General features: G+C 52.6%; 1 protein-coding gene across 1 annotated transcript; it reads left to right on the plus strand.

Moving 5' to 3' along the window:
• Nucleotides 1–4,857: 4,857 nt before the first annotated feature.
• On the plus strand, nucleotides 4,858–51,475 carry dazap2 (DAZ associated protein 2). Its single transcript, XM_041180545.1, has 4 exons — nucleotides 4,858–5,006; nucleotides 31,850–31,974; nucleotides 44,770–45,000; nucleotides 51,167–51,475. The coding sequence occupies exons 1-4, from the start codon at nucleotides 4,994–4,996 to the stop codon at nucleotides 51,293–51,295; spliced, it is 498 nt and encodes a 165-aa protein (XP_041036479.1). The 5' UTR covers nucleotides 4,858–4,993; the 3' UTR covers nucleotides 51,296–51,475.
• The last annotated feature ends 20,614 nt before the right edge of the window (nucleotides 51,476–72,089 follow it).

Below are 72,089 nucleotides of genomic sequence, written 5' to 3' on the forward strand. Positions count from 1 at the left end.
TAGTGGTGTTCCCATGCATCTGCTGCCATTGTCCTCTGTGCAGAGGTCGTGGGTTTGGAAGGTGCTGCCTGAGGAGCCTTGGTGAGTTGCTGCAGTGTATCTTGTAGATGGTACATACTGCTGCCATTGTGTGTCGGTGGTGGAGGGAGTGAATGTTTGCGGAAGGGGTGCCAATCAAGTGGGTTGCTTTGCCCTGGATGGTGTCAAGCTTCTTGAGCGCTGTTGGAGCTACACTCATCCAGGCAAGTGGGGAGTATTGCATCACACTCCTGACTTGTGCCTTGTAGATGGTGGACAGGCTTTGATGAGTCAGGAATTGAGTTATTTGCGGAAGAATTCTCAGCCTCTGACCTGCTGTTCTAACCACAGTATTTATATGGCTGACCAGAAACTGAACTGGACCAATGGTAACCCCCAGGATGTTGATAGTGAGGTATTCAGCAATGCCAATGCCATTGAATGTCAAGGGGCGATGTTTGGATTCTCTCTTGTTGGAGATGGTCATAGCCTGACACTTGTGTGGCACAAATGTTACTTGCCAGTTATCAGCCCAAGTCTAAATGTTGTCCAGGTCTTGCTGTATATGGGCACAGACTGCTTCAGTATCTGTATATTATGTATAATGAAATTGGAAATGCATTTATCAAGATGGGGTTTATAATTTTGCACACAGGGAAAATCTTCACTGCCAGTTTGTATTTGATGGCTGTTTGAGGCAAAGCACATGATATCAGAAACCGGCTGTATGGGGTAATCAGGAGTAGACCTTTCTCTTTACGATTATTCCACAAGCCAAAAATATCCATTCTTGATTATGTTTTAGGTACTCGAGAGAATGGACCTGTTTTGTTTTAACAATAATATTGCGTACAGAAATAGACATCTGCTGAAATGCTCAGAGGCAGAGCTACACATCAATCCTATGCTTCTCTAGAAGCACCACAATCGTTTGATGAAATTTGAGGTCAAAAATGAAAACCAACATAATTGTTACAACATTTTTCTGCCAAATTGTTGTTAAATATTCTTCTGCCTCCAGTACTTTTGATTTTCAGAGGCAGAAATTTGGGTGGGGTGGTGGATGCAGCATCAATTCAAACATAAAAGTGATCTGAGACAGGAGCTTGTGCCCTTTTTCTTTGAAGAAAGTCGATGAAGGTAAGTGGACATCAATGTGACTGAAGGCATGGTACAGTTAGCTGACAAGAAATGCAAACCTTTCAGTGTCAAAAAATGACCTTATCTATTAGAATTGGCACTCTTGGAGTTAAATTACACATAATTTTAACAGTAAGTATCCTTCATTTCTACCTAGAATGTAGATTTTGCATGCAGTTGATGTGTTTCCATCTACAATTGCAGTTACTTGTACACAATGTGCTTGTGCTCATGCTACTTGATTTTTTAAAATTTTGTTTTAAAGTTGGAACAAAGAAAATTGCATTTGTTTCGACCCATGTTTGAATTTCATGAAAAAACTGAGTATGAGAGAAGCTACAACCATAACTTAGATGAACCATAACTTACTCTAATTATATAAACATCCAATTTGTGATTTGGAATTATGAGGAAACGTTACCAAGATTTTTATTTCCTGTTCACTGCTTATTAGCTTACATGTTTAACTCATTTATGCAGCTCACTACTTCTTCACCAGGTAGCATCCTCGATTATTCAAGAGTTGCAAACCATAGCTTATGCTATGATTTTACTGCAGGGCAGGACGAGGAGGCAGGTCCCAAGCCTACCTCAGCTGGAACAGAGATTGTTGTTAATATTATTCTGAACCACGTGCTAGCTGCCTAACCAAATGAACTAACAGGCCCCATGTGCAGCTCACAAATTTATTAAATAGGGTCCAGGTTGACGGCGCTATCAAGCGGCACTCATACAGCAATAACCTGCTCACTTATACTCAGTTTGGGTTCCGCCAGGGCCGCTCAGCTCCTGACCTCATTACAGCCTTGGTTCAAACATGGACAAAAGAGCTGAACTCCAGAGGTGAGGTGAGAGTGACTGCCCTTGACATCAAGGCCGCATTTGACTGAATGTGGCATGAGGGAGCCCCAGCAAAACTGGAGTCAATGGGAATCAGGGGAAAACTCTTGGCTGGTTGGAGCCATACCTAGCACAAAGGAAGATGGTTGTGGTTGTTGGGGATCAATCATCTCAGTTCCAGGACATCACTGCAGGAGTTCCTCAGGGTAGTGTCCTCGGCCCAACCATCTTCAGCTGCTTCATCATTGACCTTCCTTCCATCATAAGGTCAGAAGTGGGGATGTTCGCTGATGATTACACAAAGTTCAGCACCATCCTCAACTCCTCAGATACTGAAGCAGTCCATGTCCAAATGCAGCAAGACCTGGACAATATCCAGGCTTAGGCTGACAAGTGGCAAGTAACATTCACACCACACAAGTGCCAGGCAATGACCATCTCCAACAAGAGAGAATCTAACCATCTACCCTTGATGTTCAACGGCATTACCATCACTGAATCCCCCACTATCAACATCCTGGGGGTTTCCATTGACCAGGAACTGAACTGGATGAGCCACATAAGTACTGTGACTACGAGAGCAGGTCAGAGGCTGGGAATCGTGCGACAAGTAACTCACCTCCTGACTCCCCAGAGCCTGCCCACCATCTACAAGGCACAAGTCAGGAGTGTGATGGAATACTCTCCACTTGCCTGGATGAGTGCAGCTCCCTCAACACTCAAGAAGCTTGATGCCATTGTGATGGAATCTGTGCTTTTTAAGTTTGCATTTTTTGAGGCAGACCTTAACTAAAACTGAAACTGAAAAGGGAAACGGAGAAAGGAAACTGATCCTCCCAGTTTCTAAGAAAAACTGGAACTGTGATTGAAAACCAAAATTTCCAGGCAGAATGAAGTTGGCTGAGGCTAATAAAGGGATGCAGAGCCATCCAAGCTCAGGAGGAGCAGTTGATGAGTCCAATGATGCAGTACAGGCAAGCTGAAGAAGACAGAGGCCAGATACAGTTGCTGCAGCTGTTTCTGTTACTTGAAGATAACATTGGTGAAACAATGACATTCAGAATTCCCTAAGCAGAGTTGAGGAAGTTCTGCAGACATGTGCCGTTTTTGTTGAAGACTGTGCCCGTGGAACTCAGATTGGCTGTGTGCTGCTGTCAGCCGAGGTTCAGGCTTGGACCTTGGAAAAGAGGAACTGAAATTCTTTGTAAGGAAGACAGAGTTTTGGAGGACTTTGAGTTTGATAACCTATATACTATGTGGACTCCTGAGCCAATTTGTAAGATCTGTCTTTGTTGTATCTGTGTAATTTTATAGTTTATAATCAACCACAATTTGCCTGTTAATTCATGTTTAACTTATGGTGATTCTGGATTTAGAGTATGGGTATCTTGATGTCTGGGCAGCCCAGGGTCCCCATAAATTTTGGCCAGGCTTGTGCCCTGAAGAATACACTCCAGTTTCACTACCTAGCATTAACTCAACAGAGGAGACATCAGTTATGAGTGATAAGCCCAACTTGATTGGCATAGCGACCGCTGGGGGCTGTCTCCAAGGGTAGGAGGGGCCATCACATCCCACTGGTCAGCCACCGCCCACCTCTATTTGAGCAACCCTCAACTAGTAAGGTGCTGACCTGCCACAGTCCATCTGCTTTAATGGGTGCTTGGAGTCTCTGCTCAATAAGTGGATCTAATCCATCGCACCAGGCAAACAAATAAAAAGGAAGCAGGTGCCAACTCTTCAACTTGCAAGCTAGAATGGCAGGACCATATGTACAGGATTGACAGATGATTTGCAGCTGGTCAATAACTCCCTCAAGACAGCTGTGATCGACATGGAACTTGATAGTCTGAACATTGACATAGCTTCCCTACAAGAGGCAAGGCTCACCGAGAGTGGAACACTGATTGAAAACATTACACATTCATCGAGCAGGGGAAGAGTTCAGAGCAAACACATGAGCAGGGTGTAGACGTCTCTGCAAGGAACTCGCTGCTCTGTGACAGAATCCCCGCAAATAGTTCTGTAATGGAACTGTCATTGAAGCCAATCCACTCTCATCAGAGGTCCAGGCCAGAAGACTGAATGAACTAAGAGCTGCTCGAAGTAAAGTCCAATGGACTGCTAGGTGCTGCACAACTGGTTACAACATTGCCAGAATATTCAGATATCTTCCATCGCAGGGAATGCTTGAGGCATGTATGATGGGATCAAAAAAGGAAAAGAAAGTGGCTCTGTTGAAAACAAAGGCAGGGGAGGTCATCACTGACTGCAATAATAGTTCGAAAGATGGGTGGAACACTAATATGAATTGTACTCCAAGGGGAACAGGAATACAAAGGAAGGTCTAGGCCGCAGAGATGGCCTGTCTGTCATGATGCTCAATACAGAACCCACAGCGGAGGAGCTTAGCAAAGCTATTGATTCACTTTCCCCTGGCAAAGATATGACCTTCTGATTCAAAAGCAGGGCTGTTGCCAACTGAGTGGCTATTAGACTGCGATGGACATTACCCTCTCCTGATAGCTTCGCCTATGCTTTCTCACAGGAGACTCGTGATCAGAAACACACACCTTGTCTGATCTCGCCTCTCTCTCATTGTGGTTGCTGTTGAACTGTGTTTGATGTTCAGCAGTTTATGAAGCTGAATGTGTACATTCAGCAGCATTTCTATTGGATTGCTCTGAGAAATTTGCAAAGTTATTTTATCCTGTCCAGGTAATGATAGTTCTGCATACAAAGAGACCATGAGGCCCAATTTGGAAACTTTCTGCCTGTCTAAATCCAATGAGTCATCAAAAGAATATTTTCATAATGGCCGTGTAAAATTGAATGATTTGACAAAATCGTTTCCCCTTTAAGAGTCTGGTTTCGTTTCTTTGAATGATAAGTTGGACGCAGTAACGTAATCCTAACCAGGAAGTAAGTGCGAAGCAGGGAGTGAGATAAGGTAGTATCTGAGGAACCGACAGCTCAGCCTGTATTCAGCAGCACCATGAGTAAGAAAGGTAAGACCGGGTTCAGCGCCAGGAAGAGAGAGCTGATGCTGGTTTGAAGCTTGCGGTAGCCGCATTTTCAGCGACCCTACGCAGCCCGTCTGACTGCGAGTGTTTGACTGGTGGTTCGCAGGGGCAAAGGGTGGTGAGCCAAGCCGGCCAATCCAGCTGGAACATCGGCTAGGTTTCAAAATAGACTTTCCATTTTTCAATGGCGGAGCAGACTCGATGGGCCGAATGGCCTACGTCTGCTCCTACGTCTTATGGAATTGAAGCAATAGGCCGACCCCGATTTTCACAAACACTGCAAGCTGATTGAGTTTATTTTTGAGACTGGTAGCTATTCTGACAGGTTTTCACCCGTTAGAGGGAAATTCTAGTGTTCTCCACTCCCCCTCCTTCCGGTTATAGAGGCGTTCTCCACTATCTCACCCTGTTGCCAAAAACAAGTTACTTTGCCACAGGGAAGGTCATCACGGCCAATTCTGATGACAGAAGGGGGTCACTGGATAAACGATCACAAATGCCTTTTGTTGCTCTGAAACCAGTGCAGCTTTAAACAAACAATGAACCACGCCTGCTCTCAGCCGTAGCAACGCAAATACTCGCTGGGGTTGGCCCAGTCTTATAAAAAAGGCTTAGTAATATATCAAAGTGACCTTTTATTCCATTAAAGGCGCTTTGATAAATATAAGTCATTGACTAATTATTGCAAATTTGATAAAATGTCAGATTGACGAGCTGGATTGTGCTCAAGATTTTGCTGAGAGCATCCTACCGGATATATACTGCCTGACAGTCAGAATGTCCTCTCTCAACACTTAAACTGATTTAAAAAGAGTTAGTTAATCTCAGAAATCATTTGTGGTCTATAATGTTGGGAGGTTTCACCATGGTGCATGTAGTTAATCTGTGTCCCTTGTGGATAACCAGCTCAGTCTGCTGCTGGTGTTTTTTTAAAAAAATCATTATTGCCTAAATGGAAAGAACTTGCATTTATATAGTGCTTTTCACATCCTTTGGTATGACCTAAAGTGGTTTACCACCAATGGAGTACTTTTTGAAGTATAGTATCTGTTGTAATGTAGGAGCATAAGGAGTGTTAGTGTGATATGTTAGTCACTTAATTCTGTAAATAGAGCTTTGTGTATTGTTATATCAAGCGTTTAGCTCAGAAGTTAATTTGAGAGTTTTTATGAGTGGTGATGTTGAATTGGAGAACACTTTTTGGATAACTTCCCTGACGTCATTTCACAGTGCATATGCTGTTAGTATTTTGGCACCACAATGCTGCTGTGCTAGATCAGATTTATATTCTGCCTTCCTTAACCAGTTGTTTTATTTTCAGGATTATTAAATCTTTGAATTTGGGCATCAATGGCATTTATTCCCCACTTATAACTGCTTTTTAGAAAGCAGTGGGGCCTTTAAACCACTGGCAGAGTCCATGTGAAGGAGTTGCTCCGATCATCCTGTTAGGGAGTTCTAGGCATTTTGCCCAGTAAGGGCCAATATATGTCCAAGTAAGGATGGTGTCTGACTTGACCTTGGAGTTTCCCATGCAGCCCAGACTTCCAAGTATTGCTGAAGAAATCTTGTTGAGCCTCTTGAGTGCACCCTATAGATAGCACACGATATAACCATGGTAACTGGACTGCTTTGTCCTGGATGGTGTCGAGCTTCTTGAATGTTGTTGGAGCTGCACTCATCCAGGCAAGTGGAGATTATTTCATTGCACTCCTGACTTGTGCCTTGTAGCTGGAAGTCAGGAAGTGAGTTACTGTCTGCAGGATTCTCAGCCTCTGACCTGCTCTTGTAGCCACAGTATTTATACGGCTAGTCCAGTTCAGTTTCTGGTCAATGGAAACTCCCAGGATGTTGATAGTGGGGGAATCAGTGATGGTAATGCCATTGAACATCAAGGGGCGATGGTTGGATTCTCTCTTGTTGGAGATGGTCATTGCCTGGCACTTGTGTAGGACGAATGTTACTTGCCAGTTGTCAGCCCAAGTCTGGATATTGTCCAGGTCTTGCTGCATTTGGACATGGACTGCTTCAGTATCTGAGCAGTTACGAATGGTGCTGAACATTGTGCAATCATCAGCGAGCATCCCCACTTCTGACCTTATGAGGGAAGTTCATTGATAAAGCAGCTGAAGATGGTTGGGCCTAGGACACTACCCTGAAGTCCATCCTTATACCTTGTAAATGGCCTTGGGAGTCAAGAGGTGACTTACCCACAGCAAAATTCCCAGCCTCTGATCTTGTAGCCACAGCATTTTTATGGCTGGTCCGGTTAAATTGCTGGTCAATGGTACCCCCCCAGGATGTTGACAGTGAGGTGACTGGGCGATGGTAATGCCTTTGAATGCCAAGGGGATATGGTTAGATTCTCTTACTGGAGATTAAAAAAAATATATTATTCTTTCAAGGGATTATGGATGCTGCTGGCAAGATGGGCATTTATTGCCCATCCCTAATTGCCCTTGAGAACTGAGTGGCTTGCTCGGCCATTTCAGAGGACAGTTAAAAGTCAACCATATTACTGTGGGTCTGGAATCATATGTAGGCCAGACCAGCTAAGGGCGGCAGATTTCCTTCCCTAAAGGACATAAGTGAGCCAGATGGATTTTTACAACAATCGATGATAGTTTCATGGGCACTATTACTGAGACTAGCTTTCAGTTCCAGATTTTATTCATTGAATTTAAATTCCACCAGCTGCCGTGCTGGAATTTAAACGCGTGTCCCCAGTGCACTAGTCTGGGCCTCTGGGTTACTAGCCCAGTTAGATTACCGCTATGCCACCATCTTCTACAGAGAGAGACCATTGCCTGACACTTTTGTGGCACAAACGTTACTTGCCACCTAGCCCAAGCCTGAATGTTCAAGTCCTGTTGCATGTGACATGAATTATTTCATTCGCCTGAATTTCCCGGTCAGTGACGAAATGACAGAGATTGCCAGTGACCTCGAAAGCTGCCCACAGAGATCTAGGCAGCCTCTATGCCATAGATTTCACCTTTCCCTGATGACAGTTTAGATCTGGTGCCAAGTCCGTGGGATTTCTTGGCTTCAAATGACAGTTATGTCATGACAGTTAAACAGGGTAAGGAACCAATCACATTGAAGTATTCTCATAGACAGCAAACAAGGAAGTAAAAACCACTGAATCTCATCGCTATTAATGTAATTAATTCCTGCTGATAGCAACTTCTGGATTTCTATGTTTAACTGTGTAGCATGGACTCCAGAGGTTTGTGTCAGTTTTAGAGGAGTAATGACGATAAACCTGACAGTTTCACCCTTTATTACTACCACAAAATCTGGGCCATTTTTATCTGAGGAATTGTAAATGAAGTATATCCCTCTGTAATCATCAAACAGGGAAAGTTATTGATGAAGCAGTTGAAAATAGTTGGGCCTAGAGAGAACCAGAGTTCACATTTTGAGTCCATATGACGGGTATGAAGAAGGGTCATACCGATTTAAAACATTAACTCTCTTTCTCTCTTCACGGATGCTGCCAGACCTGCTGAGCTTTTCCAGCATTTTCTGTTTTTGTTTCAGATCTCCAGCACCCGCAATGTTTTGCTTTTATCTTAACTGGTGAATAAGTGCTGCTTGAAAGTACTCTTTCCATGACTTTGCTGATTATTGGGAGTGGGCTGATAGCGTTCTAATTAACCAGGTTGGATTTGTTTTCCTTTTTGTGAACAGGATGTACGGTATCTGGGCAATTTTCCACACTGCATTCAACAGTTAGCTGATTGTTAAATATCTTGGCTATTCGGATTCAAACCTACTTTGGTGCTGATTCACTGCATAATGCGTTGGCACCTGTGATTCTTCAGCCGCTGAGTGCCTAATCTTGACTATGCCATCCTGATGATTAGACGTAAGTTGTTTCCCAACAGTGAAAGAAGCCACCATACCCCTCGATAACAATACCTCGCTGCAGTCAAATTCGCAGAAATTTGGAACAAGTCAAACTTGAGGGACTCGGTGTGTCTTATGGATTTAGAGAAGTGAGGACTTTTAGCAGTGCTGAGCTCCTAGAAATAATGAGCTGGAGTAGGAGATGATGTTGCTTGATTTAAACACGGAGAGCACAGAAGGGAAGAGGCAAACGTTAGAGTTTTTTTTTGGAGTTTTAGAAGAACAGAAATGTAGGAACAGTGGCTATGCTAGTATGGGCATAGTACAGGCTAAGAGAGACATGAGAGTTTGGATACTAAATTTCACCATTCTGATGGTGAGATTTTTCTGCATTCGATAAGCAAGAGGCTAGAAGAGCCTGTGGAAATATGGCGGCAGCATTTAGGTCTTGATCAGCCTTAGGCTTAAGAGATGTTGAGGAGAGAAGGAATTTGTGGCACAAAAGAGAGCTGGATCTTTTTGAAGGAGATTTTAGTAATGAAGGAAATGTGGGTGCATTGGACTTGCAACCTGTCTTTTAGACTTGTGACCTGGGATTCAATCCAAACCAGATGGAAACTTTCCTCTCTGCACAGGCTGTGAGACCAGGGCTGTATGGTCTCAACACAGTTGCTTGTGTCTTTTTACAGCTTAAAACTCCCAGAGTGGCCATAAGTTAATTCTAAAATCTACCAATCTCACTCCAGTTGTAGGGTTGACTGCTGTGAGAAACAGAAATGTCACACTAGTAGCAGGAAGTGTTATTTTAATGCTTGGGGTGATTTTCATTGTGTGCTAAATGGTAAACTGGATCTTTAGTAAATGGGAAACAAAAACAGAATTACCTGGAAAAACTCAGCAGGTCTGGCAGCATCGGCGGAGAAGAAAAGAGTTGACGTTTCGAGTCCTCATGACCCTTCGACAGAATGGGATTGGTTTTGTTGCTCACAAAAGATCTTCCTTCCCCACCCCCCACCTCCCACAACCCTCCAATCGGACTGTTGGGGCATGTTGGAGGGAGCTTCACTCTGCTCTTTGCTTTACACTATGCCATATCTGGAAATACTGCATACTAGCTCAAAATGATATATTATCCATTTTGTTGTTCTGCACCAAACAGTGAGTAGACAGACTCCATCCAGTGGCTATAGCTTGTAGTTTCACTTCCTGGTGTTGTGACCTCACTGAATAGCATTTGCAGGATATCAGGAAATCCGGATAAGGGATGAGGGCAATAGAAGAGGATAATTGCAGTGTTAAAAAGTGTCGACAAGAGAAATAGTTTTATATAAGAAGCCATGGAAAAGCAATAAATTTGAAGAAAAATAATCATTCTCTGCCATCAAAATAGATTGAATAAAATAGAATCTGGCTGTCCTAGTTTAAAATCTGTGGACTGTTCTCCTCCTGCGAGTCTCTGGCACTGTAGCAGGGTGATTTCTGAAGACAGAGCACTTTCTCTTGTTCAAACTATAAAAGGGCAATCAATTTCACTAGAAAAAATGATATAAAGAAACTTTAACTCTAGTCAGCGTGCTTATGAACATAAGTACGAACATACAAATGAGGAGCAGGAGTAGGCCATTCAGCCCCTCGAGCCTGCTCCCCCATTCAATAAGATCATGGCTGATCTGATTGTAACCTCAGCCCCACATTCCTGCCTACCCCTGATAACCTTTCACCTCCTTGTGAATCAAGAACCTATCTAGCTCTGCCTTAAAAATATTCAAACTCTGCTTCCATCGCCTTTTGAGAAAGAGACTTCCAAAGACTCACCGCCCTCAGATAACATTTCTCCTCATCTTGGTCTTAAATGAGTGACCCTTTATTTTTAAACAGTGACCCTCCTCATTCTAGATTCTCCCACAAGGGGAAACATCATCTCCACATCCACTCTGTAAAGACCCCTCAGTATCTTATATGTTTCAATCAAGTCACCCCTTAATTTTCTAAACTCCAGTGGATACAAGACTAGCCTGTCCAACCTTTCCTTAAAAGACAACCCACCCATTCCTGTTGGGTGCTCGGGGGATGGGAGAGGAGTTGGGTGCTCGGGGGTGGGGCAGGAGGAGACGGGTGCTCGGGGGTTGAGGAGGGGGAGTTGGGTGCTCGAAGGTTGACAGGGTCGGGTGGATGGGGGGGAGGGGCCGGGTGGACAGGGGGAGGAGTTGACTCAGGGAGGAGTTGGGTGGACGGGGGGGGTAGTCAAGTCAGGGGTGAGCTGTCGGGTGGACGGGGGGGGAAGTCGGGGGGAGGAGTCGGGTGGACGGTGGGGGGTGTCGAGTCAGGGTGAGCTGTCGGGTGGACGGGGGGGGAGTCGAGTCAGGGTGAGCTGTCAGGTGGACGGGGGGGAGTCGGGTGGACGGGGAGGGAGTCGAGTCAGGGTGAGCTGTCGGGTGGACGGGGAGGGAGTCGAGTCAGGGTGAGCATCGGGTGGACGGGGGGGAGTCGGGGGGAGGAGTCGGGTGGATGCGGGGGGGAGTCGAGTCAGGGTGAGCTGTCGGGTGGACTGGGGGGAGTCGGGGGAGGTGTCGGGTGGATGAGGGGGGAGTCGGGGGAGGTGTCGGGTGGATGAGGGGGGAGTCGGGGGAGGTGTCAGGTGGATGAGGGGGGAGTCGGGGGAGGTGTCGAAGGGGAGGTGTCGGGTGGATGGTGGGGAGTCGGGGGAGGTGTCTGGTGGGGTGGGGGACGTCAGGGTGAGCTGTCGGGTGGATGGGGGGGCAGTCGGGGGAGGTGTCGGGTGGATGAGGGGGGAGTCGGGGGAGGTGTCGGGTGGATGAGGGGGGAGTCAGGGTGAGCTGTCGGGTGGATGGGGGGGCAGTCGGGGGAGGTGTCGGGTGGATGAGGGGGGAGTCGGGGGAGGTGTTGGGTGGATGAGGGGGGAGTCAGGGTGAGCTGTCGGGTGGATGGGGGGGCAGTCGGGTGAGGTGTCGGGTGGATGGGGGGGCAGTCGGGGGAGGTGTCGGGTAGATGAGGGGGGAGTCGGGGGAGGTGTCGGGTGGATGAGGGGGGAGTCGGGGTAGGTGTCGGGTGGATGGGGGGGCAGTCGGGGGAGGTGTCGGGTGGATGAGGGGGGAGTCGGGGGAGGTGTCGGGTGGATGAGGGGGGAGTCGGGGTAGGTGTCGGGTGGATGAAGAGGGAGTCGGGGGAGGTGTCGGGTGGATGGGGGGGCAGTCGGGGTAGGTGTCGGGTGGATGGGGGGGCAGTCGGGGGAGGTGTCGGGTGGATGAGGGGGGAGTCGGGGGAGGTGTCGGGTGGATGAGGGGGCAGTCGGGGTAGGTGTCGGGTGGATGAAGGGGGAGTCGGGGGAGGTGTCGGGTGGATGAGGGGGGAGTTGGGGGAGGTGACGAAGGGGAGGTGTCGGGTGGATGGTGGGGAGTTGGGGGAGGTGTCTGGTGGATGAGGGGGGAGTCGGGGGAGGTGTCGGGTGGATGAGGGGGGAGTCGGGGGAGGTGTCGGGTGGATGAGGGGGGAGTCGGGGGAGGTGTCGGGTGGATGAGGGGGGAGTCGGGGGAGGTGTCGGGTGGATGAGGGGGGAGTCGGGGGAGGTGTCGGGTGGATGAGGGGGGAGTCGGGGGAGGTGTCGGGTGGATGAGGGGGGAGTCGGGGGAGGTGTCGGGTGGATGAGGGGGGAGTCGGGGGAGGTGTCGGGTGGATGAGGGGGGAGTCGGGGGAGGTGTCGGGTGGATGGGGGGGAGTCGGGGGAGGTGTCGGGTGGATGAGGGGGGAGTCGGGGGAGGTGTCGGGTGGATGAGGGGGGAGTCGGGGGAGGTGTCGGGTGGATGAGGGGGGAGTCGGGGGAGGTGTCGGGTGGATGAGGGGGGAGTCGGGGGAGGTGTCGGGTGGATGAGGGGGGAGTCGGGGGAGGTGTCGGGTGGATGAGGGGGGAGTCGGGGGAGGTGTCGGGTGGATGGGGGGGAGTCGGGGGAGGTGTCGGGTGGATGAGGGGGGAGTCGGGGGAGGTGTCGGGTGGATGAGGGGGGAGTCGGGGGAGGTGTCGGGTGGATGAGGGGGGAGTCGGGGGAGGTGTCGGGTGGATGAGGGGGGAGTCGGGGGAGGTGTCGGGTGGATGAGGGGGGAGTTGGGGGAGGTGTCGAAGGGGAGGTGTCGGGTGGATGGGGGGGCAGTCGGGGGAGGTGTCGGGTGGATGAGGGGGGAGTCGGGGGAGGTGTCGGGTGGATGAGGGGTGAGTCGGGGGAGGTGTCGGGTGGATGAGGGGGGAGTCGGGGGAGGTGTCGGGTGGACGGGGGAGGAGACGAGTCAGGGTGAGCTGTCGGGTGGATGGGGGAGGAGACGAGTCAGGGTGAGCTGTCGGGTGGACGGGGAGGAGTCGAGTCAGGGTGAGCTGTCGGGTGGACGGGGAGGGAGTCGTGTCAGGGTGAGCTGTCGGGTGGACGGGGGAGGAGTCGAGTCAGGGTGAGCTGTCGGGTGGACGGGGGAGGAGTCGAGTCAGGGTGAGCTGTCGGGTGGACGGGGGGGAGTCGAGTCAGGGTGAGCTGTCGGGTGGACGGGGAGGGAGTCCTGTCAGGGTGAGCTGTCGGGTGGACGGTGAGGGAGTCGAGTCAGGATGAGCTGTCGGGTGGACGGGGGGGGGAGTCGAGTCAGGGTGAGCTGTCGGGTGGACGGGGAGGGAGTCGTGTCAGGGTGAGCTGTCGGGTGGACGGTGAGGGAGTCGAGGCAGGATGAGCTGTCGGGTGTACGGGGGGGAGTCGGGGGAGGTGTCGGGTGGACGGGGGGTGAGTCGGGGGAAGGTGTCGGGTGGATGAGGGGGGAGTCAGGGGAGGTGTCGGGTGGATGAGGGGGGAGTCGGGGGAGGTGTCGAAGGGGAGGTGTCGGGTGGATGGTGAGGAGTCGGGGGAGGTGTCTGGTGGGGGGGGGGGGAGTCAGGGTGAGCTGTCGGGTGGACTGGGGGGGGAGTCGGGTGGACGGGGGGGAGTCGGGCGAAGGTGTCGGGTGGACGGGGGGTGAGGCGGGGGAGGTGTCGGGTGGACGGGGGGTGAGGCGGGGGAGGTGTCGGGTGGACGGGGTTGGAGTCGGGGGAGGTGTCGGGTGGATGGGGAGTGAGTCGGAGGAAGGTGTCGGGTGGACGGGGTTGGAGTCGGGCGAAGGTGTCGGGTGGATGGGGAGTGAGTCAGGGGAAGGTGTCGGATGGATGGGGGGGAGTCGGGGGAAGGTGTCGGGTGGACGGGGTTGGAGTCGGGCGAAGGTGTCGGGTGGATGGGGAGTGAGTCAGGGGGAGGTGTCGGGTGGACGGGGGGGAGTCAGGGGAAGGTGTTGGGTGGATGGGGGGTGAGTCGGGGGAAGGTGTCGGGTGGATGGGGAGTGAGTCAGGGGAAGGTGTCGGGTGGACGGGGGGTGAGTCGGGGGAGGTGTCGGGTGGACGGGGTTGGAGTCGGGGGAAGGTGTCGGGTGGATGGGGAGTGAGTCAGGGGAAGGTGTCGGGTGGACGGGGTGTGAGTCAGGGGAAGGTGTCGGGTGGACGGGGTTGGAGTCGGGGGAGGTGTCGGTTGGATGGGGAGTGAGTCAGGGGAAGGTGTTGGGTGGACGGGGTTGGAGTCGGGGGAAGGTGTCGGGTGGATGGGGAGTGAGTCAGGGGAAGGTGTCGGGTGGACGGGGGGTGAGTCGGGGGAGGTGTCGGGTGGACGGGGTTGAAGTCGGGGGAAGGTGTCGGGTGGACGGGGGGGAGTCAGGGGAAGGTGTCGGGTGGATGTGGGGTGAGTCGGGGGAAGGTGTCGGGTGGATGGGGAGTGAGTCAGGGGAAGGTGACGGGTGGACGGGGGGTGAGTCGGGGGAGGTGTCGGGTGGACGGGTTTGGAGTCGGGGGAATGTGTCGGGTGGATGGGGAGTGAGTCAGGGGAAGGTGTCGGGTGGACGGGGGGTGAGTCAGGGGAAGGTGTCGGATGGACGGGGTTGGAGTCGGGGGAGGTGTCGGGTGGACGGGGTTGGAGTCGGGGGAAGGTGTCGGGTGGACGGGGTTGGAGTCGGGGGAAGCTGTCGGGTGGACGGGGGGTGAGTCGGGCGAAGGTGTCGGGTGGACGGGGGGTGAGTCAGGGGAAGGTGTCGGGTGGATGGGGGGTGAGTCGGGCGAAGGTGTCGGGTGGACGGGGGGTGAGTCAGGGGAAGGTGTCGGGTGGACGGGGAGTGAGTCAGGGGAAGGTGTCGGGTGGACGGGGGGGTGAGTCAGGGGAAGGTGTCGGGTGGACGGGGGGGTGAGTCAGGGGAAGGTGTCGGGTGGATGGGGGGTGAGTCGGGGGAGGTGTCGGGTGGACGGGGTTGGAGTCGGGGGAGGTGTCGGGTGGATGGGGGGTGAGTCAGGGGGAGGTGTCGGGTGGATGGGGAGTGAGTCAGGGGGAGGTGTCGGGTGGATGGGGAGTGAGTCAGGGGAAGGTGTCGGGTGGATGGGGGGGAGTCGGGCGAAGGTGTCGGGTGGACGGGGGGTGAGTCGGGGGAGGTGTCGGGTGGACGGGGGGTGAGTCGGGGGAGGTGTCGGGTGGACAGGGGGTGAGTCGGGTGAAGGTGTCGGGTGGACGGGGGGTGAGTCGGGGGAGGTGTCGGGTGGATGGGGGGTGAGTCGGGGGAAGGTGTCGGGTGGACGGCGAGTGAGTCAGGGGAAGGTGTCGGGTGGACGGGGGGTGAGTCAGGGGAAGGTGTCGGGTGGATGGGGGGTGAGTCGGGCGAAGGTGTCGGGTGGACGGGGGGGGAGTCGGGGGAGGTGTCGGGTGGACGGGGTTGGAGTCGGGGGAGGTGTCGGGTGGATGGGGAGTGAGTCAGGGGAAGATGTCGGGTGGACGGGGAGTGAGTCAGGGGAAGGTGTCGGGTGGACGGGGGGTGAGTCGGGGGAAGGTGTCGGGTGGATGGGGGGTGAGTCGGGGGAAGGTGTCGGGTGGACGGGGGGTGAGTCGGGGGAAGGTGTCGGGTGGACGGGGGGGAGTCGGGGGAGGTGTCGGGTGGACGGGGTTGGAGTCAGGGGAAGGTGTCGGGTGGACGGGGGGTGAGTCGGGCGAAGGTGTCGGGTGGATGGGGAGTGAGTCAGGGGAAGGTGTCGGGTGGATGGGAAGTGAGTCAGGGGAAGGTGTCGGGTGGACGGGGGGTGAGTCGGGCGAAGGTGTCGGGTGGATGGGGAGTGAGTCAGGGGAAGGTGTCGGGTGGACGGGGAGTGAGTCAGGGGAAGGTGTCGGGTGGACGGGGGGGAGTCGGGGGAGGTGTCGGGTGGACGGGGTTGGAGTCGGGGGAGGTGTCGGGTGGATGGGGAGTGAGTCAGGGGAAGGTGTCGGGTAGATGGGAGGTGAGTTGGTGGAAGGTGTCGGGTGGACGGGGTTGGAGTCGGTCGAAGGTGTCGGGTGGATGGGGAGTGAGTCAGGGGGAGGTGTCGGGTGGATGGGGGGTGAGTCGGGCGAAGGTGTCGGGTGGACGGGGAGTGAGTCGGGGGAAGGTGTCGGGTGGACGGGGGGTGAGTCAGGGGGAGGTGTCGGGTGGATGGGGAGTGAGTCAGGGGAAGGTGTCGGATGGACGGGGGGTGAGTCAGGGGAAGGTGTCGGGTGGACGGGGGGTGAGTCAGGGGAAGGTGTCGGGTGGACGGGGGGTGAGTCAGGGGAAGGTGTCGGGTGGACGGGGGGTGAGTCAGGGGAAGGTGTCGGGTGGACGGGGGGTGAGTCAGGGGAAGGTGTCGGGTGGACGGGGGGTGAGTCAGGGGATGGTGTCGGGTGGACGGGGGGTGAGTCAGGGGAAGGTGTCGGGTGGACGGGGGGTGAGTCAGGGGAAGGTGTCGGGTGGACGGGGGGTGAGTCAGGGGAAGGTGTCGGGTGGACGGGGGGTGAGTCAGGGGAAGGTGTCGGGTGGACGGGGGGTGAGTCAGGGGAAGGTGTCGGGTGGACGGGGGGTGAGTCAGGGGAAGGTGTCGGGTGGACGGGGGGTGAGTCAGGGGAAGGTGTCGGGTGGACGGGGGGTGAGTCAGGGGAAGGTGTCGGGTGGACGGGTGGTGAGTCAGGGGAAGGTGTCGGGTGGACGGGGGGTGAGTCGGGGGGAGTTGTCGGGTGGATGGGGGGTGAGTCGGGGGAAGGTCTCGGGTGGATGGGGGAAGTCAGGGTGAGCTGTCGGGTGGATGGGGGGGCAGTCGGGGGAGGTGTCGGGTGGATGAGGGGGGAGTCGGGGGAGGTGTCGGGTGGATGAGGGGGGAGTCAGGGTGAGCTGTCGGGTGGATGGGGGGGCAGTCGGGGGAGGTGTCGGGTGGATGAGGGGGGAGTCGGGGGAGGTGTTGGGTGGATGAGGGGGGAGTCAGGGTGAGCTGTCGGGTGGATGGGGGGGCAGTCGGGGGAGGTGTCGGGTGGATGGGGGGGCAGTCGGGGGAGGTGTCGGGTAGATGAGGTGGGAGTCGGGGGAGGTGTCGGGTGGATGAGGGGGGAGTCGGGGTAGGTGTCGGGTGGATGGGGGGGCAGTCGGGGGAGGTGTCGGGTGCATGAGGGGGGAGTCGGGGGAGGTGTCGGGTGGATGAGGGGGGAGTCGGGGTAGGTGTCGGGTGGATGAAGGGGGAGTCGGGGGAGGTGTCGGGTGGATGAGGGGGGAGTCGGGGTAGGTGTCGGGTGGATGGGGGGGCAGTCGGGGGAGGTGTCGGGTGGATGAGGGGGGAGTCGGGGGAGGTGTCGGGTGGATGAGGGGGGAGTCGGGGTAGGTGTCGGGTGGATGAAGGGGGAGTCGGGGGAGGTGTCGGGTGGATGAGGGGGGAGTTGGGGGAGGTGTCGAAGGGGAGGTGTCGGGTGGATGGTGGGGAGTTGGGGGAGGTGTCTGGTGGATGAGGGGGGAGTCGGGGGAGGTGTCGGGTGGATGAGGGGGGAGTCGGGGGAGGTGTCGGGTGGATGAGGGGGGAGTCGGGGGAGGTGTCGGGTGGATGAGGGGGGAGTCGGGGGAGGTGTCGGGTGGATGAGGGGGGAGTCGGGGGCGGTGTCGGGTGGATGAGGGGGGAGTCGGGGGAGGTGTCGGGTGGATGAGGGGGGAGTCGGGGGAGGTGTCGGGTGGATGAGGGGGGAGTCGGGGGAGGTGTCGGGTGGATGAGGGGGGAGTCGGGGGAGGTGTCGGGTGGATGAGGGGGGAGTCGGGGGAGGTGTCGGGTGGATGAGGGGGGATTCGGGGGAGGTGTCGGGTGGATGAGGGGGGAGTCGGGGGAGGTGTCGGGTGGATTAGGGGGGAGTCGGGGGAGGTGTCGGGTGGATGAGGGGGGAGTCGGGGGAGGTGTCGGGTGGATGAGGGGGGAGTCGGGGGAGGTGTCGGGTGGATGAGGGGGGAGTCGGGGGAGGTGTCGGGTGGATGAGGGGGGAGTCGGGGGAGGTGTCGGGTGGATGAGGGGGGAGTTGGGGGAGGTGTCGAAGGGGAGGTGTCAGGTGGATGGTGGGGAGTCGGGGGAGGTGTCTGGTGGGGGGGGGGAAGTCAGGGTGAGCTGTCGGGTGGACTGGGGGGGGAGTCGGGTGGACGGGGGGGAGTCGGGCGAAGGTGTCGGGTGGACGGGGGGTGAGGCGGGGGAGGTGTCGGGTGGACGGGGGGTGAGGCGGGGGAGGTGTCGGGTGGACGGGGTTGGAGTCGGGGGAGGTGTCGGGTGGATGGGGAGTGAGTCGGAGGAAGGTGTCGGGTGGACGGGGTTGGAGTCGGGCGAAGGTGTCGGGTGGATGGGGAGTGAGTCAGGGGAAGGTGTCGGATGGATGGGGGGGAGTCGGGGGAAGGTGTCGGGTGGACGGGGTTGGAGTCGGGCGAAGGTGTCGGGTGGATGGGGAGTGAGTCAGGGGGAGGTGTCGGGTGGACGGGGGGGAGTCAGGGGAAGGTGTCGGGTGGATGGGGGGTGAGTCGGGGGAAGGTGTCGGGTGGATGGGGAGTGAGTCAGGGGAAGGTGTCGGGTGGACGGGGGGTGAGTCGGGGGAGGTGTCGGGTGGACGGGGTTGGAGTCGGGGGAAGGTGTCGGGTGGATGGGGAGTGAGTCAGGGGAAGGTGTCGGGTGGACGGGGGGTGAGTCAGGGGAAGGTGTCGGGTGGACGGGGTTGGAGTCGGGGGAGGTGTCGGGTGTACGGGGTTGGAGTCGGGGGAAGGTGTCGGGTGGACGGGGGGTGAGTCAGGGGAAGGTGTCGGGTGGACGGGGGGTGAGTCGGGGGAGGTGTCGGTTGGATGGGGAGTGAGTCAGGGGAAGGTGTTGGGTGGACGGGGTTGGAGTCGGGGGAAGGTGTCGGGTGGATGGGGAGTGAGTCAGGGGAAGGTGTCGGGTGGACGGGGGGTGAGTCGGGGGAGGTGTCGGGTGGACGGGGTTGGAGTCGGGGGAAGGTGTCGGGTGGACGGGGGGGAGTCAGGGGAAGGTGTCGGGTGGATGGGGGGTGAGTCGGGGGAAGGTGTCGGGTGGATGGGGAGTGAGTCAGGGGAAGGTGTCGGGTGGACGGGGGGTGAGTCGGGGGAGGTGTCGGGTGGACGGGTTTGGAGTCGGGGGAATGTGTCGGGTGGATGGGGAGTGAGTCAGGGGAAGGTGTCGGGTGGACGGGGGGTGAGTCAGGGGAAGGTGTCGGATGGACGGGGTTGGAGTCGGGGGAGGTGTCGGGTGGACGGGGTTGGAGTCGGGGGAAGGTGTCGGGTGGACGGGGTTGGAGTCGGGGGAAGCTGTCGGGTGGACGGGGTTGAGTCGGGCGAAGGTGTCGGGTGGACGGGGGGTGAGTCAGGGGAAGGTGTCGGGTGGATGGGGGGTGAGTCGGGCGAAGGTGTCGGGTGGACGGGGGGTGAGTCAGGGGAAGGTGTCGGGTGGATGGGGAGTGAGTCAGGGGGAGGTGTCGGGTGGATGGGGAGTGAGTCAGGGGGAGGTGTCGGGTGGATGGGGAGTGAGTCAGGGGAAGGTGTCGGGTGGACGGGGGGGAGTCGGGCGAAGGTGTCGGGTGGACGGGGGGTGAGTCGGGGGAGGTGTCGGGTGGACGGGGGGTGAGTCGGGGGAGGTGTCGGGTGGACAGGGGGTGAGTCGGGGGAAGGTGTCGGGTGGACGGGGGGTGAGTCGGGGGAGGTGTCGGGTGGATGGGGGGTGAGTCGGGGGAAGGTGTCGGGTGGACGGGGAGTGAGTCAGGGGAAGGTGTCGGGTGGACGGGGGGTGAGTCAGGGGAAGGTGTCGGGTGGATGGGGGGTGAGTCGGGCGAAGGTGTCGGGTGGACGGGGGGGGAGTCGGGGGAGGTGTCGGGTGGACGGGGTTGGAGTCGGGGGAGGTGTCGGGTGGATGGGGAGTGAGTCAGGGGAAGATGTCGGGTGGACGGGGAGTGAGTCAGGGGAAGGTGTCGGGTGGACGGGGGGTGAGTCGGGGGAAGGTGTCGGGTGGATGGGGGGTGAGTCGGGGGAAGGTGTCGGGTGGACGGGGGGTGAGTCGGGGGAAGGTGTCGGGTGGACGGGGGGGAGTCGGGGGAGGTGTCGGGTGGACGGGGTTGGAGTCAGGGGAAGGTGTCGGGTGGACGGGGGGTGAGTCAGGGGAAGGTGTCGGGTGGATGGGGGGTGAGTCGGGCGAAGGTGTCGGGTGGATGGGGAGTGAGTCAGGGGAAGGTGTCGGGTGGACGGGGTTGGAGTCGGGCAAAGGTGTCGGGTGGATGGGGAGTGAGTCAGGGGAAGGTGTCGGGTGGATGCGGAGTGAGTCAGGGGAAGGTGTCGGGTGGACGGGGGGTGAGTCGGGCGAAGGTGTCGGGTGGACGGGGAGTGAGTCAGGGGAAGGTGTCGGGTGGACGGGGAGTGAGTCAGGGGAAGGTGTCGGGTGGACGGGGAGTGAGTCAGGGGAAGGTGTCGGGTGGACGGGGGGGAGTCGGGGGAGGTGTCGGGTGGACGTGGTTGGAGTCGGGGAAGGTGTCGGGTGGATGGGGAGTGAGTCAGGGGAAGGTGTCGGGTGGATGGGGGGTGAGTCGGGGGAAGGTGTCGGGTGGACGGGGTTGGAGTCGGTCGAAGGTGTCGGGTGGATGGGGAGTGAGTCAGGGGGAGGTGTCGGGTGGATGGGGGGTGAGTCGGGCGAAGGTGTCGGGTGGATGGGGAGTGAGTCGGGGGAAGGTGTCGGGTGGACGGGGGGTGAGTCAGGGGGAGGTGTCGGGTGGATGGGGAGTGAGTCAGGGGAAGGTGTCGGATGGACGGGGGGTGAGTCAGGGGAAGGTGTCGGGTGGACGGGGGGTGAGTCAGGGGAAGGTGTCGGGTGGACGGGGGGTGAGTCAGGGGAAGGTGTCGGGTGGACGGGGGGTGAGTCAGGGGAAGGTGTCGGGTGGACGGGGGGTGAGTCAGGGGAAGGTGTCGGGTGGACGGGGGGGTGAGTCAGGGGAAGGTGTCGGGTGGACGGGGGGTGAGTCAGGGGAAGGTGTCGGGTGGACGGGGGGTGAGTCAGGGGAAGGTGTCGGGTGGACGGGGGGTGAGTCAGGGGAAGGTGTCGGGTGCACGGGGGGTGAGTCAGGGGAAGGTGTCGGGTGGACGGGGGGTGAGTCAGGGGAAGGTGTCGGGTGGACGGGGGGTGAGTCAGGGGAAGGTGTCGGGTGGACGGGGGGTGAGTCAGGGGAAGGTGTCGGGTGGACGGGGGGTGAGTCAGGGGAAGGTGTCGGGTGGACGGGGGGTGAGTCAGGGGAAGGTGTCGGGTGGACGGGGGGTGAGTCAGGGGAAGGTGTCGGGTGGACGGGGGGTGAGTCGGGGGGAGTTGTCGGGTGGATGGGGGGTGAGTCGGGGGAAGGTGTCGGGTGGATGGGGGAAGTCAGGGTGAGCTGTCGGGTTGATGGGGGGGCAGTCGGGGGAGGTGTCGGCTGGATGAGGGGGGAGTCGGGGGAGGTGTCGGGTGGATGAGGGGGGAGTCAGGGTGAGCTGTCGGGTGGATGGGGGGGCAGTCGGGGGAGGTGTCGGGTGGATGAGGGGGGAGTCGGGGGAGGTGTTGGGTGGATGAGGGGGGAGTCAGGGTGAGCTGTCGGGTGGATGGGGGGGCAGTCGGGGGAGGTGTCGGGTGGATGGGGGGGCAGTCGGGGGAGGTGTCGGGTAGATGAGGTGGGAGTCGGGGGAGGTGTCGGGTGGATGAGGGGGGAGTCGGGGTAGGTGTCGGGTGGATGGGGGGGCAGTCGGGGGAGGTGTCGGGTGGATGAGGGGGGAGTCGGGGGAGGTGTCGGGTGGATGAGGGGGGAGTCGGGGTAGGTGTCGGGTGGATGAAGGGGGAGTCGGGGGAGGTGTCGGGTGGATGAGGGGGGAGTCGGGGTAGGTGTCGGGTGGATGGGGGGGCAGTCGGGGGAGGTGTCGGGTGGATGAGGGGGGAGTCGGGGGAGGTGTCGGGTGGATGAGGGGGGAGTCGGGGTAGGTGTCGGGTGGATGAAGGGGGAGTCGGGGGAGGTGTCGGGTGGATGAGGGGCGAGTTGGGGGAGGTGTCGAAGGGGAGGTGTCGGGTGGATGGTGGGGAGTTGGGGGAGGTGTCTGGTGGATGAGGGGGGAGTCGGGGGAGGTGTCGGGTGGATGAGGGGGGAGTCGGGGGAGGTGTCGGGTGGATGAGGGGGGAGTCGGGGGAGGTGTCGGGTGGATGAGGGGGGAGTCGGGGGAGGTGTCGGGTGGATGAGGGGGGAGTCGGGGGAGGTGTCGGGTGGATGAGGGGGGAGTCGGGGGAGGTGTCGGGTGGATGAGGGGGGAGTCGGGGGAGGTGTCGGGTGGATGAGGGGGGAGTCGGGGGAGGTGTCGGGTGGATGAGGGGGGAGTCGGGGGAGGTGTCGGGTGGATGAGGGGGGAGTCGGGGGAGGTGTCGGGTTAATGAGGGGGGATTCGGGGGAGGTGTCGGGTGGATGAGGGGGGAGTCGGGGGAGGTGTCGGGTGGATGAGGGGGGAGTCGGGGGAGGTGTCGGGTGGATGAGGGGGGAGTCGGGGGAGGTGTCGGGTGGATGAGGGGGGAGTCGGGGGAGGTGTCGGGTGGATGAGGGGGGAGTCGGGGGAGGTGTCGGGTGGATGAGGGGGGAGTCGGGGGAGGTGTCGGGTGGATGAGGGGGGAGTTGGGGGAGGTGTCGAAGGGGAGGTGTCAGGTGGATGGTGGGGAGTCGGGGGAGGTGTCTGGTGGGGGGGGGAAGTCAGGGTGAGCTGTCGCGTGGACTGGGGGGGGAGTCGGGTGGACGGGGGGGAGTCGGGCGAAGGTGTCGGGTGGACGGGGGGTGAGGCGGGGGAGGTGTCGGGTGGACGGGGGGTGAGGCGGGGGAGGTGTCGGGTGGACGGGGTTGGAGTCGGGGGAGGTGTCGGGTGGATGGGGAGTGAGTCGGAGGAAGGTGTCGGGTGGACGGGGTTGGAGTCGGGCGAAGGTGTCGGGTGGATGGGGAGTGAGTCAGGGGAAGGTGTCGGATGGATGGGGGGGAGTCGGGGGAAGGTGTCGGGTGGACGGGGTTGGAGTCGGGCGAAGGTGTCGGGTGGATGGGGAGTGAGTCAGGGGGAGGTGTCGGGTGGACGGGGGGGAGTCAGGGGAAGGTGTCGGGTGGATGGGGGGTGAGTCGGGGGAAGGTGTCGGGTGGATGGGGAGTGAGTCAGGGGAAGGTGTCGGGTGGACGGGGGGTGAGTCGGGGGAGGTGTCGGGTGGACGGGGTTGGAGTCGGGGGAAGGTGTCGGGTGGATGGGGAGTGAGTCAGGGGAAGGTGTCGGGTGGACGGGGGGTGAGTCAGGGGAAGGTGTCGGGTGGACGGGGTTGGAGTCGGGGGAGGTGTCGGGTGTACGGGGTTGGAGTCGGGGGAAGGTGTCGGGTGGACGGGGGGTGAGTCAGGGGAAGGTGTCGGGTGGACGGGGGGTGAGTCGGGGGAGGTGTCGGTTGGATGGGGAGTGAGTCAGGGGAAGGTGTTGGGTGGACGGGGTTGGAGTCGGGGGAAGGTGTCGGGTGGATGGGGAGTGAGTCAGGGGAAGGTGTCGGGTGGATGGGGGGTGAGTCGGGGGAGGTGTCGGGTGGACGGGGTTGGAGTCGGGGGAAGGTGTCGGGTGGACGGGGGGGAGTCAGGGGAAGGTGTCGGGTGGATGGGGGGTGAGTCGGGGGAAGGTGTCGGGTGGATGGGGAGTGAGTCAGGGGAAGGTGTCGGGTGGACGGGGGGTGAGTCGGGGGAGGTGTCGGGTGGACGGGTTTGGAGTCGGGGGAATGTGTCGGGTGGATGGGGAGTGAGTCAGGGGAAGGTGTCGGGTGGACGGGGGGTGAGTCAGGGGAAGGTGTCGGATGGACGGGGTTGGAGTCGGGGGAGGTGTCGGGTGGACGGGGTTGGAGTCGGGGGAAGGTGTCGGGTGGACGGGGTTGGAGTCGGGGGAAGCTGTCGGGTGGACGGGGGGTGAGTCGGGCGAAGGTGTCGGGTGGACGGGGGGTGAGTCAGGGGAAGGTGTCGGGTGGATGGGGGGTGAGTCGGGCGAAGGTGTCGGGTGGACGGGGGGTGAGTCAGGGGAAGGTGTCGGGTGGACGGGGAGTGAGTCAGGGGAAGGTGTCGGGTGGACGGGGGGGTGAGTCAGGGGAAGGTGTCGGGTGGACGGGGGGGTGAGTCAGGGGAAGGTGTCGGGTGGATGGGGGGTGAGTCGGGGGAGGTGTCGGGTGGACGGGGTTGGAGTCGGGGGAGGTGTCGGGTGGATGGGGGGTGAGTCAGGGGGAGGTGTCGGGTGGATGGGGAGTGAGTCAGGGGGAGGTGTCGGGTGGATGCGGAGTGAGTCAGGGGAAGGTGTCGGGTGGATGGGGGGGAGTCGGGCGAAGGTGTCGGATGGACGGGGGGTGAGTCGGGGGAGGTGTCGGGTGGACGGGGGGTGAGTCAGGGGAAGGTGTCGGGTGGACGGGGGGTGAGTCAGGGGAAGGTGTCGGGTGGACGGGGGGTGAGTCAGGGGAAGGTGTCGGGTGGATGGGGGGTGAGTCAGGGGAAGGTGTCGGGTGGACGGGGGGTGAGTCAGGGGAAGGTGTCGGGTGGACGGGGGGTGAGTCAGGGGAAGGTGTCGGGTGGACGGGGGGTGAGTCAGGGGAAGGTGTCGGGTGGACGGGGGGTGAGTCAGGGGAAGGTGTCGGGTGGACGGGGGGTGAGTCAGGGGAAGGTGTCGGGTGGACGGGGGGTGAGTCAGGGGAAGGTGTCGGGTGGACGGGGGGTGAGTCAGGGGAAGGTGTCGGGTGGACGGGGGGTGAGTCAGGGGAAGGTGTCGGGTGGACGGGGGGTGAGTCAGGGGAAGGTGTCGGGTGGACGGGGGGTGAGTCAGGGGAAGGTGTCGGGTGGACGGGGGGTGAGTCGGGGGAAGGTGTCGGGTGGACGGGGGGTGAGTCGGGGGAAGGTGTCGGGTGGACGGGGGGTGAGTCAGGGGAAGGTGTCCGGTGGACGGGGGGTGAGTCGGGGGAGGTGTCGGGTGGACGGGGGGTGAGTCAGGGGAAGGTGTCGGGTGGACGGGGTTGGAGTCGGGGGAAGGTGTCGGGTGGATGGGGGGTGAGTCAGGGGAAGGTGTCGGGTGGACGGGGGGTGAGTCAGGGGGAGGTGTCTAGTTGACGGGGGGTGAGTCGGGGGAAGGTGTCGGGTGGACGGGGGGAGTCGGGGGAAGGTGTCGGGTGGACGGGGTTGGAGTCGGGGGAAGGTGTCGGGTGGATGGGGAGTGAGTCAGGGGGAGGTGTCGGGTGGATGGGGAGTGAGTCAGGGGAAGGTGTCGGGTGGATAGGGGGTGAGTCAGGGGAAGGTGTCGGGTGGATAGGGGGTGAGTCAGGGGATGGTGTCGGGTGGACGGGGGGTGAGTCAGGGGGAGGTGTCGGGTGGATGGGGGGTGAGTCGGGGGAAGGTGTCGGGTGGATGGGGGGTGAGTCAGGGGAAGGTGTCGGGTGGACGGGAGGTGAGTCGCGGGAGGTGTCGGGTGGACGGTGTTGGAGTCGGGGGAGGTGTCGGGTGGATGGGGAGTGAGTCGGGGGAGGTGTCGGGTGGACGGGGTTGGAGTCTGGGGAGGTGTCGGGTGGATGGGGAGTGAGCCGGGGGGAGGAGTCGAGTGGTCGGGGAGGGAGTCGAGTCAGGATGAGCTGTCGGGTGGACGGGGGAGGAGTCGAGTCAGGGTGAGCTGTCGGGTGGACGGGGGAGGAGACGAGTCAGGGTGAGCTGTCCGGTGGTCGGGGAGGGAGTCGTGTCAGGGTGAGCTGTCGTGTGGACGGGGGAGGAGACGAGTCAGGGTGAGCTGTCGGGTGGACGGGGGAGGAGACGAGTCAGGGTGAGCTGTCGGGTGGACGGGGGAGGAGACGAGTCAGGGTGAGCTGTCGGGTGGACGGGGGAGGAGACGAGTCAGGGTGAGCTGTCGGGTGGACGGGGGAGGAGACGAGTCAGGGTGAGCTGTCGGGTGGTCGGGGAGGGAGTCGTGTCAGGGTGAGCTGTCGGGTGGACGGGGGAGGAGACGAGTCAGGGTGAGCTGTCGGGTGGACGGGGGAGGAGACGAATCAGGGTGAGCTGTCGGGTGGACGGGGGAGGAGACGAGTCAGGGTGAGCTGTCGGGTGGACGGTGGGGGAGTCGGGCGGAGGAGTTGACTCAGGGAGGAGTCGGGTGAACGGTGGGGGAGTAGAACAAAAACAGAATTACCTGGAAAAACTCAGTAGGTCTGGCAGCATCGGCGGAGAAGTAAAGAGTTGACGTTTCGAGTCCTCATGACCCTTTGACAGAACTTGAGTTCGAGTCCAAGAAAGAGTTGAAATATAAGCTGGTTTAAGGTGTGTGTGTGGGGGGCGGAGAGATAGAGAGACAGAGAGGTGGAGTGGGGGTGTGGTTGTAGGGACAAACAAGCAGTGATAGAAGCAGTTCATCAAAAGATGTCAACGACAATAGTACAATAGAACACATAGGTGTTAAAGTTAAAGTTGGTGATATTATCTAAACGTATGTGCTAATTAAGAATGGATGGTAGGGCACTCAAGGTATAGCTCTAGTGGGGTTTTTTATTTTTTTTTATAATGGAAATAGGTGGGAAAAGGAAAATCTTTATAATTTATTGGAAAAAAAAAGGAAGGGGGAAACAGAAAGGGGGTGGGGATGGGGGAGGGAGCTCACGACCTAAAGTTGTTGAATTCAATATTCAGCCCGGAAGGCTGTAAAGTCCCTAGTCGGAAGATGAGGTGCTGTTCCTCCAGTTTGCGTTGGGCTTCACTGGAACAATGCAGCAAGCCAAGGACAGACATGTGGGCAAGAGAGCAGGGTGGAGTGTTAAAATGGCAAGCGACAGGGAGGTCTGGGTCATTCTTGCGGACAGACCGCAGGTGTTCTGCAAAGCGGTCGCCCAGTTTACGTTTGGTCTCTCCAGTGTAGAGGAGACCACATTGGGAGCAACGAATGCAGTAGACTAAGTTGGGGGAAATGCAAGTGAAATGCTGCTTCACTTGAAAGGAGTGTTTGGGTCCTTGGACGGTGAGGAGAGAGGAAGTGAAGGGGCAGGTGTTGCATCTTTTGCGTGGGCATGGGGTGGTGCCATAGGAGGGGGTTGAGGAGTAGGGGGTGATGGAGGAGTGGACCAGGGTGTCCCGGAGGGAGCGATCCCTACGGAATGCCGATAAGGGGAAGTAGGGTGGACGGAGGGAGGAGTTGACTCAGGGAGGAGTTGACTGAGGGAGGAGTCGGGTGGACGGGGAGGGAGTCGAGTCAGCGTGAGCTGTCGGGTGGACGGGGGGGGAGTCGGGGGGAGGAGTCGGGTGGACAGGGAGGGAGTCGAGTCAGGATGAGCTGTCGGGTGGACGGGGGGGAGTCGGGTGGACGGGGAGGGAGTCGAGTCAGGATGAGCTGTCGGGTGGACGGGGGGGAGTCGGGTGGACGGGGAGGGAGTCGAGTCAGGGTGAGCTGTCGGGTGGACGGGGCGGGGAGTCGGGTGGAGGAGTCGGGTGGACTGGGGGGGAGTCGAGTCAGGGTGAGCTGTCGGGTGGACGGAGGGGGAGTCGGGGGAAGCAGTCGGGTGGACGGGGGGGGGAGACGGGGGAAGGTGTTGGGTGGACGGGGTGTGTCGGGGAAGGTGTCGGGTGGACGGGGGGGTGAGTCGGGGGGAGGTGTCGGGTGGACGGGGTGGGGGGAGTCGGGGGGAGGAGTTGAGTCGGTGGGGAAGAGTTGACTCGGGGAGGAGTTGACTCAGGGAGGAATCGGGTGGACGGGGGGGGGGGGAGTCGGGTGGACGGGGGAGGAGTTGACTCAGGGAGGAGTCGGGTGGACGGGGAGGGAGTCGAGTCAGGGTGAGCTGTCGGGTGGATGGGGGGGAGTCGGGGGGAGGAGTCGGGTGGACGGGGAGGGAGTCGAGTCAGGGTGAGCTGTCGGGTGGATGGGGGGGAGTCGGGGGGAGGAGTCGGGTGGACAGGGAGGGAGTTGAGTCAGGCTGAGCTGTCGGGTGGTCAGGTGGGGAGGGACCAGGTGGACAGTGGGGATGTCAGGATGAGCTGTCGGGTGGACAGGGGGGAGGAGTCGGGTGGACGGGGGGGAGGAGTCGGGTGGACGGGGGGAAGTCGGGGGAAGTGTCGGGTGGATGGGGGGTTGTTGGGGGAGGTGTCGGGTGGATGGGTGGGGGAGTCGGGGGAGGTGTCGGGTGGACGGGGTGAGTCGGGGGATGTGTCAGGTGGACGGTGGGGGAGTCGAGTCAAGGTGAGCTGTCGGTTGGACGGGGGGGAGTCGGGGGAGGTGTCGGATGGGTGGGGGAGTCGGGGGAAGGTGTCGGGTGGATGAGGGGGAAGTCGGGGGAGGTGTCGGGTGGATGGGGAGTGAGTCGGGGGAGGTGTCGGGTGGACGGGGGGAGTCGGGGGAGGTGTCGGGTGGACGGGGGGTGTCGGGGGAGGTGTCGGGTGGACGGGGGGAGTCGGGGGAGGTGTCGGGTGGACGGGGGGAGTCGGGGGAGGTGTCGGGTGGACGGGGGGAGTCGGGGGAGGTGTCGGGTGGACGGGGGGAGTCGGGGGAGGTGTCGGGTGGACGGGGGGAGTCGGGGGAGGTGTCGGGTGGACGGGGGGATCGGGGGAGGTGTCGGGTGGACGGGGGGACTCGGGGGAGGTGTCGGGTGGAAGGTGGGGGGGAGTCGGGTGGACGGTGGGTGAGTCGGGGGAAGGTGTCGGGTGGAAGGTGGGGGGAGTCGGGGGGAGGCGTCGGGTGGACGGGAGGGGAGTCGGGTGGACAGTGGGGGGAGTCGTGGGAAGGTGTCGGGTGGTTGGGGGGGGGAGTCGGGTGGAAGGTGGGGGGAGTCGGGTGGACGGGCGAGGGAGTCGGGTGGACGGGCGAGGGAGTCGGGTGGACGGCGGGGGAGTCGGGTGGACGGGGGGTGAGTCGGGGGAAGGTGTCGGGTGGATGGGGGGTGAGTCAGGGGAAGGTGTCGGGTGGACGGGGGGGGGGAGTCGGGGGAAGGTGTCGGGTGGACGGTGGTGGGAGTCGGGGGAAGGTGTCGGGTGGACGGCGGGGGAGTCGGGTGGACGGGGGGGTGAGTCGGGGGAAGGTGTCGGCTGGACGGGGGGGGGGGGGGGGGAGTCGGGTGGACGGTGGGGGGAGTCGTGGGAAGGTGTCGGGTGGACGGGGGGGGGAGTCGGGGGAAGGTGTCGGGTGGATGGGAGGGGAGTCGGGTGGACGGGGGGGGGGAGTCGTGGGAAGGTGTCGGGTGGACGGGGCGGGGAGTCGGGTGGACGGTGGGGTGAGTCGGGGGAAGGTGTCAGGTGGACGGGAGGGGAGTCGGGTGGACGGTGGGGGGAGTCGTGGGAAGGTGTCGGGTGGACGGGGCGGGTGAGTCGGGTGGACGGCGGGTGAGTCGGGTGGACGGTGGGTGAGTCGGGGGAAGGTGTCGGGTGGATGGGGGGGGGAGTCGGGTGGAAGGTGGGGGGAGTCGGGGGGAGGTGTCGGGTGGACGGGAGGGGAGTCGGGTGGACGGTGGGGGGAGTCGGGGGAAGGTGTCGGGTGGACGGGAGGGGAGTCGGGTGGACGGTGGGGGGAGTCGGGGGAAGGTGTCGGGTGGACGGGGGGGGAGTCGGGTGGAAGGTGGGGGGCGTCGGGGGGAGGTGTCGGGTGGACGGGAGGGGAGTCGGGTGGACGGTGGGGGGAGTCGTGGGAAGGTGTCGGGTGGACGGGGCGGGGAGTCGGGTGGACGGGGGGGGAGTCGGGGGAAGGTGTCGGGTGGACGGGGCGGGGAGTCGGGTGGACGGGGCGGGGAGTCGGGTGGACGGGGGGGGAGTCGGGGGAAGGTGTCGGGTGGACGGGGCGGGGAGTCGGGTGGACGGGGGGGGGTAGTCGTGGGAAGGTGTCGGGTGGACGGGGCGGGGAGTCGGGTGGACGGTGGGGGGAGTCGTGGGAAGGTGTCGGGTGGACGGGGGGGGAGTCGGGTGGACGGTGGGGGGAGTCGTGGGAAGGTGTCGGGTGGATGCGGCGGGGAGTCGGGTGGACGGTGGGGGGAGTCGTGGGAAGGTGTCGGGTGGACGGGGCGGGGAGTCGGGTGGACGGTGGGGGGAGTCGTGGGAAGGTGTCGGGTGGACGGGGCGGGGAGTCGGGGGAAGGTGTCGGGTGGATGGGGGGGGGAGTCGGGTGGAAGGTGGGGGGAGTCGGGGGGAGGTGTCGGTGGACGGGGCGGGGGAGTCGGGTGGACGGCGGGGGAGTCGGGTGGACGGGGTTGTGAGTCGGGGGAAGGTGTCGGGTGGATGGGGGGGGAGTCGGATGGAAGGTAGGGGGAGTCGGTGGGAGGTGTCGGGTGGACGGGGTGAGGTGGCGGATGGACCTGGGAGGAGTTGGGTGGACGGTGGGGGGGGGTGGGGGGGAGTCGGGTGGAGGTGTCGGGTGGACGGGGGCAGAGTCTAGTTCGGGGGACGTGTTGGGTGGGCGGGGGGGGTGGTGGGAGAGTCAGGTGGAGGTGTCGGGTGGATGGGGGGAAGAGTCAGTTTGCGATTTGTGAGAATACCTCAGTGTGATTGGTACTTACCCTGCTCAATGACATCACTGTTGCCAAACTCCCCATGACTTGGCACTGGATGAAAATTAACATTGGGAAGATGAAAATCCCTGTCACAGAGATGGCTAGATGGTAGCTTTCTTCAAGGTCAGTGGCGAGCATTGTCATTTAGCCAAACAGAAAGAATGGTCAGTTTGCCACTGTTGAGTTGTCAAGCCGTACGCTTCATAGTGTACAGAAAGGCTTCTTCTTCCTTTCATGCTCAACCTAGGTAGGCTGGTGATGAGCAAGCTTTGTGGTTTGTCTTTCAGTGATTTGTCTTGTTTATTAGATATAACCATGTCCATGTTTACTGTTGATCACTACTGTTATGAAAATGTAGCATGCTCTCAAATCTGCCCTTTATACAGCAAATTATCTTCTCTTTTTGTACAAATAGGCCAATAATGACCTTTTTATGTTGGATGGAATATAGGGTATGATGATAGATTTAAATTTAAAATTATAGCCTTCAAAGTTTTCTTCAGCAAAACAAACTTTTGATGTTTCCCTGTAAAAATGAAATGAAAGTACAATTCTTTCTTGATTTATAATAGTTACCACAGCAATGTAAGCAAATTGGATGACATTTGGGTCACCTAAAGTGCTTTTGCAAGATGATCAAGATCTTATGTGTTCTCTTTTTTGAAGTGCAGTGATCCAGTTTCAGAAGTATTTCCGAACATTAAAATAAGCCTCCATGCTTTTCTGAATTTTTCTGTGTTCTCCCTCCACTTGTCAGAAACGCAGTTTTTTTAGTTTCCTCTGTTGGGTTTACTTTTGGCTGGCATGAACTTCACCCCCAGCTTCTGTAGCTGCTGATGTGCCACCTTACCATCATTCAGTGCCGCACCTTGAAATACAGCTAATAACGTTATAGCTACTTTTTTAGGAAACTGGATGTCCCTACTGTATACATCCTAACTTCCAGACGTAGGCTTTTTCTCATACCAACGACACATCAATCAAATGGGCAGAGGTTGATAAGTCACCAGTATTGCTTTTTGAATGTAGAATCATGCTGCTCTGAACCGCGTGTCCTCATGTGTGTAATCTTTTCTCTTCATTTACCTTTTAGGAGCATATTCTCAGCAGCAAGGTTATCCTACACAGCAGCCAAATATGGCTCCGCCAAACTATTTGTCTGCTGTTCAAGCTCCTCCGGCACCACCTTACACAGAAGCTCCTCCATCTTATGCAGAGGTGAGTCAGCTAGTTTACATCATGGAAAAAGGCACTTTCACAATGGCCTGTAAAAGCCATTGCATTTAGATGGTGTTTGCTCTTTTAACCAAGAGTACAGTGAATTGCAGTACAGTTCAGAAACTTTACTTTCCTCCCAGCTAGGAGCAAATAGAGATATTGGGGTGAGAGGGAGTGAAGGAGGGGAGCTTGACTGCTGAGTAAAATTTGGCAATGAGTGAGAGTTGGGGCAAATTGCTCCATGTGTAATGCACAAATGGTCTGATAATTAGCACAGATAATTGAACCTGTAGAACATGATGAATAGTGACAGGTGAAACTTTGTGTGTGGTATATGTGAAATCTCACATTCTAGTTCTCCAAGCCTCGAACCTCTTGAGCTGTCCCACACTGAATGCCTACTTAAGTTCTCCCTCACTCCCATATTTGTGGACAATAGCCACATTGTTTCTCCCCTCCTTTCCCTCTCTCCCTCCCCCTTTCCCTCTCTCCCTCCCCCTTTCCCTCTCTCCCTCCCCCTTTCCCTCTCTCCCTCCCCCTTTCCCTCTCTCCCCTCCTCCATTCCCTCTCTCCCCTCCTCCATTCCCTCGGTTCTATGCCTAGTACCTCACCTTTATATATACACCCATATCCCAGCTCCCCCGTGTTCCAGTCCCAGGAACCCACATGTCTTCCCAGGGTTTATCAGATAATCTCAGAATCCACCTGACGCCCAACCGCATCGCTCCCACGCTCCATCCTCCTCAGTAACTCCCAGGTTATGCAGAAATGTCAGGATCTAGCGTGTGTGCATTCTATAACAAGAGGCAGGGAGTTTCTCCACATGTCATTTTTAGACCTGTCTGGGCTCCTCCACGTGCTCGTCATATTTAACCTTCACGTGCTCACTCCTCGCCTGGATCAAAAAAAGAAATTCTATTTATAAAGGGTCTATTACATCCTCAGAACATTCAAAGCACATCCCAGTTAATTAATTACTTTTGATTTATAATTACTCGGTGGACAAATGCAGAAGCTAATTTATAACAGAAACAGAAATACCTGGAAAAACGCAGCAGGTCTGGCAGCATCGGCGGAGAGGAACAACGTTGATGTTTTGAGTCCTCATGACCCTTCAACAGAACTGAGTAAAAATAGGAGAGGGGTGAAATATAAGCTGGTTTAAGGAGTTGGGGATGGGGGGGAGAGAAGTGGAGGGGGTAGTGTGGTTGTAGGGACAAGCAAGCAGTGATAGGAGCAGATTATCAAAAGATGTCACAGACAAAAGAACAAAGAGGTGTTGAAGGTGGTGATATTATCTAAGAGAATGTGCTAATTAAGAATGGATGGCAGGACATGCAAGGTACAGCTCTAGTGCTTGGCCTAAATAGCCAAGTGGTTATGGAACTGGGTTTATAACCCCAAGATCAAGAGTTCAAATCTCACAATGGCAAACTATGAAAACAATGTAACATCATCTGAAAAACAGATGGAAACGTGTTTGTACTCGAAAGAGTTACAGCTCTAGTGGGGGTGGGGTGAAATGAGACTAACAGGGCGTAAGAGGTATAGATTTAAAAATAATGGAAATAGGTGGGAAAAGAAAAATCTATATAAATTATTGGAAAAAGCAAAAGGTAGGGGGAAGAAACAGAAGGGGGTGGGTATAGAGGAGGGAGTTCAAGATCTGAAGTTGTTGAAGCTAATTTATGCTCAGCAAGGTACCCCAAACAGCAATGAGAGAGAGGGCCTTTTAATCTTTCAGGAGGTAAATATTGGCATTGGCCAAGACATGTGGAGAAACTCCCCTGCTGTTCTTCAAATGGTGCTATGGGACCTCAGCGGGCAGACAGGGCCTTGGTTTACCACTTCCAACAGTGCAGCATTGCTTCAGAAATGTACTCGAGTCTCTAGAGTGGGAATTGAACCAACAGCTTTCTGACTCAGGCAAACTTAACATTCACACCACACAAGTGCCAGGCAGTGACCATCTCCAACAAGAGAGAATCTAACCATCGCCCCCTTGACATTCAATAGCATTACCATCTTTCAATCCTCCACTATCAACATCCTGGAGGTTACCATTGACCAGAAACTGAACTGGACCAGCCAGATAAATACTGTGGCTACAAGAGCAGGTCAGAGACTAGGAATCCTGCAGTGAGTAACTCACTCCCCAAAGCCTGTCCACCATCTACAAGGCACAAGTCAGGAGTGTGATGGAATACTCTCCACTTGCCTGGATGAGTGCAGCTCCCACAACACTCAAGAAGCTCAACACCATCCAGGACAAAGCAGCCCCGCTTGATTGGCACCCCATCCACAAACAGTGAATGGAGGGAGTGAATCTCTCCACCACTGACGCACAGTGGCAGCAGTGTGTACCATCTACAAGATGCACTGCAGGAACTCACGAAGGCTCTTTGGACAGCACCTTCCAAACCCATAACCACTACCATCTAGAAGGACAAGGGCAGCAGACACATGGGAACACCACCACCTGCAAGTTCCTCTCCAAGCCACTCACCATCCTGACTTGGAAATATATCACCGTTCCTTCATGTCACTGGGTCAAAATCCTGGAACTCCCTCCCTAACAGCACTGTGGGTGTACCTACACCACATGGACTGCAGCGGTTCAAGAAGGCAGCTTGCCACCACCTTCTCAAGGGGCAATTTGGCATGGGCAATAAATGCTGGCCCAGCCAGCGATGCCCACATCCCATGAACGAATAAAAAAAAACACGTCATCAGTGACTCAAACTGGTCAGTAACTTTTCAGTGCTCACCAATCGGTGGTTTTGTGAGGCAATTTGGTTCTCCCTATGAGTATTTTTTTTGCTGAACTTTAGGTTATATTGTCATGAGTACTTTGGTACTTGTCTGTAGCAATATACAAGATGAAATGGGCTAGCCACGTGTGTACGTTGTTTCAGAATTAATCCTGTGTTTACCTAGGAGAGAGATATTGAGGCATGCATCAATTTTAATTGAAAAAATAAAAATATAACTGACCGGGAAAATTAGCACTGGCATTGCATGGGGCGTGACTAGATATCGGCTTTGCGGGCTATTCTGTCCCTGTGTTCCGAGCAACCCCTGACCCCATCCAACCCAACTTGACCCAAACCACCCAACCAGAGATCCGGCAAGACCCAAAATTCAGTGTGGCCTCAGTTCCAAGGTAGCCGGTTTTAAGACCATCACCTGTCGTGGTGAATTGCAATAAATCCTTTAACATTTGTCAAACCATTCGATCAGCGCACATGTCAGTGTTCAATGCCCTCCTGGGGTGCTGCAACTACTAGAGACAATATCTGAATGCTAATAGAAAAAAAGCTGATTCAGGAACAAGTCTCTGCAGTTTCTACTTAAGCACACTTATGGAGTGATGCAAGAACATGTTGAGCAGAAGGACATCTCCTTAGCATGCAAAGGAAGCATCGGAATATGCTGGTCCAGCTTAATGCTGTCTTCCCACTGAGATCTGGCATAAGAGCCTGAAAAAGATGCACAACTTGGAAGCATAGAAGGGTAAGGCACAAATATCACTGTAATGTAGCTGTGCAGGACATGTAAAGACCTGAAGAAAAGTAGCATTGTAGTAAAAAGGTAAATGCAGGACAGTCCAAGAAATGTTAGCAAAGATATAGCAAATATTTTAATTTGATTAAGTTGATTTACACAAATTATTTAATCGGTGCCAAGATGAAAAGTGAATCTACTATAGAAAGGAATTTCTTTAGTAAAAGCACTGTGCATTAATTCTGCGATACAGCAGTGGGAGCAGAGAGATCACTGTCTTTTCAGTGTAACACTTCACCACGAGCATGCTGACATGACCTTGCCTGATTGTACAAAGGTTAATTTAAAATAATTTTGACAGCATTATGTAATAATTACAATACACAAACAGGCTCTTTCAGCCTAACCAATCCATATCGGTGTTTATCTTCTAAGTGGACAGTCATCCTAACCCCATGTGCCCACCCTGCCCTTCTAACCTACCTAATTTATACATTTATGACGTGGTATCTCTTCTAACTCAAGTAATACATTCCACTCTTTTTTTATATTTCAAAAAAATGTGTGCGCTTTTGGCCCGGATAGTAATGGATGAGAAGGGATATTCCATTTTTTAAATTCATTTACGGAAGTGGGCATTGTTGGCTGGGCCCAGCATTTATTGCTCATCCCTAATTGCCCTTTGAGAAGGTGGTGGTAAGCTACCTTCTTGAACCGCTGCAGTCCATGTGGTGTAGGTACATCCACAGTGCTGTTAGGAAGGGAGTTCCAGGATTTTGACCCGGTGACAGTGAAGGAACGGTGATATATTTCCAAGTCAGGATGGTGAGTGGCTTGGAGAGGAACTTCCAGGTGATGGTGTTCCCATGTGTCTGCTGCCCTTGTCCTTCTAGTGGTTGGGTTTGGAAGGTGCTGTTGAAGGAGCCTTGCTGAGTTGCTGCAGTGCATCTTGTGGATGGTACACACTGCTGCTACTGTGTGTTCGTGGTGGAGGGAGTGAATGTTTGTGGATGGGGTGCTAATCAAGTGGGCTGCTTTGTCCTGGATGGTGTTGAGCTTCTTGAGTGTTGTGGGAGCTGCACTCATCCAGGCAAGTGGGGAGTATTCCATCACACTCCTGACTTGTGCCTTGTAGATGGTGGACAGGCTTTGGGGAGTCAGGAGATGAGTTACTCGTCGCAGGATTCCTAGTCTCTGACCTGCTTTTGTAGCCACAGTATTTATATGGCTGGTCCAGTTCAGTTTCTTGTCAATGGTAACCCCCAGGATGTTGATAGTGGGAGATTCAGTGATGGTAATGCTATTGAATGTCAGGGGCCGATGGTTAGATTCTCTCTTGTTGGAAATGGTCATTGCCTGGCACTTGTGATAACTTTGCGCTTATTCACATGATACTCCATCTGCCCTGTTCATGCCCATTCACTTAACCTACCTAAATAGCCAAGCGATGCCCACATCACATGAACAAATAAAAATAAAATATCCCCTTGAAAGCTTCTTGCATCCTCCTCACAACTTAGATTCCCACCTAGTTTTGTGTCATCATAGCAAGAGTCTGAGCCTCTGCTCCTTTTTCATACCCAGGTTGCTAGCTCCATGGTGGTAAATGCATTGCTTGGGACAGTACTTGGTCAAAATCTCAAGTACCCTCTATGCTCCCAGAACGTTGTCATCTCTTCCAATACCATGGTGATATACTTATGGTCCTTTCTAAAAAAGAAACTCGTTTGCACTATTTATTTCTCTCGATGCTTTGATAGTTGTTGCCCTTTCTTAAGTTCATTATTACTTAATAAAGGTGACAATATTGAGGTAGCAATTTCTCTTCCATTCCTTTACATCCAATAGATCTGGGCTGTTTTTATGCAAACAAATTGTTAGCCTAACTCTCGATTCTGTACCATAAAAACCAGATCAATCTACCCTGTCCAAACCCCTCATGATTTTGAACACATCTATCAATTCTCCTCTCAACCTTCTCTCCAATGAGAGCAGCTCTAGCTTCTCCAATCTATCCACGTTATGATCTCCCTTTTCCATGGAATCATTCCCATAATTTTTGTTTTGCACCCTCTCTCTCAAGCCGTTACATCCTTCCTAAAATGTGGTGAGGGGGGAAAGCACCTCAAAGATGTGTCGGGAAATCCCTCCCCCCCACCCACCTCTACCTTCCAGAGGTTCCCAGATAAGAATCGCACAGCAATTGCCCAGAAGTGCAAACTTCCCCTGGACAATTGTCCTGCACTGGGAACCATCCGAAACCGGGCTTTAAATTACAAACTGCAACGCCTCCTTCCTCATTGGGCTGGAAACAGACTGATCATGAAAAGTCTCCTGAAAACAAGTCTGCAACTCTTTTTTCCACCCCCCCCCCCCTCCCCCCCCCCCCCCCCCCCCCCACCCCCACCCCCGCAACTTTTACACTATCACTATCCAATTAAAGTCCCCCTTTTATAACGACTCTATACTTTTTGCATTTCTCTATAATTTCCCTGAAAATTGGTTCCTCTATAGCTTTCCCACTAGTTAGTGGCCTATAGAATATACCCTGTTTTCCAATGGTACCTCTGTTGTTATTTTTCTATTTTTACTGGACTTCATGTCTCTCTCAGGGTAAGGAAAACCCCAGATTCGGTGTTACACAAAATCTTCTGTGCCTTTCCACCATAAGGTTAGTGAGCATAGTGTTTAAAAATATGTGGTATAGCTCAGAGCGCCCTCTTTGAAGAGTTATGTCATATCTGTGGCTCCTCTTTCGAAGAAACACTGGACTGAGGCTGAACTTCCAAAAGCTACAACTGGCATTAGTGGACTTAACTGCAAAGGCAAATTGGGCTGGCTTTGTTTAGGCAGGCTGATAGCCTATCATCATTCTTTGCTCCCATCAAAGCTGACTGGTCCACCCAGTGTTTTTGTAAGGAGTAAGAGAACCGTATTTTCTCAGCAAGTATCAGAACATACACAGTAATAATGGGTGCCAGTATCAAACTGACAGCTGTGAAATAACACCAGAAGCAGACAAGCCTGGAGAAAGTGCATATTGTACAATAAAAATAACATTAATGAAGAAAGCCCTTCCTGTAATAAAAAAGCTTCAAGAACTGACCTAGAATCTAGATCATATATCTAACTGTGCCCAAAACATATATGCATATGCAGATATTGATTATAACCATGTTCTGTGTGTTTTGAAACCATCCGGGTTGTGAGTACGCAGCAGCGTTGGCTGCTGCAGTGAAAGTTGGGTAAGTTGCTGCCACGACTGTGGTACTAATAAAGAAAAAAACTGATTCCCACCACATGGAGAACGATACTCACCCAACACTTTGCCAGAAATGCATCGTCATTATCAGACAGGCCCCGGGGTTGGCAGAACACAAGGCGCCAAGGCCCCGGGGTTGGCAGAACGCAAGGCCCCGGGGTTGGCAGAACGCAAGGCCCCAGGGTTGGCAGAACGCAAGGCCCCGGGGTTGGCAGAACGCAAGGCGCCAAGGCCCCGGGGTTGAAAGAACGCAAGGCCCCCGGGGTTGGCAGAACGCAAGGCGCCAAGGCCCCGGGGTTGGCAGAACGCAAGGCCCCGGGGTTGGCAGAACGCAAGGCGCCAAGGCCCCGGGGTTGGCAGAACGCAAGGCGCCAAGGCCCCGGGGTTGGCAGAACGCAAGGCGCCAGGGCCCCGGGGTTGGCAGAACGCAAAGCGCCAAGGCCCCGGGGTTGGCAGAACGCAAGGCGCCAAGGCCCCGGGGTTGGCAGAGCGCAAGGCCCCGGGGTTGGCAGAACGCAAGGCGCCAAGGCCCCGGGGTTGGCAGAACGCAAGGCGCCAAGGCCCCGGGGTTGGCAGAATGCAAGGCGCCAAGGCCCCGGGGTTGGCAGAATGCAAGGCGCCAAGGCCCCGGGGTTGGCAGAATGCAAGGCGCCAAGGCCCCGGGGTTGGCAGAATGCAAGGCGCCAAGGCCCCGGGGTTGGCAGAACGCAAGGCCCCGGGGTTGGCAGAACGCAAGGCGCCAAGGCCCCGGGGTTGGCAGAACGCAAGGTCCCGGGGTTGGCAGAACGCAAGGCGCCAAGGCCCCGGGGTTGGCAGAACGCAAGGTCCCGGGGTTGGCAGAACGCAAGGCGCCAAGTCCCCCATTTGAAAGCGTTGCATATAGTCTTCTGTCTGGAACAGGGCAGTATGGTTTTCTGTTTCTCCTCTTTGAGAAAGGAGCTCTGCTGAAATGTGTTACATTTGTTCCAACTGTCACTGGTTTTTATTGGCCTATATCTGTCTTGAGAGAATATCTAAGGCAGAATTTATGGTGGATAGGGCATTGTCCTGCCACCTTGTGCATTTCAGGCACAGTTATTCGAAGAGCCTTAACATGACGACGATGACAACAGCTTCCGTTTTATATGCTGCTTCTAACATAGTAATAGATCCCAAGATGCTTTGCAGTAGTGCAATGCAAGACAGTGAGCCAAAGGAGATACTCAGATATGTGACTTAAAAACTTGGCTGAAGAGATAGGCTTTAGAAGCATTGGGCAGAATATTGGCATCGACATGCTGGGGCGGGCCTGACATGCCGGCGAGTAAAATGGCACACGATGACATTGGGCACGCGTCCTTTCGCTATTTCGTTCGGTGCGCACACGCCAGACTCTGCTGCGTGCCTGCCGATAATTAAAAGGCCTATTAAGGCCATTAACGTACTAATTAAATCCAAATTTATGTTGCCCATCCAACCTTAATTGGCGGGCAGGCGAAGAGCCCAAGCGGCCTTCACGTTTTCCAGTAAACCTCCTCCACGGGCAGGATGAGGTTTCCTGAAAGTTTTAAAAATTAATTAAATAAATTTTCCAAACTTCACATATATGTCCCAGCTCATGTGACACTGTCACATGATGGGACATGTTTAAATAAATTTTGACTTTGAATAGATTATAAAAGTTTTTAATAAATAATCTCCCTGAGGCAGCTCTGTGCCTCAGGGAGATTGCTGCACTCTTTTGTGCGAAAGAGCACAGGTCCCAACTCTTTCCCCCCACCCGCACATGCAACACTGAGCGCTACCATAAAACATAGGAGCAGAAATTAGGCCATTTGGCCCATCGAGTCCGCTCCGCCATTCAATCATGGCTGATAAGTTTCTCAACCCCATTTTCCCGCCTTCTCCTCGTAACCTTTGATCCCCTTACCAATCAAGAACCTATCTATCTCGGTCTTAAATACACTCAATGACCTGGTCTCCACAGCCTTCTGTGGCAATGAATTCCATAGATTCACCACTCTCTGGCTAAAGAAGTTTCTCCTCATCTCTGTTCTAAAAGGTCTTCCCTTTACTCTGAGGCTGTGCCCTCGGGTCCTAGTCTCTCCTACTAATGGAAACATCTTCTCCACGTCCACTCTATCCAGGCCTTTCAGTATTCTGTACGTTTCAATCAGATCCCCACTCATCCTTCTAAACTCTATCGAGTATATACCGGGTGTGCGTTATGCTGGGCAGGCCTTAATTGGCCTACCCATGTAAAATGGCGGCGTGCAGCCGATCGCGGGCAGCGATCAGCTCATCACCCACCCCAGCCCGCTCCTGACCAGCCCACCTGACTTAGAAAAAATTCTCCCCATTTGCTTCTTTGAGCACTCCATGCCAGGTCATCCCAACAATTAACTTTTGGGCTCCTTTAAATAGCTGACCCAGTGAACAGGCAATGCAAGATCACGCAGGGTGCTGTCATCGTTGTTCAGAAGCTGGATTTGACAAATCCACAGCACTGTCCGTTTGACATTGTTTGAGCTGTAAGTTTCTTTTGCGAGGCCCATGCCATTCAACAAGAGGGAGCAAGGGGATGATGTCATTGCACAACTCGGAACATCAGCTGCAGCATGGACAGTCCGGCACACGCTCTCTGAAGTGAATTGGATTGTTTTGAGGTTTTTTGGGTTGTGTGTACAGCGGGCTTCCAAGAAATCAACTCGTTGCTGTTCCTGTTGCAGAGTGTGATCCAGCTGTAAAGGGGATGGCGGGGAGAAGCAAGCTGGAAATAGTTATCCTGGGTTAAGGGAATGGGGAGGGTGGAGTGACAGGCCTGGTGGGGGTGGGAGGTAAATCACATTCACTCTGTGGCAACCTCACTCTCCCCTCTCCTCTCTCCTCTCTCCTTTTCGAGCTGCATCATGTTTTCCCTCCCTGCCTGCTCTCTCCAGACTCCAGCATCCCTTTTCCCATGCTCCCTCCAATCTCCTGCACATATGCGGTTGGTGCCATGCAATGTGTGGGCTGCAAGATCAGTCCACAGAGGATTTGTGCATCAGCAAAGAACAGAAGTTCACAGAATCTCAGTGCAGAAGAGGCCCTTCGGCCCATCGAGTCTGCACCGACAGGTGAGAAACACCTGACCTACCTACCTAATCCCATTTACCAGCACTTGGCCCATAGCCTTGAATGTTATGACATGCCAAGATCTTGATTTCTGGAAATATTCACTCCTGAACTCATTGTTTGTCCCGGCCTGTCAGCGCATTCCTCTCCGCCCGCCCCCACCACCCCTCTCCGCCCCGCCCCCTCCTCTCCGCCTCCCCCCCACCTCTCCGCATCCCCCTCCTCTCCGCCTGCCCCCCTCCTCTCCGCCTGCCCCCATCCCCAGCATCTAATCGCGTGCCCTCATTTGGAAACCACTGTTGCAGCTGACGTAACTTAGAATGTGAATTTGGTGGAAAACATGGTTTCTTCAGTTTTCCAGTTTAGTCCAAATGTTTTGACTACAAAAAGCAAAATACTTTATCAAATAATTAGCTCAAAATGTTAATAGTTTCCTGAATGATTATAATTGTTGCAGACTTGCGGCTCTGCCAAGTTATCCGTTTTTTGTGTACTTAGCTTGGAGCCCAATTGAAAGCATTTTGCTTTGTCAGAACAATCTCAGCCCCTGCCCACCTCATTCACTAACGTAGAATTACCATTACAGGGAGGCAGCGGTGTACTGGTATTGTTACTGGGCTGGTACTCCAGTGATCCAAGGTAATACTTTGGGGACCCAGGATCAAATCCCACCATGAATTTGAATTTGATAAAGAGCTGGAATTAAAAGTCTAACGGTGACCGTGAAACTATCATCGATTGTTATAAAACCCGTCTGGTTCACTAATGTCCCTTAGGGCAGGAAATCTGCCGTCCTACTCCAGACTCACAGCAAGGTGGTTAACTCTTAAATGCCCTCTGAACAAGGGCAATTAGGGATGGGCAATAAATGTTGGCCTACCCTGCGATGCCCATAAAAAACGAATAAAGAAGTAAAAACATTTGCACCAAAAATAGATTACTATAATTTAACTAGAAAACATTTTAATTTAGAGAATTGGTTATTAATTTTAATTTCTTGAGGTCAGAATACTTTTAATGAGGATGGCAGGAAATAGATGACTTAATTTATTTAATTTACTTTTTTATCAAAATAACAGCTGGAAGTAAGGACCAATATGTGATTTACTGTGAGGTTCAGATGACATGTGACCCAAGTGTGAAGCATGGATGTCACCTCAGAATCCTGAGACCAATCGAGCCTTGTGTTGTCTCATCTGTATTACAGTACTCCATTACTGTGCTATTAGATGATAGCTACGCAGCATTTGTTGCCCATCACTGATTGTTCTAGAACTGAGTGGTTTGCATGGCCATTTCAGAGGGCAGTTGAGAATCAACCGCATTCTATGGATCTTGGAGTCGCATGTGGCCAGCCAAGGTGGTAGATTTCCTTCCTGAAAGGGGATTAGTGAGCTAGATGGATTTTAACAATAGTTACAGAAGGAGGCCAATGAGCCCATCATGTCTGCACTGGCTCTCCAAATGAGCATTGTGATCTAGTGCCATTGCCCTGCCTTTTCCCTATACCCTTGCACATTAGATGATTATTTGAATAGAAACAATACCCTCCTGAATGCCTCGATTGAACCTGCCTCCACCACACTTCCAGGCCGTGTATTCCAAACCCAAACCACTCGCTGTGTGAAAAAGTTTTTTCTCACATCACACTTGCTTCTTTTGCAAATCACTTTAAATCTGTGTCCTCTCATTCTCAATTCTTTTACAAGTGGGAACAGTTTCTCCCTATCTACTCTGTCCAGCCCCCTCATGATTTTGAACATCTCTATCAAATCTCCTCTCACCCTTCGTCTCTCCAAGGAGAACAGTCCCAACCTATCTTTGTAACTGAAGTTTCCCATCCCTGAAACCATTCTTGTAAACCTCTTCTACACTCTCTCCAATGTGTTCACATCCTTCCTATAATATGGCACCCAGAACTGTACACAATATTCCAGCTGAGGTGTCTTATATAAATTCAGCATAACCTCCTCACTCTTGTACTCTATGCCCCTATTAATAAAGCCCAGGATACTATATGCTTTATTAACTGCTCTCTCCACCTATCCTGCCACTTTCAATGATCTATGCACATATACACCCAAGTCTTTCTGCTCCTGCACCCCCTTCAATATTTCACCCCTTATTTTATATTGTCTTCCTACCATGTTCTTCCTACCAAAATGCATCACCTCACACTTCTCCACATTGAACTTCATCTGGCACCTGCTGCCCACCCCACCAACTTGTCTATGTCCTCTTGAAGTTCCACATCATCCTCCTCACAGCTCACAACACTCTCAAGCTTCGTGTCATCCACAAACCATGAAATTGTCCCCTACACACTAAGATCTAGGTCATTAATATATATCAGGAACAGCAAGGGTCCCAACACCGACCCCTGGGGAACCCCACTACAAACCTTCTTCCATGCCGAAAAATATCCATTGACCATTACTCTCTGCTTCCTATTTTTCGATGGTCACCATTACTGAGGCTAGCTTTATATTCTAGATTTATTAATTGAATTTAAATTCCACTAGTTGCCCTGATGGGATTTGAACCTGTGTCCCCAGAACATTAAACTAGGCCCCTGGATTACTCACTCAGTGACATTACCACTATACCCCCTTACAGAGGAACTAAAGGTGTAAAGCAGAATTCTAGGAGAATGAACAGGAGGAGGAACACACATGCTGGAAACTTGGAACAGAAAACAGGAAGTGCTAGACAGATCCATCTGCATTTGAAAAGAGGGAAGCTAAGTTTGAAGCTGTAGACTTTTCATAAGACCTCATGGTCAGACCTGAAATTTGAACCCGTTTACAAATGTTGATGGGCCTGCTGTGTGTTTCCAGGATCGTCTCTGTTTATTTCTAATGGCCTCAGACTGCATTATACTATGAACTTTATATCGGTTTACTTTAAAACGATAATTGAATTTGTTTGCATCCCAGCTTCACCAACAGCCAAGATATGTCCAGGCTCCATTTAACTTGAGTGCTGGCTATCCAGGTGGTTTCTATGTGCCAGTCCCAGCCCAAATGCAAGTGGGTCCAAATGGGGCAGGCATGCCCATGCGGTACTATGCAGTGCCACAGGTCTTCTCTCCATCTTCAACCGTGGTCATGAACGGAGGGTTTGATGCAGGTGCAAGATTTGGGGCAGGAGCTACTGCTAATCTCCCAGTAAGTGTTCTGAACACCTGTAATTGTGTGCCACACTAAATTTTGTAACCATACCAAATGTGCTATATATGATTGTTAAAGTTTGAATTGAATGTATATCAGGTTGTTTTAGAAATTTTCAGTTTGTGTATTGTCATGCTGAAGCAACTGCAGTAAAGAGGCAATTGTAAGCTTGCAGGGAACATAAAAACTGACTGTAAAAGTTTCTATAGGTATGTGAAGAGAAAAAGATTGGTGAAGACAAATGTAGGTCCCTTACAGTCAGAAACAGGGGAATTTATAATGGGGAACAAAGAAATTGCTGGCCAACTAAGTATATACTTTGGTTCTGTCTTCACAAAAGAGGACACTAATAACATACCAGAAATGTTGGGGAACACAGGGTTTAGTGAGAGGGAGGAACTGAAAGAAATCAGTATTAGTAGGGAAATGGTTTTGGGGAAATTGATGGGATCGAAGGCCGATAAGTCCCCAGGGCCTGATAATCTACATCCCAGAGTACTTAAGGAAGTGGCCCGAGAAATAGTGGATGCATTGGTGGTCATCTTCCGAGATTCTATAGACTCTGGAACAGTTCCTACAGATTAGAGGGTAGCTAATGTAACCCCACTATTTAAAAAGGGAGGCAGAGAGAAAACAGGGAATTATAGACCAGTCAGACGGACGTCAGTAGTGGGGAAAATTCTAGATTCCTTTATAAAAGATTTAATAGCTGAGCACGTGGAAAACAGTGGCAGAATTGAACAGAGTCAGCATGGATTTATGAAAGGGAAATCATGCTTGACAAATCTACTGGAATTTTTCGAGGATGTAACTAGTAGAGTTGATGAGGGGGAGCCAGTGGATGTGGTTTATTTGGACTTTCAGAAGGCTTTCAACAAAGTCCCACATAAGAGATTGGCGTGTAAAATTAAAGCGCATGGGATTGGGGGTAGTGTATTGAGATGGATAGAAAACTGGTTGGCAGACAGGAAACAAAGAGTAGGAATAAACGGGTCTTTTTCCAAATGGCAGGCAGTGACTAGTGGGGTACCGCAGGGATCGGTGCTGGAACCCCAGCTATTCACAATATATATTAATGATTTACATGAGGGAATTAAATGTAATATCTCCAAATTTGCAGGTGACACAAAGCTGGGTGGGAGGGTGAGCTGTGAGGAGGATGCAGAGATGCATCAGTGTGATTTGGACAAGCTGAGTGAGTGGGCAAATACATGGCAGATGCAGTATAATGTGGATAAATGTGAGGTTATCCACTTTGGTAGCAAAAACAGGAAGGCAGGTTATTATCTGAATGGTTATAAGTTGAGAGGAGAATGTGCAACGAGACCTGGGTGTCCTTGTACACCAGTCGCTGAAGGTAAGCATGCAGGTGCAGCAGGCGGTAAAGAAGGCAAATGGTATGTTGGCCTTCATAGCCAGAGGATTCGAGTACAGGAACAGGGATGTCTTGCTGCAATTATACAGGGCCTTGGTGAGACCACACCTGGAATATTGTGTGCAGTTTTGGTCTCCTTATCTGAGGAAGGATGTTCTTGCTATAGAGGGAGTGCAGCGAAGGTTTACCAGACTGATTCCTGGGATGGCGGGACTGACATATGAGGAGAGATTGAGTTGATTAGGATTATATTCGCTGGAGTTCAGAAGAATGTAGGGTGATCTCATAGAAACCTATAAAATTCTAATAGGACTAGACAGGGTAGATGCAGGAAGGATGTTCCCGATGGTGGGGGAGTCCGGAACCAGGAGTCACAGTCTGAGGATATGGAGTAGACCATTTAGGACTGAGGTGAGGAGAAATTTCTTCACCCAGAGAGTGGTGAGCTTGTGGAATTCGCTACCACAGAAAGTAGTTGAGGCCAAAACATTGTATGTTTTCAAGAAGGAGTTAGATATAGCTCTTGGGGCGAAAGGGATGAAAGGGTATGGGGAGAAAGCGGGAGCAGGCTGTTGAGTTGGATGATCAGCCATGATCATAATGAATGTCGGAGCAGGCTCGAAGGGCTGAATGGCCTACTCCTGCTCCTAGTTTCTATATGTTTCTGTGTAATCTGAAGTAGTTTTAATATTGTAATTCGAAACTACAATACTAAACTGCAAATGTACACTTCAATTCTACTTGCCCATTCTCTTTGTTCTATTTTCATTTTTAAAAGAATCATTTTAATATCATTTCCTGCCTTAAACACACAACAAAAAGATTAAATAGACCGTCATGCCCGTGAATACTGAGCTGATCGGTTTTATGGAGCTCCACCCTCTTCAATTGCTGGTAATGACAACTCAAAAAAACTAACATGGGGGAAAAAGGTGGCCAAATTCAGAACAAGCTCTAAGAAATTCTCCCCTCATTTCCTAAGGTGACTAGTCCGGTTCCAGGAATGATGTATCATGCAAAATAATTGCTGGCTCCCCCTTGCTACCCCATATGCTCCTTTAGTCAGAGAGCTATAGTGAACCGGAAACAGCCACCTCCATGAACAGTTGCAAACCCCACTTTACCTCTGCCTTTCAGATCGCCCTGTACATTAAATATTTTTTCAGCTCCCTCTTAAAATTTTATAACATCTTCCATTTCTGTTGTCTACTTGTGTAGGTTATTCCATATGTATCATCCTCACTCTGTGTTCACCTTTTTATTGGCCTAGAGCTTATCTTCATACTGATCATTCTGGGATTGAGTATATTCAAAGAACAAAGAAATGTACAGCACAGGAACAGGCCCTTCGGCCCTCCAAGCCTGCGCTGATCATATTGCCCGTCAACTGAAACATTTTGCACTTGCGGGGTCCGTATCCCTCTATTCCCATCCTATTCATGTATTTGTCAAGCTGTCTCTTAAACACCACTATCGTACCGGCTTCCACCACCTCCTCTGGCAGCTAATTCCAGCCACTCACTACTCTCTGTGTAAAAAACCTGCCCCGCACATCTCCTCTAAAGTTTTCTCCTCTCACCTTAAATCTATGTCCCCTCGTAATTGACTCTTCCACCCTGGGAAAAAGCTTCTGACTATCTACTCTGTCCATGCCACTCATAATTTTGTAAACTTCTATCTAGTCACCCCTCAATCTCCATCGCTCTAGTGAGAACAATCCGAGTTTCTCCAACCTCTCCTCATAGCTAATAACCTCCAGACCAGGCAGCATCCTGGTAAACCTCCTCTGCACCCTCTCCAACGCCTCCATATCCTTCTGGTAATGTGGCGACCAGAATTGCACACAATTTTCCAAGTGTGGCCTAACCAAGGTTCTACACAGCTGCAGCATGACTTCCCAGCTTTTATACTCAATACCCCTGCCAATGAAGGCAAGCATGCCATATGCATTCCTGACTACCTTATCCACCTGCATTGCCACTTTCAGTGACCTGTGGACCTCTACACCCAGATCCCTCTGCCCGTCGATGCACTTAAGGGTTCTGCCATTTACTGTATAATTCCTACCAGTATTAGACCTTCCAAAATGCATTCCCTCGTATTTGTCCGGATTAAACTCCATCTGCCATTTCTCTGCCCAAGTCTCCAACCAATCTATATCCCGTTGTATCCTTTGACAATCCTCTTCACTATCTGCAACTCCTCCAACCTTAGTGTTGTCTGCAAACTTACTAATTAGCTCAGTTACATTTTCCTCCAAATCATTTGCGTATACTACAAACAGCAAAGGTCCCAGCACTGATCCCTGCAGAACACCACTAGTCACAGCTCTCCATTCAGAAAAGCACCCTTCCACTGCTATCCTCTGTCTTCTATAACCAAACCAATTCTATATCCATCTTGCCAGCTCACCTCTGATCCCGTGCGACTTTACCTTCTGCACCGGTCTGCCATGAGGGTCCTTGTCAAAGGCCTTACTGAAATCCATGCATATAACATCCACTGCCCTTCCATCATCGATCATCTTTGTCACTTCCTCGAAAAACTCGATCAAGTTAGTGAGACACGACCTCCCCTTCACAAAACCATGCTGCCTCTCACTAATACGCCCATTTGCTTCCAAATGGTAGTAAATCCTGTCACGAAGAATCTTCTCCAATAATTTCTCTACCACTGACGCAAGGCTCACCGGCCTGTAATTCTGTAATTTCCTGGATTATCCCTGTTACCCTTCTTAAACAATGGAACAACATTGGCCATTATCCAGTCCTCTGGGACCTCACCCGTAGCCAGTGAGGATACAAAGATTTCTGTCAAGGTCCCAGCAATCTCCTCCCTTGCCTCCCTCAGTACTCTGGGGTAGATCCCATCTGGCCCTGGGGACTTATCCACCCTAATATTCTTCAAGACGTCTAACACCTCCTCTTTTTTGATCTCAACATGATCCAGGCTATCTACACACTCTTCCCTAGACAAATCGACCGCTAAGTCCTTCTCTTTGGTGAATACTGATGAGAAGTACTCATTTAGTATCTCTCCCATTTCTTCTGGCTCCACACACACATTCCCACCTCCATCCCTGAGTGGGCCTACCCTTTCCCTGGCTGCCCTCTTGCTTTTTACATATGTATAAAAGGCCTTGGGATTTTCCTTAATCCTGGTTGCCAGTGACTTTTCATGACCCCTTTTAGCCCTCCTGATTCTTTGCTTAAGTGTCTTCCTACTTTCTTTATATTCTCCATGGGCTTCATCTGTTCCCAGCCTTCTAGCCCTTATGAATGCTTCCCTTTTCTTCCCTATTTGTTCCCTTGAAGATCATAAATATCTTTAATTTCACTCCAACCACTTTATTCCAATATAAAACTCCCTAGTAGCGCCCTCATTGCTTAAATGCCCAATTCTTTTGATTTAGTTATTTTTTCAGCCATGATCTCCCCTTTCATGACAGTTCTGGGCACCATATGTAGTATTCGAACTAGAGATGGGCCAGTGCTTTGTATAAACCGTCATATCCTGGGGTCCTCGAGCTATACCTTCTAAGACTACGTTTGTCTTTTTTGTGATTGCTGCACACTGTGCTTAAAAGACAGATTCCCTCCCTGTAGTATTCCCACCGTTTCTTTTCTTTCCTCATGTTTTTACTGTATCAAAAAGCAGAATCGATTGCTGACATGAGTAAACTATTTGTAAACTGCAGAACAGACTAGACATTGTGGTCTTGTAGGATCAGTTTTCCTCCCAATGTATTAATAAGCCCTCTTACCTTGAAGGCCAAATCATGGGACAGCAGACTAAGTGCACTGTGCTCATGTTTACATAGGCCTCAGTATAGACTGGGTGTAAACTAATCCTGCCAACTGCGGAAGTCCTGGTATCATGATAATAGAGCATGTGCTGAGCCAGCCATGTGCCCCTGCATACTGCCAAACTTGATGACCTGACCAATGGTGCTGATATATGGAGTGCGCAAGGCCCACACAAAAAAAATCAATTCCCCAAGTTTGGGTTTACTTCGTTTATAGTTACTGAAACCAAATCAACCAAAAGCCATTGTTATATTATTCTTTTGGTCAGTGAATTCCTTAACATACGAACAAGGACAGGAGTAGGCCATTCAGCCCCTCGAGCGTGTTCCGCCATTTAATAAGATCATGGCTGATCTGGTAGTGACCTCAAATCTGCATCCCACCCGCCCCAATAACCTATCACCGCCTTGCTTACCAAGAATCTATCCACCTCTGCCTTAAAAATATTCAACGACTACTTCCACCACCTTTTCAGGAAGAGAGTTTCAGAGACTCAGGACCCTCTGAGTGAAAATAATTGTTACATCGGCGTGAACCTTATAGACTTGAGGCAGATTGGTAGTGAGGAAGACCTACTTTTAACTGGATTTGTACAATTTCCTGCCAACCTTGGGCTAATAAAGTAGCATTACCCACAAACTCATTTATCTCTTAAATGACTCACACAATATCATGATGGTTTACTCTGAGCAAAGACACTGACCAAGTGGAATGGAAGACAGGCTGTACTTTATAAAGCTAAACATAGATGAGTGGCTGAGTTGACCTGCTGTCGCAAGACTAGAGTCTTTCTTTCAGCCCATCACTTCCCCACCCAGATGATTTAGTTCCTACTTGTCAATTAAAACAATTTCAATATTCTGAAGAGGAGGAATTTGGAGAGAGCAGAAGCTAAGCTGAAACATGAATGTATGCTGGTTAAGCTGAAAGATGTGCTTGGGTCTTAAAAACACTTATTTTTCTCTTTTCTCTTCTGATTTAGCCTCCTCCACCTGGTTGCCCTCCGAATGCAGCTCAAATCGCAGCATTGCAGGGCAGTAATGTTGTCATAACTCAGAGAAAGAGTGACTGGCTTTGCGGTGGCTCAGATGGTGGTTTCACAATCTGGTAATCAGATGCAAGCTTGAACGAGAACTCTTATGGAAGGAACCATTAACCTTGCAGTTCATTTAGACAAATAATAGATTTATCTTGGTAACTAAGCCTCTTAGCATCTTTTAAAGCCCTTTGCTTCGAGCACTGAGTTTAAAATTGTAGCAGTAGGGGGAAATGCTCATAAAACAAAATTAAGTGAATTTAAAAAGAAATTTTAAATGTTTTGGTTTGTGCCTTTTTAAGTTTCATCAGGATTAAGAGAATAAAAATTAAACAATCAGAAAGTGACATATGTTGATTAAGAGGATTAGTAATTAACATTCCAAATAACAAATAGATATTTGGTAGTATGCAACTTGAGCATTGCTAGAAAAAGGACATCCTATTGAAGCTTTTTGTCTTGCATTAATCAAGACAGCTATGCAAGATAAGCCAACAGTAAAGGGGACAACAATTTATACTGCATGAGAAGAGAGTGCTGATTGGTTGCCTTGCAATGGACAATGCAGCAGAGAACAGTTAACTGTTAACTGCCAAGCTTTTGTTTCAAATTCAAAGCAGGCAGGTCAACTCTGGTCAAGGTATTACCAATCAGAGTCCACTTGCCAACCAATCAGCACACTCTTCTCATGCAGTATAAATTGTTGTTTCCCTTTACTGTTGGTTTATCTTGCGTAGCTGTCCTGGTGAGTGCAAGACAAAAAGCTTTGATGGGATGTCTCTTTTTTCAGCAGTAACCAAATAACACTTCAGGATCACAGGCTGTTTGCTGTGTCTCTGGCTCTTTTAAGTTCTGACTTGGCCTTTGAAGCACAGAAGTGTGTGTATGTATGCCACACAACCTCAACACCAGTGATTTTTAAGTATATTGCTGTTTAGTATGAGAAATATACAAAGCCTAAAGATGTTTTTCATTTTCATTGAAAATGCAATTTTGGTGGATACTAATGCAGTCCTCAAAGGGTTAATTGTGCCAACTCTGTGAAAGGAAGGTTTGAGCATTTTTTTCACTTGTTGCTATGTGCACCTCTTGAACTGTCTTTTTGCGCAAATATCTGTTTTCCTCTTGAAACGAGAGACATTTGTTCCTTTTTTGCTGTGGTTGTGTTCTGATGATCACTTTATGCTCTTTTGCTGCCTGATCTGTTCTGAGCACTACAGCTAATTTTAAAAATATATACATTTCTAGACCACTGATTTGTTCATGGCCATGGCACAGTCTATGTATGTGGCTACAAACTGAATTCCTAAAATGGATCAGTTCCAGACTGAAGGTTGCAGAATGAAAGTAATCCTTTGCTTATCTCTTGATTCTGCCTGGAAATTTTAATGTGTGCTTCTAACCTAAGGAGAACAGTGTTGGCCAATTATTTCCAAGCTTCTGGAGTGAATTGCTGTTTTGTATTTGCTATCACAGAGTCAAAATGAAAATTCCGTTTAATTCTGAAGGTGCAGTGGCCAACTTGTAAATGGGAAAAGATGACCTTGGCAAAAGGACCATAAGATCTATAATGGAGTCATCATTGTCTTGGGTAATATTACAATGCACCTTGCATTGATGCTTCATATGTCCTGGATAAGTACGGTTAGATTTTTTTTTTGCCAACATTGTTGCCCACCAAGTTTCACCCCGGTTCACAAAAGGCTGATTGTATCCAACTTCAGCCTGGTCATTTTGTACTGTTAGTTGGAAATGCCAAGTTTCCTATGTTACAGAACTGTAATTCTGGAGGATCAGACCATTGGTACCCACAATGTAAGTTGTATTAGATAAATTTATTAAAAAAATGCACAACTTTAACAAAGCATGGTCTCTTGGTATTTAATATCCTGACATTCGGTTAACCTGGCCATTAATTTAGGTAGAAATTTAATGCTATTTATTGACAGTCAGTGCACATCATTACTGTAATTGGCTTCTTGTATCATTAGTTCAAAGTTTTTTAAGGCTTCTTTCGTGGTCTGCTTTATATAGTTCTTCCACTTTTAAGTTTTCTGTCATAGCTAATCTACTTAACATTTTTTAAAAATTCTGATTTGACTCTTCTCACCAATTTGACTCTGTGAATAAAAACCGAGGGGGAACCTTGTATAAATGCGCACTCCCAACAATGGACACTTAGGCACGCTGTTTAGGGCTCTCAATAATAAAATATACAAGAGGCTCTCTGGAACCACTGACGCACAAATTGTGAGCTACAGCTTTGAATGCACCAAATCTTTTTTTACAAACCTTTTGAAGCACTGACATACGGGTAATTGTGAGAAGGCAGCAGGTGAAAAAAATGGCTTTTGCGGAATGGGGTGCTGTCTACCCAGCAGTCATAGTGGCAAATAAACCACACTCTCCCTTTGGGATTAAATGCTTGCATGGCTCTGTCCCAGGTATGGACTGGTTTCTCTTCTGCTATGGATGCTTTCTAAAGAGCTTTTCACAGTGACTCCATTGGGCAACATCGCATCTCACGCCACCAGTATGCAGCCAATCCCCAGCACTTCCAACATTAGCAGCTGCAGCACAAGGAGGAGGGGCCTCGCGGACAGGACTCTGCAGGGCATTAATCACCCCTCCCCTCAATTTGGCTGGGGTCTTCCTGGAACTTTGGCCACCTCGCTTTGTTCAGGCCGCCAGTTCAACAGATCTCAGGATCAGGACATCCCTCCCTCAATGGAAAAGGACCCCAGCATGGCAATGAACTAAGAAAACCCAACAAGCAGGAAATTAACGTTGGCAGGGCTGCAGAATCTGGAGCGGATCATGGATGAGGAAAAGGATGGAACACTGCAGGAGATACAGCTAGTCCCGGAATATTTGGCTCTGTGGTTAAGTTGCTCGGCCATTTCTTTCACAAAACTCTCTGCCACTTGTGCAGAGCTTCACGCACTGACCTCACTAGCCTGTCGAATAAAGCAAAGTACATGCTAACAGTAAGAGGGGCTGTCCTTTCCTGTCTCATTACTGCTTCCATACACTCACTGACTGTTGGCAGCTCCTCTCCTCCTGACCCTGCTATTGTCATCGTTCCTTCAGCTCCTGATGACGGATCTGCTTCTTTGAGGAGCTTAGGCTTTAAGGAGTAAAAGCAGATGTGACTGTCCTGGGTGTCTCTTCTGTGTTGCACTATAGAATGACGGACAGGTCTGAGAGTCACAGCTGTCTATCAGTCTTCCTGCAGATTCTCCGATCAATCAGAAAACAACAACGTCACTCTGATGCTTGAATGACCCATTGTATTTTTCACCCTTCAATGTTCTCAATCCATTCGAAGACTGGCCTTTGGAGACCTGCGCCAACATTTCTTCCCCTGTTTGATTTATTCCAAAACCTCCTTCAGGAAAGTGTGTGCTTACATATGGAGATTGATGAGGTCAGGATGTGGAACTGTGAGATTAAATTATCAAGCAACATCAAACAATAAAATATTTTACAGGCACATCAATAAAAAATGAAGGCTGTGATGGGAATAGGATCACTAAGGGATAGGCAGGATAATATGACAGGTAATGATAGAGAGATGGCAGAAATATAAAATAATTATTTTGCTTCAGTGTTTGCCAGGGAGATAGAATAGGTTGATGTGACATTGAGTGATGAGAAGAGTAATGTTGTGAATACATTTCAAACATCAAAAGGGCATGTACTGAATTGGGGGGAAGGTGGTGGTATTGTCACTGGACCCAAGGTAATGCTCTGGGGACTCGGGTTCAAATCCCACCACAACAGATAGTGAAATTTGAATCAAATATCTGATGATGACCATGAAACCATTGCCGATTGTTGTAAAAACCCATCTGGTTCACTAATGTCCTTTAAGGAAGGAAATCTGCTGTCCTTACCTGGCCTGGTCTACATGTGACTCCAGACCCACAGCAATGTAGTTGGCTCTTAACTGCCCTCTGAACAAGGGTAATTAGGGCTGGGCAATAAATGCTGATCTAGCCTGCGATGCCCACATGCCATGAACGAATAAAAAAAAAATAAACTAAACAAACTCAAAAGGAAAAATTCCCTGATCCAGATGGATCCAAGTGTTTTAAAATAGCACAGGCCTCACTACTCATATTTAATAATTAATTAGAAAAGGGGGCAGTGCCAGAGGGCTGGCAGATAGCTAATGTAATTCCTATATTTAAGAAGGGAGACAGAACATGACCTGGGAATTATAGAGTTATTAACATCAGTGGTAGGAAAAAGAATGGAATCCCAACTAAAGGAGAGCATAGAAATGAGAAGTATAATAATGATTAGTTAGCAGAGATTTCAAACAAGAAAATGTTGTTTGACCAACCTTGTTAAAATTTTTGTGGAGGTAACAGAGTAGACAATGGTGATGCAGTAGATGTAATTTATCTGGATTTTCAAAAGGATGATAATGTACACTATAATAGGCAAATTGATAAGGTCAGAGAATGTGGAGTCGGGACAAGTGGAGAATGGATTGCTAGTTGGCTTCAAGACAGAAGGGGTAGATTATTGAGAGAGGTAGAAATGGGAAGTGGTGTTCCATAAGGATCAGCGGCAGGTTCATTACTGTTCACAACTTACATTAATGATTTGAACTTTGGAATCAAAAACACAATCTCTAAATTTGCAGATGACACCAAACTGGGTGGGAGTGTAGTCAATGCTGAGGAGGACTGCAAAAAATTACAGGAGGACATTAAACTCAAAGAATGGGCAAAATGATGTTTAACACAGGTCACTTATGACTTGGAAGGTACGAGTCTGGGTGGGGTAGAGGAACAAAGGGATCTCAGAGTACAAATACACCAATCACTAAAAATTATGACAGGTAAACAAGGCCATTAAAAAAGAAGCCAAACACTAGGTTTTATTTTTAGAGAGAGAGAATTCAAAAGTAGGGAAATTATGCTAAACCTTAGAGCAGTGCTCCCTGAACTTTTCCCACTGTGACCCCATTTTGAGGCTTGAAAATTGCTGTGACTCCAGAGTGTGAGCAAGGTCAGGGGTTAAAACTGATGAGGGTGGGAGCGGGTAACTGCAGATGTAGAAAGATAGTTGTAAGAGCAGGTTGTGGGGGTGGGGGGGGTAGTGGTGAGAGCATTGTGCCGGGGGGAGAGTCAGGAAGGGAGGGAGCGGAGGGAGCAGTGGGGGGAGCTGAGAGAGGAGTTGGGGGAGAGGTGTATGGGAGAGAACTGTGGAGGGTGGCGAGAGGGAGAGTTGTGACTGCAGGAGCATGGAAAGAGTTGTGAGAGTGGGGGACTGTTTAAATTGCTGAGTTTTTAAAACAAATTCATCTACCTTTTCACTGCCTTTTTTGGAGCAGGATTCAGGCCTCTAAGATTGGTCTGTTAAGTCATGCTCAATATTGGAAGAAAAACTTGAGGATTTAAAGGGGCCTCGTAGCTGTTAGCATTCAGTCCGAGCTCCAGGGCAGCCATTGCTGGAGCTCGCAACCCCAAAATCTCAGCTTGTGACCCAACTGGGCGTGACAACTCAGTTTGGGAAGCCCTGCCTTTGAATATTGAAGCTGCATGCAATTCTGGTTGCCATATTATAAAAAAGATATAGCAGCACTGGAGAAGGTGCAGAGAAGATTGACAAGGAATATGTAGGTTTACAGATCAGGAAAGGATTGACAGGCTGGACCTTCTCTCTTGAGAACAGAAGACTGCGGGGTTACTGAATAGAGGTCTTTAAAATTCTGAAAGGTTTTGATAGAGTGGATACAGAGAATGTTTCCTCTTGTGGGGAAGAGCAGAACTAGAGGTCATCAATATAAGATAGTCACCAAGAAATCCAATAGGGAATTCAGAGGAAGCTTCGTCACCCAGAGAGTGGGGAGAATGTGGAACTCACTACCACAGGGAGTGGCTGAAGTGAATGGTGTAGATGTATTTAAGGGGAAACAGGACAAACAGTTGAGGGAGAAGGGAATAGAGGGTTACAATGATAGATTTAGATGAAAAAATGATGGGAGGCGGCTCAAGTGGAGCATAAACACTTGGCATGGACCGAAGGCCTGTTTCTGTGCCATATATGTAGGATCAGGCTTAGCTGTGAATGAAGGCCTCCACATGGAATAGCTGCTAAAACTAACCCGTGCAGATAGGGGGGGATTTTCCAGTTCTGCCAGTGGCGGCTGTAATAGTGGACAGGTCCGGAAAACATGGAGGAAGGTGAAAAGTCGATTTTCAGCTGGTGGAAAAACAGGATGCAGCTATCCACTCCTGACACTGATGGGTGCTCGGGTGTCCTGCCACACCAGGGTGGGAATGGTGTTTGCATGGATTCAAACATCACGAGTACTCATTATGCAGTGAGCTTGTCAGAATCACAGCCCCATTGCTAGACAGAGGGTCATACCAGGATCTAATGAGACCAGCATCATTCCCCATCAGCTTTAAATGATGTGCACCTGGTGAATCGCATTTCACTTGGGAGTTGGAGGTATACACAGACGGGGGAAGCATTCTATGCGCTGTGCCCGCGGCTGCTCCCACTCCATGCCAGGCTGCACAGGCAACATCAGCAGGTGCTCGAGGGAGGGGCACACAGCCACAGCTCAACGTTCATTACCAGTGAAAAGCAGGAGAGCAGTGAGTAGCGGCTGGGAAGGGCAAAGACCTGATTGGTGGGAGGTAAGAATGGAGAAGGGTGCAAACAGTCACGTGACTGGGGGGAATGGGGAAGGGTGCACACAGACACATGACTGGGGGAATATTGGGGAAGGGTGCACACAGACACATGACTGGGGGAATATTGGGGAAGGGTGCACACAGACACATGACTGGGGGAATGTTGGGTAAGGGTGCACACAGACACATGACAGGGGGAATATTGGGGAAGGGTACACACAGACACATGACTGGGGGGAATGGGGAAGGGTGCACACAGACACATGACTGGGGGAATATTGGGTAAGAGTGCACACAGACACATGACGGGGGAATATTGGGGAAGGGCGCAAACAGACACATGACTGGGGGGAATGGGGAAGGGTGCATACAGACAAATGACTGGGGGAAATATTGGGGAAGGGTGCACACAGACACATGAATGTGCGGGACTGGGAAGGGTGTACACAGTCACATGACTGGGGGAATGTTGGGTAAGGGTGCACACAGACACATGACAGGGGGAATATTGGGGAAGGGTACACACAGACACATGACTGGGGGGAATGGGGAAGGGTGCACACAGACACATGACTGGGGGAATATTGGGTAAGAGTGCACACAGACACATGACAGGGGGAATATTGGGGAAGGGCGCAAACAGACACATGACTGGGGGGAATGGGGAAGGGTGCATACAGACAAATGACTGGGGGAATATTGGGGAAGGGTGCACACAGACACATGAATGTGCGGGACTGGGGAAGGGTGTACACAGTCACATGACTGGGGGAATATTGGGGAAGGGTGCACACTGACACATGACTGGGGGAATATTGGGAAAGGGTGCACACAGATACATGACTGGGGGAATATTGTGAAAGGGTGCACACAGACATATGACTGAGGGAAGATTGGGAAAGGGAGCACCCAGACACATGACTGGGGGAATATTAGGGAAGGATGCACACATACACATGACGGGGGGAAGATTGGGGAAGGGTGCACACAGGCACATGACTGGGGGAATATTGGGGAAGGGTGCACACAGACACATGACTGGGGGAATATTGTGAAAGGGTGCACACAGACACATGAACGGGGTGAAGACTGAGGAAGGGTGCACAGAGACACATGACCAGGGGGAAGATTGGGGAAGGGTGCACAAAAACACATGACTGGGGGAATATTGGGGAAGGGTGCACACAAACACATGACTGAGGGAAGATTGGGAAAGGGAGCACCCAGACACATGACTTGGGGGAATATTGGGGAAGGATGCACACATACACATGACAGGGGAAGATTGGGGAAGGGTACTCACAGACACGTGACTTGAGCAAGAATGGGGGAAGGCTGCACAGAGACACAGAACTGGGGAAAGACTGGGGAAGGGTGAACACAGACACATGACTGTGGGAATGTTGGGGAAGTGTGCACACAGGTACATGACGGGGGAATATTGGGGAAGGGTGCACACAGACACATGAATGTGTGGGACTGGGGAAGGGTGCACACAGCCACATGACAGGGGGAATATTGGGAAAGGGTGCACACAGACAGATGAATGTGTGGGACTGGGGATGGGTGTACACAGCCACATGACAGGGGGAATATTGGGAAAGGGTGCACACAGACACATGACAGGGGGAATATTGGGAAAGGGTGCACACAGACACATGACTGGGTTAATATTGGGGAACTGTGCACACAGACACATGACTGGGGGAATATTGGGGAAGGGTGCACACAGACAGAGAGTTGGGGGAAGACTAGGAAGGGGTGCACATAGACACGTGACTGGTGGAATATTGGGGAAGGGTGCACAGTGACACATGAATGGGGGACTGATGGGGAAGGGTGCAAACAGACACATGACTGGGGGAATATTGGGTAAGCGTGCACAAAGACACACATCTGGGGGAATGTTGGGGATGGGTGCAGACAGACACATGACAAGAGGATTATTGGGGAAGGGTGCAAACAGTCACATATCTAGGGGCGAATGGGGAAGGGTGCGCATGGACACATGACTGGGGGAAGATTGGGAAAGAGAGCACCCAGACACATGACTTGGGGAAATATTGGGGAAGGGTGCACACAGACACATGACAGGGGAAGATTGGGGAAGGGAGCACACAGACACGTGACTTGGGCAAGAATGGGGGAAGGCTGCAGAGAGACACAGAACTGGGGAAAGACTGGGGAAGGGTGAACACAGACACATGACTGTGGGAATATTGGGGAAGGTTGCACACAGACACATGACTGGGGGAATATTTGGGAAGGGTGCACACAGACACATGACGGGGGAATATTGGGGAATGGTACACACAGACACATGACTGGGGGGATATTGGGGAAGGTGCACACAGACACATGACTGGGTTAATATTGGGGAAGGGCGCACACAGACACATGACTGGGGGAACATTGGGGAAGGGTGCAAACAGACACATGACTGGGTTAATATTGGGGAAGGGCGCACACAGACACATGACTGGGGGAATATTGGGGAAGGGTGCACACAGACACATGACTGGGAGAATATTGGGGAAGGGTGCACACAGACACATGACTGGGGGAATATTGGGGAAGGGTGCTCAAAATATGGTAGGGGGAATATTGGGAAAGGTGCACACAGACACATGACTGGGGGAATATTGGGAAAGGGTGCACACAGACACATGACTGGGGGAATATTGGGAAAGGTGCACACAGACACATGACTGGGGGAATATTGGGAAAGGGTGCAAACAGACACATGACTGGGTTAATATTGGGGAAGGGCGCACACAGACACATGACTGGGGGAATATTGGGGAAGGGTGCACACAGACACATGACTGGGAGAATATTGGGGAAGGGTGCACACAGACACATGACTGGGGGAATATTGGGTAAGAGTGCACACAGACACATGACAGGGGGAATATTGGGGAAGGGCGCAAACAGACACATGACTGGGGGGAATGGGGAAGGGTGCATACAGACAAATGACTGGGGGAATATTGGGGAAGGGTGCACACAGACACATGAATGTGCGGGACTGGGGAAGGGTGTACACAGTCACATGACTGGGGGAATATTGGGGAAGGGTGCACACTGACACATGACTGGGGGAATATTGGGAAAGGGTGCACACAGATACATGACTGGGGGAATATTGTGAAAGGGTGCACACAGACATATGACTGAGGGAAGATTGGGAAAGGGAGCACCCAGACACATGACTGGGGGAATATTAGGGAAGGATGCACACATACACATGACGGGGGGAAGATTGGGGAAGGGTGCACACAGGCACATGACTGGGGGAATATTGGGGAAGGGTGCACACAGACACATGACTGGGGGAATATTGTGAAAGGGTGCACACAGACACATGAACGGGGTGAAGACTGAGGAAGGGTGCACAGAGACACATGACCAGGGGGAAGATTGGGGAAGGGTGCACAAAAACACATGACTGGGGGAATATTGGGGAAGGGTGCACACAAACACATGACTGAGGGAAGATTGGGAAAGGGAGCACCCAGACACATGACTTGGGGGAATATTGGGGAAGGATGCACACATACACATGACAGGGGAAGATTGGGGAAGGGTACTCACAGACACGTGACTTGAGCAAGAATGGGGGAAGGCTGCACAGAGACACAGAACTGGGGAAAGACTGGGGAAGGGTGAACACAGACACATGACTGTGGGAATGTTGGGGAAGTGTGCACACAGGTACATGACGGGGGAATATTGGGGAAGGGTGCACACAGACACATGAATGTGTGGGACTGGGGAAGGGTGCACACAGCCACATGACAGGGGGAATATTGGGAAAGGGTGCACACAGACAGATGAATGTGTGGGACTGGGGATGGGTGTACACAGCCACATGACAGGGGGAATATTGGGAAAGGGTGCACACAGACACATGACAGGGGGAATATTGGGAAAGGGTGCACACAGACACATGACTGGGTTAATATTGGGGAACTGTGCACACAGACACATGACTGGGGGAATATTGGGGAAGGGTGCACACAGACAGAGAGTTGGGGGAAGACTAGGAAGGGGTGCACATAGACACGTGACTGGTGGAATATTGGGGAAGGGTGCACAGTGACACATGAATGGGGGACTGATGGGGAAGGGTGCAAACAGACACATGACTGGGGGAATATTGGGTAAGCGTGCACAAAGACACACATCTGGGGGAATGTTGGGGATGGGTGCAGACAGACACATGACAAGAGGATTATTGGGGAAGGGTGCAAACAGTCACATATCTAGGGGCGAATGGGGAAGGGTGCGCATGGACACATGACTGGGGGAAGATTGGGAAAGAGAGCACCCAGACACATGACTTGGGGAAATATTGGGGAAGGGTGCACACAGACACATGACAGGGGAAGATTGGGGAAGGGAGCACACAGACACGTGACTTGGGCAAGAATGGGGGAAGGCTGCAGAGAGACACAGAACTGGGGAAAGACTGGGGAAGGGTGAACACAGACACATGACTGTGGGAATATTGGGGAAGGTTGCACACAGACACATGACTGGGGGAATATTTGGGAAGGGTGCACACAGACACATGACGGGGGAATATTGGGGAATGGTACACACAGACACATGACTGGGGGGATATTGGGGAAGGTGCACACAGACACATGACTGGGTTAATATTGGGGAAGGGCGCACACAGACACATGACTGGGGGAACATTGGGGAAGGGTGCAAACAGACACATGACTGGGTTAATATTGGGGAAGGGCGCACACAGACACATGACTGGGGGAATATTGGGGAAGGGTGCACACAGACACATGACTGGGAGAATATTGGGGAAGGGTGCACACAGACACATGACTGGGGGAATATTGGGGAAGGGTGCTCAAAATATGGTAGGGGGAATATTGGGAAAGGTGCACACAGACACATGACTGGGGGAATATTGGGAAAGGGTGCACACAGACACATGACTGGGGGAATATTGGGAAAGGTGCACACAGACACATGACTGGGGGAATATTGGGAAAGGGTGCAAACAGACACATGACTGGGTTAATATTGGGGAAGGGCGCACACAGACACATGACTGGGGGAATATTGGGGAAGGGTGCACACAGACACATGACTGGGAGAATATTGGGGAAGGGTGCACACAGACACATGACTGGGGGAATATTGGGGAAGGGTGCACACAGACACATGACTGGGAGAATATTGGGAAAGGGTGCACACAGACACATGACTGGGGGAATATTGGGGAAGGGTGCTCAAAACATGGTAGGGGGAATATTGGGAAAGGTGCACACAGACACATGACTGGGGGAATATTGGGAAAGGGTGCACACAGACACATGACTGAGGGAATATTGGGAAAGGTGCACACAGACACATGACTGGGGGAATATTGGGAAAGGGTGCAAACAGACACATGATGGGGGAATATTGGGATAGGGTGCACACAGACACATGACTGGTGGAATAGAGGTGAAGGGTGCACACAGACACATGAATGTGCGAGACTGGGGAAGGGTGCACACAGACACATGACTGGGGGAATAGAGGTGAAGGGTGCAAACAGACACATGAATGTGCGAGACTGGGAAAGGGTGCACACAGACACATGACTGGGGGAATAGAGGTGAAGGGTGCACACAGACACATGAATGTGCGAGACTGGGGAAGGGTGCACACAGACACATGACTGGGGGAATATTGGGAAAGGGTGCACACAGACACATGAATGTGCCGGACTGGGGAAGGGTGCACACAGACACATGAATGTTCCAGACTGGGGAAGGATGCACACAGCCACATGATGGGGGAATATTGGGAAAGGGTGCACACAGACACATGAATGTGCCGGACTGGGGAAGGGTGCACACAGCCACATGACTGGGAGAATATTGGGGAAGGGTGCACACAGACACATGACTGGGGGAATATTGGGGAAGGGTGCACACAGACACATGACTGGGGGAATATTGGGGAAGGGTGCACACAGACACATAACTTGGGGAATATTGGGGAAGGGTGCAAACAGACACATGACTGGGGGAATATTGGGTAAGCGTGCACAAAGACACACATCTGGGGGAATGTTGGGGATGGGTGCAGACAGACACATGACAAGAGGATTATTGGGTAAGGGTGCAAACAGTCACATATCTAGGGGCGAATGGGGAAGGGTGCGCATGGATACATGACTGGGGGAGGATTGGGAAAGAGAGCACCCAGACACATGACTTGGGGAAATATTGGGGAAGGGTGCACACAGACACATGACAGGGGAAGATTGGGGAAGGGTGCACACAGACACGTGACTTGGGCAAGAATGGGGGAAGGCTGCACAGAGACACAGAACTGGGGAAAGACTGGGGAAGGGTGAACACAGACACATGACTGTGGGAATATTGGGGAAGGTTGCACACAGACACATGACTGGGGGAATATTTGGGAAGGGTGCACACAGACACATGACGGGGGAATATTGGGGAATGGTACACACAGACACATGACTGGGGGGATATTGGGGAAGGTGCACACAGACACATGACTGGGTTAATATTGGGGAAGGGCGCACACAGACACATGACTGGGGGAACATTGGGGAAGGGTGCAAACAGACACATGACTGGGTTAATATTGGGGAAGGGCGCACACAGACACATGACTGGGGGAATATTGGGGAAGGGTGCACACAGACACATGACTGGGAGAATATTGGGGAAGGGTGCACACAGACACATGACTTGGGGAATATTGGGGAAGGGTGCACACAGACACATGACTGGGAGAATATTGGGGAAGGGTGCACACAGACACATGACTTGGGGAATATTGGGGAAGGGTGCTCAAAACATGGTAGGGGGAATATTGGGAAAGGTGCACACAGACACATGACTGGGGGAATATTGGGAAAGGGTGCACACAGACACAAGACTGGGGGAATATTGGGAAAGGTGCACACAGACGCATGACTGGGGGAATATTGGGAAAGGGTGCAAACAGACACATGACTGGGTTAATATTTGGGAAGGGCGCACACAGACACATGACTGGGGGAATATTGGGGAAGGGTGCACACAGACACATGACTGGGAGAATATTGGGGAAGGGTGCACACAGACACATGACTGGGGGAACATTGGTGAAGGGTGCACACAGACACATGACTGGGGGAATATTGGGAAAGGGTACACACAGACATATGGCTGTGGGAATATATTTGGGAAGGGTGCACACAGACACATGACAGGGGGAATATTGGGGAAGGGTGCACACAGACACAGATCTGTGGGAATGTTGGGGAAGGGTGCACAAAACATGGTAGGGGGAATATTGGGGATGGGTGCACACAGACACATGACAGTGGGGAGAAGGGGTAGGGTGCCCACAGAAACATGACTGGGGGAATATTGAGGAAGGGTGCACACAGACACATGACTGGGTGGATATTGGGGAAGGGTGCACACAGACATATGACTGGGGGGATATTGAGGAAGGGTGCACACAGACACATGACTGGGTGGATATTGGGGAAGGGTGCACACAGACATATGACTGTGGGAATATTGGGGAAGGGTGCACACAGACACATGACTGGGGGAATATTGGGGAAGGGCGCACACAGACAGATGACTGGGGGAATATTGGGGAAGGGTGCACACAGTCACGTGACTTGGGGAAGAATGTGGAAGGGTACACACAGACACAAGGATGGGGGAATATATTGTGGAAGGCTGCACACAAACATGACTGGGGGAATAATGGGGAAGGGTGCACACAGACAGAGAGTTGGGGGAAGACTAGGAAGGGGTGCACACAGACACGTGACTGGGGGAATATTGGGGAAGGGTGCACACAGACACATGACTGGGGGAATATTGGGGAAGGGTGCACACAGACACATGACTGGGGGAATAATGGGGGAAGTGCACACACAGACACATGACTGGGTGAAAATTGGGGAAGGGTGCACACAGACACATGACTGGAGGAATATTGGGGAAGGGTGCACACAGACACATGACTGGGGGAATAATGGGGGAAGTGCACACACAGACACATGATTGGGTGAAAATTGGGGAAGGGTGCACACAGACACAGAACTGTGGGAATGTTGGGGAAGGGTGCACACAGACACATGACTGGGGGAATATTGGGAAAGGGTACACACAGACACATGACTGGGGGAATATTGGGAAAGGGTACACACAGACATATGGCTGTGGGAATATATTTGGGAAGGGTGCACACAGACACATGACAGGGGGAATATTGGGGAAGGGTGCACACAGACACAGAACTGTGGGAATGTTGGGGAAGGGTGCACAAAACATGGTAGGGGGAATATTGGGGATGGGTGCACACAGACACATGACAGTGGGGAGAAGGGGTAGGGTGCCCACAGAAACATGACTGGGGGAATATTGAGGAAGGGTGCACACAGACACATGACTGGGTGGATATTGGGGAAGGGTGCACACAGACATATGACTGGGGGGATATTGAGGAAGGGTGCACACAGACACATGACTGGGTGGATATTGGGGAAGGGTGCACACAGACATATGACTGTGGGAATATTGGGGAAGGGTGCACACAGACACATGACTGGGGGAATATTGGGGAAGGGCGCACACAGACACATGACTGGGGGAATATTGGGGAAGGGTGCACACAGTCACGTGACTTGGGGAAGAATGTGGAAGGGTACACACAGACACAAGGATGGGGGAATATATTGTGGAAGGCTGCACACAAACATGACTGGGGGAATAATGGGGAAGGGTGCACACAGACAGAGAGTTGGGGGAAGACTAGGAAGGGGTGCACACAGACACGTGACTGGGGGAATATTGGGGAAGGGTGCACACAGACACATGACTGGGGGAATATTGGGGAAGGGTGCACACAGACACATGACTGGGGGAATATTGGGGAAGGGTGCACACAGACACATGACTGGGGGAATATTGGGGAAGGCTGCACACAGACAAGTGACTGGGGGGATATTGGGGAAGAGTGCACACACTCATGACTGGGGGAATATTTGTGAAGGATGCACAAAGACACATGACTTGGGTGAATATTGTGGAAGGGTGCACACAGACACGTGACTGGGGGAATATTGGGGAAGGGTGCACACAGACACATGACTGGGGGAATATTGGGGAAGGGTGCACACAGCCACATGACTGGGGGAATATTGGGGAAGGGTGCACACAGACACATGACTGGGGGAATATTGGGGAAGGGTGCACACAGACACATGACTGGGGGAATATTGGGGAAGGGTACACACAGACATATGGCTGTGGGAATATATTTGGGAAGGGTGCACATCGAAACATGACTGGGGGAATAATGGGGGAAATGCACACAAACACATGACTGGGGGAATATTGGGGAAGGGCGCACATAGACACGTGACTGGGGGAATATTGGGAATGGGTGCACACAATCACATGACTGGGGGGATACTGCGGAAGGGTGCACACAGACACATGACTGGGGGAATATTGGGGAAGGGTGCACACAGACACATGACTGGGTGAATATTGGGGAAGGGTGCACACAGACACAGTACTGAGAATATTGGGGAAGGGTGCACACAGACACATGACTGGGAGAATATTGGGGAAGGGTGCACACAGACACATGACTGGGGGAATATTGGGGAAGGGTGCACACAGACACATGACTGGGAGAATATTGGGGAAGGGTGCACACAGACACATGACTGGGGGAATATTGGGGAAGTGTGCTCAAAACATAGTAGGGGGAATATTGGGAAAGGTGCACACAGACACATGACTGGGGGAATATTGGGAAAGGGTGCACACAGACACATGACTGGGGGAATATTGGGAAAGGTGCACACAGACACATGACTGGGGGAATATTGGGAAAGGGTGCAAACAGACACATGACTGGGGGAATAGAGGTGAAGGGTGCACACAGACACATGAATGTGCGAGACTGGGGAAGGGTGCACACAGACACATGACTGGGGGAATAGAGGTGAAGGGTGCACACAGACAGATGAATGTGCGAGACTGGGAAAGGGTGCACACAGACACATGACTGGGGGAATAGGAGTTAAGGGTGCACACAGACACATGAATGTGCGAGACTGGGGAAGGGTGTACACAGCCACATGACAGAGGGAATATTGGGAAAGGGTGCACACAGACACATGAATGTGCCGGACTGGGGAAGGGTGCACACAGACACATGAATGCTCCGGACTGGGGAAGGGTGCACACAGCCACATGATGGGGGAATATTGGGAAAGGGTGCACACAGCCACATGACAGAGGGAATATTGGGGAAGGGTACACACAGACACATGAATGTGCGGGACTGGGGATGGGTGTACACAGCCACATGACTGGGAGAATATTGGGGAAGGGTGCACACAGACACATGACTGGGGGAATATTGGGGAAGGGTGCACACAGACACATGACTGGGGGAATATTGGGGAAGGGTGCACACAGACACATGACTGGGGGAATGTTGGGTAAGGGTGCACACAGACACATGACAGGGGGAATATTGGGGAAGGGTACACACAGACACATGACTGGGGGGAATGGGGAAGGGTGCACACAGACACATGACTGGGGGAATATTGGGTAAGAGTGCACACAGACACATGACAGGGGGAATATTGGGGAAGGGCGCAAACAGACACATGACTGGGGGGAATGGGGAAGGGTGCATACAGACAAATGACTGGGGGAATATTGGGGAAGGGTGCACACAGACACATGAATGTGCGGGACTGGGGAAGGGTGTACACAGTCACATGACTGGGGGAATGTTGGGTAAGGGTGCACACAGACACATGACAGGGGGAATATTGGGGAAGGGTACACACAGACACATGACAGGGGGGAATGGGGAAGGGTGCACACAGACACATGACTGGGGGAATATTGGGTAAGAGTGCACACAGACACATGACAGGGGGAATATTGGGGAAGGGCGCAAACAGACACATGACTGGGGGGAATGGGGAAGGGTGCATACAGACAAATGACTGGGGGAATATTGGGGAAGGGTGCACACAGACACATGAATGTGCGGGACTGGGGAAGGGTGTACACAGTCACATGACTGGGGGAATATTGGGGAAGGGTGCACACTGACACATGACTGGGGGAATATTGGGAAAGGGTGCACACAGATACATGACTGGGGGAATATTGTGAAAGGGTGCACACAGACATATGACTGAGGGAAGATTGGGAAAGGGAGCACCCAGACACATGACTGGGGGAATATTAGGGAAGGATGCACACATACACATGACGGGGGGAAGATTGGGGAAGGGTGCACACAGGCACATGACTGGGGGAATATTGGGGAAGGGTGCACACAGACACATGACTGGGGGAATATTGTGAAAGGGTGCACACAGACACATGAACGGGGTGAAGACTGAGGAAGGGTGCACAGAGACACATGACCAGGGGGAAGATTGGGGAAGGGTGCACAAAAACACATGACTGGGGGAATATTGGGGAAGGGTGCACACAAACACATGACTGAGGGAAGATTGGGAAAGGGAGCACCCAGACACATGACTTGGGGGAATATTGGGGAAGGATGCACACATACACATGACAGGGGAAGATTGGGGAAGGGTACTCACAGACACGTGACTTGAGCAAGAATGGGGGAAGGCTGCACAGAGACACAGAACTGGGGAAAGACTGGGGAAGGGTGAACACAGACACATGACTGTGGGAATGTTGGGGAAGTGTGCACACAGGTACATGACGGGGGAATATTGGGGAAGGGTGCACACAGACACATGAATGTGTGGGACTGGGGAAGGGTGCACACAGCCACATGACAGGGGGAATATTGGGAAAGGGTGCACACAGACAGATGAATGTGTGGGACTGGGGATGGGTGTACACAGCCACATGACAGGGGGAATATTGGGAAAGGGTGCACACAGACACATGACTGGGTTAATATTGGGGAACTGTGCACACAGACACATGACTGGGGGAATATTGGGGAAGGGTGCACACAGACAGAGAGTTGGGGGAAGACTAGGAAGGGGTGCACATAGACACGTGACTGGTGGAATATTGGGGAAGGGTGCACAGTGACACATGAATGGGGGACTGATGGGGAAGGGTGCAAACAGACACATGACTGGGGGAATATTGGGTAAGCGTGCACAAAGACACACATCTGGGGGAATGTTGGGGATGGGTGCAGACAGACACATGACAAGAGGATTATTGGGGAAGGGTGCAAACAGTCACATATCTAGGGGCGAATGGGGAAGGGTGCGCATGGACACATGACTGGGGGAAGATTGGGAAAGAGAGCACCCAGACACATGACTTGGGGAAATATTGGGGAAGGGTGCACACAGACACATGACAGGGGAAGATTGGGGAAGGGAGCACACAGACACGTGACTTGGGCAAGAATGGGGGAAGGCTGCAGAGAGACACAGAACTGGGGAAAGACTGGGGAAGGGTGAACACAGACACATGACTGTGGGAATATTGGGGAAGGTTGCACACAGACACATGACTGGGGGAATATTTGGGAAGGGTGCACACAGACACATGACGGGGGAATATTGGGGAATGGTACACACAGACACATGACTGGGGGGATATTGGGGAAGGTGCACACAGACACATGACTGGGTTAATATTGGGGAAGGGCGCACACAGACACATGACTGGGGGAACATTGGGGAAGGGTGCAAACAGACACATGACTGGGTTAATATTGGGGAAGGGCGCACACAGACACATGACTGGGGGAATATTGGGGAAGGGTGCACACAGACACATGACTGGGAGAATATTGGGGAAGGGTGCACACAGACACATGACTGGGGGAATATTGGGGAAGGGTGCTCAAAATATGGTAGGGGGAATATTGGGAAAGGTGCACACAGACACATGACTGGGGGAATATTGGGAAAGGGTGCACACAGACACATGACTGGGGGAATATTGGGAAAGGTGCACACAGACACATGACTGGGGGAATATTGGGAAAGGGTGCAAACAGACACATGACTGGGTTAATATTGGGGAAGGGCGCACACAGACACATGACTGGGGGAATATTGGGGAAGGGTGCACACAGACACATGACTGGGAGAATATTGGGGAAGGGTGCACACAGACACATGACTGGGGGAATATTGGGTAAGAGTGCACACAGACACATGACAGGGGGAATATTGGGGAAGGGCGCAAACAGACACATGACTGGGGGGAATGGGGAAGGGTGCATACAGACAAATGACTGGGGGAATATTGGGGAAGGGTGCACACAGACACATGAATGTGCGGGACTGGGGAAGGGTGTACACAGTCACATGACTGGGGGAATATTGGGGAAGGGTGCACACTGACACATGACTGGGGGAATATTGGGAAAGGGTGCACACAGATACATGACTGGGGGAATATTGTGAAAGGGTGCACACAGACATATGACTGAGGGAAGATTGGGAAAGGGAGCACCCAGACACATGACTGGGGGAATATTAGGGAAGGATGCACACATACACATGACGGGGGGAAGATTGGGGAAGGGTGCACACAGGCACATGACTGGGGGAATATTGGGGAAGGGTGCACACAGACACATGACTGGGGGAATATTGTGAAAGGGTGCACACAGACACATGAACGGGGTGAAGACTGAGGAAGGGTGCACAGAGACACATGACCAGGGGGAAGATTGGGGAAGGGTGCACAAAAACACATGACTGGGGGAATATTGGGGAAGGGTGCACACAAACACATGACTGAGGGAAGATTGGGAAAGGGAGCACCCAGACACATGACTTGGGGGAATATTGGGGAAGGATGCACACATACACATGACAGGGGAAGATTGGGGAAGGGTACTCACAGACACGTGACTTGAGCAAGAATGGGGGAAGGCTGCACAGAGACACAGAACTGGGGAAAGACTGGGGAAGGGTGAACACAGACACATGACTGTGGGAATGTTGGGGAAGTGTGCACACAGGTACATGACGGGGGAATATTGGGGAAGGGTGCACACAGACACATGAATGTGTGGGACTGGGGAAGGGTGCACACAGCCACATGACAGGGGGAATATTGGGAAAGGGTGCACACAGACAGATGAATGTGTGGGACTGGGGATGGGTGTACACAGCCACATGACAGGGGGAATATTGGGAAAGGGTG

This window comes from Carcharodon carcharias, chromosome X, assembly GCF_017639515.1.
Source record: "Carcharodon carcharias isolate sCarCar2 chromosome X, sCarCar2.pri, whole genome shotgun sequence".
Taxonomy (NCBI): Eukaryota; Metazoa; Chordata; class Chondrichthyes; order Lamniformes; family Lamnidae; genus Carcharodon; species Carcharodon carcharias.

Bases quoted from the DNA above. Each gene is read 5' to 3' on its own strand.
- dazap2 (XM_041180545.1), top strand. The intron at 31,975-44,769 runs GTGAGTCAGCTA...TTTGCATCCCAG, and splicing joins CTCCTCCATCTTATGCAGAG to CTTCACCAACAGCCAAGATA. The intron at 45,001-51,166 runs GTAAGTGTTCTG...CTTCTGATTTAG, and splicing joins GAGCTACTGCTAATCTCCCA to CCTCCTCCACCTGGTTGCCC.